Raw genomic sequence first — 60,948 nt, 5'->3', positions numbered from 1 at the left:
TTGATGTGCGGCTTCCCTCTGAGTGCAGCTCGGGGGCTTGTTAAGATGGCGGCACAGAGAAGACCACACGTCTAACCTCTTGCTTTCAGTCTCAGTGGGGCACTCTAAAACCTGATGATGTCACCATGGAACAAAGAAACAAGAGGCTGACAGAGGTAAGCAGTAAAAAAGTACAACCCGAGCATCTTTATTTCTTAGATTACACTTATTCATTAATTTTCCTACATGCTTTTGCTGCCCATGAAGGAAAAGCAGAGGTTTTGGCTTTTGAATAAACTCTGCGCTCCCTGTTTGTTTTTAATCATGGAAGTATGAGGTCAGCAAAGATAATGCTGGAGCTCTGCATCTTCTGGTAATGTGATTCGATGCATCACCTGCTTAAGATAGTCCACTTTGGGTCCATCTTGGTTCTGAGTGTGCTTTGACAGGCCTCCTGCCTTTACTGCTTCACCTCACTCAGTCTCTGGTCACCACAGCTCAGGGGGAAACAGAGCTGTCAGAGGCAGAGTGGCAGTCTAAGCCTGTCTTAACACAGCACCTCAAACCACCTCATAAATACAGGCTTCCTTTTCCAATTTCCAAGCGGCCCATCCAGCTCTGTCTACATGCTTGCTCACTGCTCCATGTCATGCACCGGGGTGTGAGTTTAAAAATGACCATGGGACATCTGGTCGACTCACAGAGGGTGGGGCTTTGATGTGCTGCTCTGCAGCTCAGTTCAACTTTAGCTGAGCCAAATCCTCCAGGCAGCGCAAAGCTATTGACTGAGAAGCCTTAAGTAGGTCTGGTAGGTCAGAGATAACTAAGGAGTTCAGGTGCCTTGAAACAGATTTGTCACGTGTGAAAAGCTTAGAGACAGCAGCTCCTAACTACTGCACCTTCATCTAAAAACCAGTGCGGTCCAAAGGCAGGTTGTTTCATCATTTCTCATATCACGAAGCCGAGCAAAAGGAGGAGTGAAAACATGTGAGGCTGTTTTTTGATGGACAGCACTCTCGAGGCTGGTCTTTGCACTGCCTTTGCCCATCAGGAGCTTTCAGCTACAAGACTTCTTTTACCATGAAAGCAGAACTAGTGATAGGCTTCATCAAAACGTGCACATCTGGCCTCCACGAGTAACATCTCACTCTGCCTGCTGTCCATCTCCAGAAACAAAACCTTGTAACACTGAGAAAAACAGAGAAAGTGCAGTTTCTGCAAATTAGGAGCTGCATGTTTCAAAGCTGGCAGTATTCAAAAGTTCTGTAATTCCCAGCACTTCTAATGAAAATCCTATGATGAAAAGGAGATTTGCTGGGGACTTTTTCCAGTCAAACTTGGCGCTTTGGTGAATATATATATGTATGTATTCAGCTCTGGGCCACAATGGAGTCCGAGGCGCTCTGCTGGACAAACTATGTGATGACAGCATTTCTAAATTAGCCATAGTATTTTTTTCCTCAGCATGATGTTTTCTAGATTAAAGCTTTTAGACTTGCACATATTTGAAACTGGTTCCAGTTTTAATGACCGGTTGTTATAAACCCGTTAAAATAGCTCTACAGATGTCCTGGTCGAATAGCAGAAGGGTATGAATGAGACTGACTCTTAAACTACAGTACCCACGGTCATTCTAATCAATAAGTTTGCTTACAAGTCTTCTATAATAATGCTCCATGGCACAGAAATAAGATATTTGCTATCTGTCATTTTTTAAATTACTAATTAAAAAATAATATTATCACCAAATTTAGTTAAAACAAAAAAATATAAAAAAAAAACATGGCAGGGGATTAATTATTATAAGCACTATTAATATCAAATTAATCAAATACTTCATTGTTTACATACATTAATGATCACCTTTGCTTGTACAGTGTAAGTGTGAATCTGAAAACATACGGTGAACTGTATATGTGCACTTTACACGCAGAGGGGGACGGGGCTGTCACCGTGCTTACATAAGTGTCACCTCTTCATGAAGAAAGCGGTCCTCTGTGCAGAGGAATCCTCTGAAAAGAGCAGTCAAAGCAAACGCTCACACGGAGACATCACCTGTTGTGTGCTATGCTGGACACCTGCAAATATCAGAAGTCTTCAGTAATTCTGAATGCAAAAGTTCACAATGCAGTATGATTAGCACTATAAGACTCTAATTACCAACAGCGACATTTATCTATTCACGACTTTCTGATACTAATTACCCCTGCACAAATGTGAGAATGGATTCTTTTGCAATTTAATTAGTTGCAAATTACACATGAAGAAAAAGGAGGCAAGTTATGTCTCAGTATCAAGTGTAAATTCTGCTTCTAAATTTGACCTCTATGTGGCAGCAGGGTGTTGTTTAGTTTATTTTAAAAAAAGATAAACAAATAATTTCATGTAGGTTTGTTTTTAATGTTTTGAATATTAAGAAAAAAATGTGCAAATAAATATTACAATATTTGAAAATCAGCTTTATAAAACCCTCGAATTGATTTTCCTAACCAGTTTCCTGTAGCAAACTGCAGCTGGGTGAATATATATGGCATCTGAAACTGTTCTCGGTGACTCAGTGGAGGAGTCACTGCTGACGTGGGTGGGCGCCTGGGGTAAGCGCTCCCGTGTCCCAAGGCTCTGCTCATTCTTGCAGCGTGCTGCTCATGATAAACCTCTTGACGGAAAGATGCTTCTGCTGGGAAATGAACGTTAGACCGGCCTTTTCGTGTGTGATGAAGCTGCCTCTCTGTTCCACTCCGACTGCTACTTACTGTCAGCATGTACCCGTTACCCTGATGAGCAATATGTGAGTCACAGCTAACATACTTTCATGAATGAATCTATTCAGGAATACTAACTAGAAAAGATGAACTTTGAACGTGATGGGTGAAATAAGACAAAATGCAAATTTAGAAAAGTAACCGTCATGAAAAATAAATTATTTTGTCAAATTTAATTGTGCACATTTGTAGCAACTATTTAAAATATTTAAAGTATTGAATTATTTAAATACAATCCATCATCCCAGTATCTTCATAAGGACTATTTTTTCCCCCTTTTTTAAATTACACAATTCAAAATTGTGGTGTAATTTGATAGTTCATGATTGTTCTGAATAATCCCCTTTGTCCGTCTGTACTCTCTCAGTCGCTGCGACTCTGTCAGCTGAGACGAGGCTCGGTGACAAGTTACAGAACAATGCTTCGCTCTGTGCTGAAGTTGTACTGAAACTGCAAAGAGAAGAAGAAGACAAAGAGGTACACACACTGTTAACAGAACAAAAACATCACCAACAATTACATCAAGCAGCAAATCCACCAAAAATCAAATGTTACAGTCAAACATTTTCATAACTATAAACTAAAAAACAAACTGATTAAACATTAAAGAATAATTTGCTACTTTCCCCAAAGACTGAGAAACTAAACAGAACCACTGCCCCCTTGTGGCTTGGCATGGACAAGGCTAGAAATAAAGTGAGAGCCTGAAACACTGTTGACTTCTGTGGCGTTAACGACAGGAAATGCTTCATTTTTTTGTTTTGTTTCAAAGATTTTATGCATGTTTATTATTTAAATTAGTTTTTCCAAAAAGATCAAAATCCAACTGAGTAGAATTAAAATTTTAGTGCCACAAACCTGTGATGTCATGTTTAAAAAAACAACACTGAACGTCAAAGACTGTTTTTGGCCTTGATATGGAAACACTACAGACTGACATTAATGAATACCTCTGCGAAAGCGTGGTTTATAAATTTAAACGTTTTCATTCAGTCAGTTTTCGGAGCCACTCAATCTCTGGCTTCGATTAACCATCATAAAAAAATGACTGCAGAGCTCCTGGGGGTGATGTGCATATGTTAAATTTGTGGTGGCTGTGGTGTGTGATCTGAAAAAAAAAAAAGCCAAAAACAATAACACTGTTGGCCCTAAATTATTAAACGACATCTCTGAAATACTGAAGTTTTCATGATTTTGTTTGTGAGCGCTTTCTGGAAACTTTTGCACCAAAAGCTGTGCCCACTCCACCAAGTTAGACAGCTGTTATTACTGCAACGCAGCACTAGGTGATGCTGTATGATCACTCAAATAAGTTTCTCCAACTGACTCCACAGAGCCACAATGGCTGAAATCGGCTTCTCCGGATTCAAAGCACCACCTTTCCTCATTTTCATCTACTTGAGGGGGGAATCTGCAACTTACCCAAAAGCTGTCACATATCACAAGCCCGTTATTTGCGAAAAGAAATTCTACCTCCCCCCACTTCACCGCCACCAACACCACACAAAAATTCAGTCTCTAACATCTGGCACAGTAAATAAATATTCCTGCGTGTACGTGTGTGAGTGTGGATGATGGATGGGGGAATGGGGTGTTATCAGGGAGAGCATGTATCAATGTCTGCCAGTTTTACACACAGGCTGACAGGACAGTGACACACTAGAACATGGGCGGCAGTCACCCAGACGAGCCGGGCTTCATTTCCTGTCCCTGCTCCACTGCCAAAAATATGTGACATGTTGTCTTCATTAATTCCACCTCTATTTGGAGCTCTCCCTCTCACATACCCCCTGTACACTACTGTCCTGCCATACATTCACATGGAAACGCACAGTCACGCAAACATAAGCAGGAAGAGAAGCACACACACGCACACACACACACACCCAACTCCCCACAAGCACTGAAAACTAATCATACATAGGTGCTAATGAAAATCTTGTCATGTGTGGATACACACTTCTTTTCCACCCTAACGTACTCCCTCTGAAAATCATTAGCCAGCCGCCAACAACATTTTTCAGCAGAGCAAACTACATAAAGACGTCACTTTAAATCGCTTACTAATTAACACTTAAAAAGACACAAATTAGATATGCGTGGCTAAAAGCAATTATAATATCCGCAAGTTTTGCGAGTCATTTGGGAAATGAAAAGAATGCCTAATTGCTGGAACCAACATCATCTGAGACATGGCTTAAGTGATGCCTGTTAGGAAATGGTCTTATCTACAACTGTGGCTGTGATTACAACAGTTTTCCTCAATTACATGTGCATATGTAGAATTCTGGAAAGCGCATCTCTTCCATGAATCTATAATTTTAAAGGGATTTTAAAAGGAGGCAATTAGGTTCTGTGCAGAAAGCGCCTCCAGTTTCTGAATAAGGGAGGAAAAAAAGAGAAGGAGCCCTACAGTGAGGCACGGACAGTGACCTCTTCTGGACAAGAGAAGAAGAAATCTACTTCCAGCTGAGGGACAATTAGATCCAAAACAGCTGCCTTTTTTTGTCTTGTTTTGTTTTATACAACCACGAATAAAGTTCTGCTTCTTTAGCAGCCTGGAGAAAAGAAAGACAAGAAAAGAAAAGAAAACACGGTGGATATTAAATTAATAATGTAGCACAGACCCGGAAAAAAAAAGGAGAAAATTTACAGACAGGATGTTTTCCAGCGTGTTTGCGAGAATATCACAGACTACGTTTCCACCCCCCACCCCCTCCTTTGTCCTGCAGATATCATTGTGGGGTAATAATAAGAGGAGAGAAGTAAAAATAACACAATGGTGAGGGATGTTTCCACTTGGAAACTAATTATCAAGCTAAGCTGTGACTTCATCCTCATCAGCCTGGCCCCACCATTAATCTTGTGCTGTCGTCCACTTCACTAAATCTTGTGTGTTACACTATCTCACATTTACTTCATCAGCTCCAGCGCGGCTGTAATTAATGATTTCTCATGCCCTTCCCTTCTCTTCCCCAGCTCAGCTCACCATGTGTCCTCCTGCTAATCACACTCTCGGAGAAGAAAGGAAGGAGGAGGAGGAGAGGAGGAAGGATGAGAAGAGGGGAGAGGAAGAAGGGGGGGGGGGAAAAAGAACATATAGGATGAGCAGTCAGGCTGTCTCCAACCGGGACACACACACACTCACTCACATACACATATATGTACATGCCATTAATACCTGTGCTGACAATGAGCTTCATTCAGATGACCATATGACAAGATGGCGACTCTGTGTGATTTGGATAGTATATGACAGAAGACAGAGGCAGAGTGCAGAACAGACACCCGGTTTGATGAGGGAGTGTTTGCTCTGTAACACATCTCAAACCCAACAGCACCTGTTCTTTTACAGTGGTCTGTCACTTCCTGGCAGTTCTGATACCGAGATACCGTGCTAATGAGAGAGAAGGGGGGTTGTCACTCTCTTTAAAGCACACGCACACACACCTACACACATTCGCACGCGCACGCTCGCTCACACAAAGACATAGCGGCTCTCTTTCTCTTTGCCATCACAAACACATGAGCTCCAAAGAAGGAGCTGCTGCACACAGCTGATCTGCTTCATACGAATGCCTGTAGGCTACAGTGTTTCATCAGAAATGTGGAGGGCTTTGTGGCGCTTTCTACTCACTCGGCGTGATCTCTTAACTTTTTATTTATTTATTTTTAACTGCAAAGCTGATTGGAAACTTAAAAAGTTTATGTGACCGGAAAAAGGCTCCTTAAGATGTACGGCGCTGCTTGCAAGATTCTCGATTGAGCTGTGTGAGAGGTGGGGGGGAGAGTAGAATTGGGGGAATATAAGTCAAGTGTTTTGGAACAGGATACGAAGCTTTTAAGAAAGAATGGCTGCCTAGCTTGGCCGTGCTTTTATTCAATTGGGGCTTAGTGGAGCCAACAGGGCCTCGCTGTCTCAGACACTTAATTACAACCCCAAGACCGTTTGCTTTGCATTCTGGGCCAGCGGCGTCAGCGGCAGCCGAGCATTGCAGCCTCTACTCACTTCCTCCTCGATGTCTGCCAGGGATTTGATCGTAATGCCCATTAAATTGACTTGCTGCATCTGAAATCAAAAGCAGGGGAGAGGAGGAGGGAGAAGGAGAAGGGGGAAGAAAAAAAAAACACACACAAGAAACATGGCGGTTAGGCTCATGGCTAAGTAAGCATGCTTAAAATCTTTAATCCTCTCCCTCTCTGTGTCAATACAAACGGGGCTATAGTGACAACCACCGCCAGCCAGCCAAATGGACTGCATTGAGCCAGCTCTGCCTGACTGCACGCATTCATCACTCAGTCTGGAGGAAAGGAAAAGGAAAGAATAGGGAGAAAAAAAGGCGAAGAAAGGAAGAAAAGGACAGAACTAGTGTTCACCTGAAGAGAGTTTGTAGGAAAAATCATCGGCACCTTCATAAGAAATCATTTTGCAGTTTGTCACTAGAGCCACGAAACCTTTTGATTTATTTATTTATTTATTTATTTTTTTTACCTCTTTGGGGATTTTTTGCGAAAACTTCTCCGAGATCACAAAGGGCACATCATCCAAAGCTGCAAAAAAACAAAAAACAAAGTTGAAGTCTGACTTTTATACATAAACATAATACTCCCCACTCTTGATCCCAAGAATCTCCACGAGACTAAACGTGGGATTATAAAAACAGCAAAGCTATCAACATCCCCAGCCACCCTGACACCTCCCTTCCTTCCGTCTACGGAGAGAAGATGAAAGGCTTTTTTTTTTAAATTCTCCGCTGTATTTGAGCACCTCCACTCTCTCTCCTCCAACCCAGCCCTTTCCTAGCCCTCTTCCAGTTTAATTACTCTTGATTATTCCCGATTCCGTCTTGTCTGAGAGATGTTCACCTCCGAAACAAAGACACACTCACACTAGGCACAGAAAAGCGGAAAGAAGAGAGACAAAACATTCACCAGATATCAAATTTGCATGAAAATAAGCCGCACTGTTCAGCTGGCAAAAAAAGTGGATTGAAATGAGGACTTGCCAAGAGCGTGGTGGTATAATTAGCATTTGACCAAACAAACGAGCTTCAACAGAGCTATAATTAAGCAGGCCTGTAATTAAGTGTATGCCCTTTATCATAATGATCGTGGTTAAAATGGTGTGATGGCTGCCAGTTGATTATTAATGGTGTAACCCCGTCCTGCATGCATCCTGCACTGGAATCAAGGTGTCACGACTGTCAGGCTAGAGAGCAGCCCTTTGTTTATAAAATACATTAGGGCCCAAATTAACACAGGGTGACAAGAGACACAAAGCCTCTCGTTTCCAGACTGAAGGGGAAACTGCAGCTGCTCGGCTTCATTAGAAAACTCCCAAATCTGGAGGCACAAAACTTGCTGCAGTCGACTTCAACGCGAGCCCCAAATATCAAGAGGCCGAGCTTCCAACTGGTGTTCTTTCACCCGCAGTCCATCAGGCGCTGGCACAGGAAACGGAACTCATAAACGTAAGCCAGAGCTGTTCATGAGTCATCGTTTTGGGGGTGGAAAGGATGGGGGGGCTGAAACTCCTTTTGGCCTTTTCCTGTTCACACAGCAATATCTGAAAATTATGAAATTCTAAAATATCCCTCACTTTGACACTTATGCGAGTTGCTTTCCCTTTCTTTTTTTTTCTAGGTTATTACACAGATCCACGGTTTGGCACTTTCCGCACAAGTGCAGCACAATGTGATCTTTGTAATCAAAGCGTGACCCGCGCCCTGCGTGACCGCAGGAAAGCTCGCTCACTTCCTCGGATTCCAATCATCTCCCGTAGTAAAAAGTGCAGCAGTAGCAAGACTCTGCGACCGTGATAGCCGTTTTGTACTTAAACACAGCGGCGTTTTCCCCTGTGCTGCTGTTCTCCATGAGCCCCTGTTTCCCCTGCCTATCCCAGCCCAGAGCGCTCCTGCTGATTCAAACTCTCTCTCTCGGGTAAATAAAGGTAAAAAAGTTCTGTGTACATAATTGCAAAAATAACAGACTAATTTGGAATTGTTACACTAATTAGCACTCAATTAACAAATTAACAAAGCTAGCACTTCTGTGGTACAGTTAACACAGGATTCCCGAAGGAGACACAAACACAGTCTTAAGGCGTCACAAGCCTTTGTTGAAAAAAGTCATGTGAGTCAATATATGATATAAATTTGAGCTGATTGACACTAGATGAAGAGTTCATGCATTATCAAAATGATTGCATTTCAGGAAAGTCGGTGGATCACCAAAGTTATTACTCCTCTGTGCACCACCATTCAATTTTCTGGTAACAAATCCAATATTTAGAATAGTTCAGACTGGTTCAAAATCAAGAGACATTACTATCAAGCAAGCGATGTCACAAGTAGGTTTTATAGGTGCTAGGAGTAAAAACACATTGAGCCCGATCTCATCTCCCTGCAGCGGTTTTGAATGCGTTGCTATTTGAAGCAGAGGGCAACTAGGTAGGCATGATGGCTTGTTCAAGCTCGGGACTACAAGTGAATAAACATGCACTCTGTTGCTGGGAGTACCAACGCCAGGCACAAGTAGGCAGGGAGAATACATCTGAATCAATAGCCAGCAATGGGAAGCAGAGATTGTAGCTGCTGATGGATCTGCGTGGCACAGACAGATGAATGGACAGTGCTGAAGGCCAGAGAGTTTCTTTATTGCTCAAGGATTACATTTAAAACCAGATCCCACTTTGTATTCCTCCCCCATCTATACCAGAGAGGCTATCTTACATCCAGACAAATGGAAAAGCACGGGTGGTGACTTGGTGGTAAGGAATGGATGCTGTACTGAGGAGAAATCTGAAGGTGCAAAGGGCAAAAATAATGTAAATCCAATCTTCTGAGCAGGAATCCCAGTATGAAGCATGTTCTAGCTGCTTAAATGGCCCCGCTACACTCCATTAACTCATGAGTGCATTGCAGTGCGGGGAACTGGGCAGTTATTTGGCATTTGGAGCCTGTCAGTATATTCAGCACAAAAACATCTGGAAGGAATTTTGGCATAGCGTCTAAGATGATGATGGTGATGATGATGATGATGATGATGATGGTGGCAGTGAACACAGAGGTGGTGTTAAGTAAGGAGGACCCTGCGGATTGAGTGATTGTAGTGTAAAGAACGAAGTCAGCACAGGCCCCGTGTGGATCATCGCCTTATTAATGGCTCCGTCAGGTGCGATGAGCAATGGCTGCATTGTCATCTCCAGCCCCTGGGCACAGATGAATGGCTGTTTCAGGGCGGGAAGGGCTCCCTCGTACGCTGGGCTGAGCACTAATCCCTCACTCTTCCATTGTTGGATGCACTGTCACCCAGGATTTCAGCAGTGCCATACATTGCATTTCCAGGGCTCTAACAAACATGGCCGCGTGTAACGCAAGTGGCGGCATACCCACAGACACACACACACGAACACATAAACCACACCGAGTTGTGCTCCGACACTGACTGATGGAAAAATATGCGTGGGTGATCGAGCATGCCCCATATTACCTGAACCACAACTGGAGAGTCGCACTTTAGGAATGTTGATGAACTTTTATTTTACACTTCACTAATTCAGCAGAATTGCATTGATCTCTGTCTAGTATGATTACTTGGGTGAATCTGTCTCGCAGCTGAATTGGAGAGGGGGGGGGGGGGGGGGCGGGGAGGCGGAATCAGGGCGATTATGCGAAAAGTGCAAATGAACGTCTTTTACAAGTTTTTACTCATGATCGAGCTGCCATCTATTGTTTTGTGTCACAAAATAATCTGAACATAGAAATAATAATTTTTAAAAAAAGTTAAAGCTTTATCTGGTGGCTGCTGCATTTCATATGCCAAACAATTGGATGCTGCTTTTTTCTCTGTGTGTAGCCAGAGCTAGACATGGCACTGCCTCCCCTGTCGGTGCGACTCTCAATTTGAGTTGGATTCTTTATGCAGACCATGGAAATGCTATTCTAGCTGCTGCAGACCCTGCTCTCTGTCACCTCTGCAGATAATGGTGAGTAGATGAACAGAGAGCTGGAGGAGGACCCCCTATGCCCACTCACAGCCCTTAGCCTGAGTCTGACATGAGAAATAGTGCCCAGACCTGACAGCATCTCGGAGACATATTGTAGTTTATTTTGTCGCCCGGGCATGCCATCTGTGCCATTCCAATAGAGGGTGTGTGTTCAGGCTGCTGCAAGAGAGAGGGCGCGAGGCTCTGGGTCCCTCAGTAGCTCTGCAGCCACGGCAGGTCATTAGTCAAATTGCCTAATGAGAGAGAATACAAATGGCCCCCTACCCTGACAGGAGGAATTTTGGAGGTGTCAGAGCTCCTGACCCGTGCTATGAGAACAGATGATAGCGAGTTGCTATTTTCAGATTCTTTTAATGACTATGGCTCTATGAAACCCATTCTTTTTCTTTTATCTTTTTTTCTCCTCCTACTTTTTCAACCCCTCTAGACAGATGAGTGAAAAAAAACTTTGCAATAGCGGAAATGTAACTTTTTAAATTATTAAAATGTTTACCGGGGAGTCGATTAACATTCTAAAAAAGAGAGTAAAACGCTGATATTAAAATAGATCCCGCGCTGAAGTGATGTTGAGGGTTTCTGATAATCTATTTTTATTTTCTTTCTGCCGGCTGTGTGCAGTTTGTTTCCGTAGCGGTCTCACGGCAGCAGTGTGTGCGAGCTTCTCTCGCAATTCTCCCGACAGTCAGTCAGTTAGTTTATACTGAAATATTAATTTCATTTCGTCCTAACGCTTAAAAAACGTAAACAAGCTTAAAAGGTTTCTGAAGCACTAAGAGTTCGCCGCATAAGATCCAGTGGATGAATGCATTTATAGTTGCATGCTACAGGCTGGGGCTGCTACAGAGTTCAGGAATCGTGGAAGGAAAGCGTCGAGTGAGTGGAGAGAAACTGCACCATTTTTTAAAACTCACTCTTTGCCCACTTGACTGCTTATTTTGATCTTTAATCCATTAAATTAAGTAAAACAGTTACTTTCCTAACATATAAGATAAGATAAGATAACTCTTTATTGTCATTGCACAGTCATACATAGTACAGTAGTACAATGAAATTGGAAAACTGTCCTACGTCGGCACTACATATAACACAACACGACACGATATGACACATCACAACGCAACAAACAACACAACACAGTATATTAACTTAGTATAAAAAAGAATAATAATAATAAGTGTATGAGAAGAATAAATGTATAAATGCAGTGTATAAATAGAATGAGATATGAAATTGGCTTTATAGTCAAACTGTAAGCAGAGCTGCAGCTGAGATTTTCGTGACAAGTACCAAAAAGTAATGAGACAGACTGGCAAAACTAGCAACAGACTCAAATGGAGTCTGAATAAACTGCTTTATTGTTGAATTCACCAGTGTTAAAATTTTGCTCTTTGTTACCAGAGGGGTGCAAAACAACATGCTTATGTAGAATGACCCACTTATTTTTCCATCTGTGACAAGCAGTCCTTGAAATCTGGTTGTGGGTAGGGAGCCAGCCGACAGCCTCAGTCGGGCGCTGGTCCATCAGTCTTCCAGAAAGTGGGCAGAGCCAGCAACACTTACGGTGCCTTGGCCACGAACACCGCTGCATAACGCAGAGCGCTCTGAGGGGGTGCGTACATGTGTGATAACTTCTCAAGACCGAGCCTGTATATGTAGCACAGGCTATTTAGCGTGAAGCACCGAGGCTGTTCGGTCACTTGGTTTAAAACCTGTTTTAGTCATTCTTCTAAAGCACTTAATGCTAGAGAAGTACAGAGAGAACCCTCCTTGCTGGCTGGGCTGAACTCTCATGAAATTAAATGGACAATCAGATTTTAATCAGCAGCACAGTGTGTTTTAAGACACTGCCATGGCATTGGCATTGATCCCTAGCTGTGGCTGCTGGTAAATGTGCAGCAGAATGTGTGTATAAATGGGGTACGCCTCTCTGGACAAGTGTAAAAGCTGGCAGAGGGCTGACAGTAAATTGCATGTGCCGGATGGGACACAGCAGAAGGCACAATTACACAAATCCCCTCTTAATTAGCGGTTCTGTGGGCAAACTAACCCGTAATGATGCGAGGGATGTGGTGAGCCCCAGAAATCCTAACAAGAAACACTCACCAGCACTGGAGACTTGGTCATATGGCCCCAGCTCCCCTGAAGTATCGACTGACGCGTGATCTGTTTTGATCAGTGCAGCTGCAGGAGATGATTCCCATGTAGCCCTGCTCCTCCACAACCCCTAGCCCTTGCTGAGCTACTTGCCCTCTGGACTGTGGGTAAAGCAGCAGGCCCTATGTGGTTGTGGGTGGTATTATTAAGTTCTCCATGCTCACAGTACCAAGCAATGTAAAGTGGCATCTCACACAGTGAGTAATGAACTGTGCCAGAGCGGAAGCAGGAGGGATGACAGCCAAAGAGGCCTCCTTGGCAGCCACTAACCTGGGCATCCACCAATTTATCATCCCCTAGAACCAATCCACCAATGCTGCACTGCCATTTGTCATTAATTATGCTAATAAGGACACCATTACTCTCCTGATGAAACAGGAGACTGTTATTAGTATAATGCATTTACAGTCTGATACATATTCACTTGCTTATTACTTTTACAGTGTGAGGATGAGTGGACTTTGAAAAGAGATATTTTGCAGCACCTAAATAAAAGTGCTGTTACGTTTGAGCCTGGAACTTCTCTGTACACGCTAATGGACTATTGCAAAACGATAAGCCAGCCATTTCATAATAATGCAATATTCCCTGCGCCTCAACAAAAAAATGGCCCCATCTATGCAAGCACACGGATGTGTTTGAACCTTTTCACAGCAGACTTTCATGGTTTTAAGCAAACCAGTGTGAGCAGAGTCATTTAATATAGCTTCTGGGAACCCCAGATGCCCTTTTCCAAAACGACTTCATTCCCAGAATCTCATTGTGCTTTCTAAATCACACCACAGTATGTATTAGAAGATCATTAATTACAAACTTAACAAGTCAGCAGAGCCATTAAAAGATCTTTAAGGCATATTTGACCATAAATCTCCTTAAACTATATTTAATGACTGGATTTTTGTGAAATATTTTTTATCAAGTTCTAATTAGATGTGTGATAACAAACCCTGCTGTACATGGGGCAAATGAGGGAGCCGTGACAGGCCCATCCATTGAGCCTGTCCACGTCTGGACACTGAAACTAATGGAGCACTGCTTCTATCTCAGGGATGGATAGAAAGCAATGAGGGATGAGACTCCAGAGTCCAGTCTGGCCTGCAAATGCAAAGCCATTTAAAGTCTCTTATTTGACTGTAATAAAGGTCCAAAAAATGCCCGAGGGCCTCAAGGCTGGAGTCAAAAATTCCATTAGGATTTATACAGGATTGATCCTCAAATACTTAATGGCACCGTCGCACCAGGATCAATCATGTTTTGCTACTAAACCTGGATCGTCTAATTGAATAAAAGTGACTGAATGGCGTGAAAGCCTTTAATCCAGATGTGCTTTTTGACACTGAGTCGTACTCCACAACGTCTGACTATATCTACAACTGGAAATACTTGTTGTGCCTGTCATTTGTTTAAAAATAGAAACTGACACTTTCTGGAATAATGCAAAAAATGTGAAAACAACAAGATCTACATAACAAACCATCCAAACTTTATTCTAAATAGGAAGCAACGCTTGAGATGTGAAGAGAAAGCAACCTTTTTCGCATTTCAAGAGACTTGGATTAAATTTTCTTTTTTAACACAAAACACATTATTTCTTGCTTTTATATTTTAGCACAGGATTTGCACCGTAGTATTTTGTGCCAGTGCTTCGCTTCACTCGTGCAGTATCCACCCAAGACATGCTGCCATGTCAATATGGAAAACGTACATATAGGTTAATATGAGCACAGAAGCACTAAACTATATGCCATTCATTTATTATGAGGTAATCAGGTGCTTCTTTGTATCAAGACTTGCTAGCAGTAGTTTGAGAATGTCTGTACAGGCATTAGATGTAAATACTACAGTTCTCCCTGTGAACTTTCCCTCTCTCTCTCTGTATGTTTCGCCTTTTGCTGACCAGGGGAATTAAGAAGCAAAACGTGGGTTTTAAGAGCGTTCCTTTCATGTCTTGATGCAAGCTTTGGCATTACTTCAGACATCAAGATCGGTTTCATAGAAATCCCATTCCATCTAAAGTAAAAGCTCGGCAGTAAATCTGCCCATACCTCCCCCATAACACTTCCATAAATGATTCATTCAGCTCAGTTTAGCTGATGCAAAACAGAATGTTAGTGAATTGTGGATGGAGCCCGAGCTGCAAGTGGAGGACAAACCCAGCTGCTTAGCAATTTCATCAATCTTTGGAGAGAGAAAGGAGAAAGAAGCGAACGCTGTACACTAATAATAACTTTTGTGTCACTATCCAGAGGTCGTGTTTTTTAATCCCTCAGCCTAAAGAATTGTGTTATTCTAAAATATAACCCCAGCGGTGCAGAAGCAGTTGAGATCCATCATGGTTTGAGATAAGAGCCGGCTGATCTCCTCCCTCTGCACAGCCTCGCCCAGAACTACACAGGGAGATAAGATGGAACTTTTGTTTGAAACCTGATGAGAACCCTCTTAATGAAAGTGCTGCGCCAAAAATAATCTTTTTTCTCCATGTTAGTCAATCAAGAAATAGTGTAGTTGGTAGGGGGGGAAAAAGGAGAAAGAAAGTAATTTTGCATAATCAGTGAGCACCATCTGGAACAATTAACCAAATTCCACAGAACTCAGAGGATCAGTCATATTGGCTTATTAAAGATCCAGAATTATACAAGTAATAAATCCATGGAAAAACGAAGCGTACCCCTGCCTGTCACGACTATTTTAACTTCAAATACAGTGGAATACTTGATAAGGCTGAAAAGAGGAGATTAATATATGCAAATTATGTCGAGCATTTAAAAGCCCCCCAACAACTGTCTCGTTTTTTTTTTCCTCTTCTTTTTTTTCTGTCTCTTATTACAGGGCTTTATGTTTTATTCATACACCAACTCACCTGTCATTTCATAAGCTATAATATTATGAGGGTATTATTAAACAGCATAAAGTGGAGCTTTAATTGGAAAGCTCCATTGCATTTTCCAATTATTTGCAGCAAATTAAAAGCAGATGCACATAGTTTAATAAGAATTCTAATATTGTTTCCTGAAAATCAAAAATCACTGTCATCCTGCCAAGATATTTTGCAAACCCAAGTTAATTTTCAGCTCCCTATTTTTTTCTCTCCCTCATCCTCCTCTGAAGGATGAACCTTCTCGTGTATGTTAATTGAAGTTCCCCTAATGGATAGGGAAATAATTGCTCTCCATATTATGTTAGATCAGGGCCAATGTCAGTATTTATTTTTGATTAATGCTATAGATATGTAAATGTATTACTTTTTATTACATTTACCGTTTTATCAGATGGATGCCTGCTGAATGCTATATATTGTCCAGCAGGTAATAAAGACAGACTGCGATGCAACGTGGTTTTATTTTAGAGTTTGGGGCTGCTTTTTTGTGTTTTTTTCAAAACATTTACATTTATTTATTTATTTTATCAGACATATGCTTTTTAGACAGATAGCTCAAATGCATGTATAATTACTTTTAAAAATATCCTGATTTTCTGCCAAGGTATGAATAAAAGACCTAATTGGCAAAGGGACTTGGCATGGATCAAAGCAACGGCGGTGGAAGAAAAGCAAACGGTTCGAGCTGCAATGAAAACTTGATAACTTTTCAAATGAGCTCCAACTGTCAAGCGAAAGAGGGCTGCAAAATAAATGTGAATTAGTTTTTAATATTCTGGTAATAAATGTCAAAGCTTCTGCACATCACATCTGTACATGATGTGACTGCAGATGACAGATTTCCCAGACATGTTACCTCTCCTCCCCTCAACTCGCCTTTTTTTGTGTGTGTGCGCGCGCGTGTGTGTGTTGGGGTTTTTGTTTTGTTGGGAAGTGACGGAGGGTTTAATCAAGAAAGCAGGCAATTCATCAATCCTAAAGAAGGCGCCTGTACAACCCTGACAGAGCGCACATGGTTTTAGACCAACTCGAACCTGGCCAGCTGTCAGCCCACACACACGCAGGCGCGCATGCACCAGCGCACAAACACACACCGGGGCTACCGACATGCTAACAATTAACACAAATAGGCTGTCGGCTACGACCTCACACTTGGTCCGCGGGCCATCATACTGTTAATGAAGGGAAGGCGCGTCCTCTCACACTCGCAGTGTGATGCTGCGAGGCTGACGGGTACGCAGTCTCAAGTAATAAAGCGAGAAGCGTGTCAGGCTAACTCCATTATCAATTTTTCTTAAAAATCTCGCCAGCTCATAAAGAGGAGAAGGAAGGGGAGCGTGCACCTGCAAAGGACAGTTTTCTGGAGATAAATGGTGACTGCTGCCAGCGCCGTGTACAGTATGTGCAGGTTCCTTCGCTGTCACTCAAAACCCCGTCCCAGCGGAGGAATCCCACACCAAATGCCACAAACTGTTCAGCTGTGTGGTAACGTCTGCTCCTTCAGGGCCTTACTTGTCCTGACCATCTAAGAAAATGACTGTCATACACGCACAATGATGTATTAATCAGTAATTTTGTCAATGATACGCTCTTTGTCTCTTCTGTATTTCTTTTCCTTTTTTTTTTTGTTTGTTTGAACATCACTGGATTTAAATTCAGGGTCCTTAAAAGATAAATACATTTTTTTTTAAAAACTGAAATAAAATCAGCATCCTGAACTGCACATATCCACATGTCACATCATGTTTTTATTTATTTAATAAGATGGGTGTAGCACGGCTATAGCCTGGGACTCTGCTGGAGCAGCAGGAGGATTCCTCACCACATGGTGTCTCTCTCCAGCTGGATAAAAACCTGCCTCATTCACCTCGTGTGGCTCACACACTCTTTTAGACTTGAACGTCTCAGCCGGCTCTGACTCGGTGGTGCTTAGGCTGTCATAGTCTAAGCTCTGTTTCCTAATGAATTAGCCTTTTTTGTGTGTGTGCGTGTGTATGTGTGTGTGTGCGCGTGTTTTAGTCACGGAGCATTGCAACTGTTGTTGAGTTTCTCCTTGACAAAGCCAAAGGAATACCTCCAGTGCATGCAAAGGTGCATATGTAAGTATGGCATGTGACGGACCGTCTTTGACAGCTGTTAAATGTTCTCTTGAGCATAATGCCGAGCTCCTCCGGGAAGCCACGTTCTCTGAGACGAGCAAAGCTCTGTCCAGCATCCAGCAGTGAGAACATCTGAGACAGAGCATTTGTAGATCAAGTGCCATCGGAGCTGCTTTTCCAAGTACAGACAGAAATTTGTGTTGTTTTTACAAACGGCAAAAACGACACAGAAAGCATTAAGCATTATATCAACTTTGACAGCAGTTTAACAGCATAGTGCATTCTGGGAAATATTCAAATATTCACTTCATGTAATTGTCTATAGTGACAGCATCATAAATAGCACTGACAAGCATATTTGTGTGTGTGTGTGTGTGTGTGTGTGTGTGTGAGTGAGACACCTTTTACCTGTCATGGTGTAGAGTCCAGTGCCGTGACGCTCAGAGTAAATCCTCGAGCTGGAGAGAGAAAAAAAGCAACAATATTCAGTCACGTTACACACAAGAAAAATGCTTGTTAACTTTGTGTTTTGGAACACCTGTGCTCCCAAAGACATCCCTCGGGAATTCAAATATAATAAAGCAGGAAATTTATTTACGGATTAAAAGCATTAGAACTCCTCCAAAATACAAAGGGCTTTCTAAAATGTCCAAAGGCAAAACAGAGCACTGAAATAACAGGGTGAACTTGAAGAGGAGAAATGGTCGAAGTTAAACTGTGCCTCAGCTGCCCAGGGGCTCGAGCAGACCTTTAGCAGGGGTTTGGAGCAGGATCTTGTTAATTCTGGAGGAACTGAGAGATTCCATTATTCAAGGCAAGTCTGTTTTTTTCCCTCTTCTCTCCCTCTTTCAAGGCCTTGTATTACAGAAAACAGCACAGAATGCACTTTGCGGGGAGTTGAAGTTAACAAACCATATAAGATTGAAATCCTCATCAATCAAGCTATCATGAATTACACCCTGTGACTCACCCCTACGGATCGATAAATCCACAGCAAGCAGTGGTGGTGCTGGTGGGGGGAATTCACAGCTTCAAGAGAGCTGCATAACATGACATGCTTTGTAGGTAAAGGGAGCAATGATGGCATTATAAAACAAATGCTCTTATAACGATAATGCAAAGCAGTTGGTGATATCAATAAAAAAAGGGGGAATTGCTTTCATTAGAGCACACGCGAGTTTGTTGTTAGAGACCACGAACAAGACAAGTCGGTTATAAAAGGAATCTGAATTATAACGCAGACAGGACAGATTCTGGGAGTGAGCAGGTGTGAAGCTGCAAATAACAAAGTGCGTTCTGCGTATTATGTACTGTTTTTGGTGTGTTTATGGGAAAAAACATAATCAATTTTTCACTGACGGAGAGTGTAAAACTTTAAAAAAATTAAGACTAAAGCCGGATCTGCACATTCTATTAGTACGTGTGCAAGTTGTGACTTGCAAAGACTCGTATCTACGGACGACATAAATAAATGCAATAATTTCCGTCAAGAGCAATAAAACAAGACTCGTGACAGGCTGTGGTATTTATGAGCTGAAGCCTGCAACTCAGATTTATTTGCAATGAAAGGGTCGACTTTTTCTCCTCCTCATTTACATCAGCATTTGGCCATGTTAAATCCAGGCCAATGGTGAATTTTTAAAAGGTTGGCATCAATCTTGTGGGAACGATTGCCATATTCAAGGCAGACTTCTTTTACCCTGCAAAGGTTGATTCCACAGCTGAGGAGCTGAGGAAGAAAGGTGCGCGTCTCTCAAAGCACAGAGACGTCCCTCGGAGTGATAAAGTGGAGGCAAACGGTTTAAATGTCTTTTAAGGGATCGCAGTTTGTGGTGTTATATTAGCGCTCGGAGGAGACGCAGAGAGCAGGGAGCTCCGCATTAAGTCTGGCTATTTATCTGTGAACCTAAAAAGTGAATGTGGTACTCGTGGAAATCCCTACTAGGCTCGTGGAATACTGTTCCACAGGCAACCTCCAGGGTTTCTTTTCCCATCTGTTTGAAAAGCTCAAAACTGTCTCAGTCCAAATTGGTGATTTCTAAATACAATTTTAGGTGGATTGGAGAGGGTAACATATGGCAAATCAATTAGACAACTAATTCTTAAAACAAAACAGGAAAAAAAAAACATGGCAAGTGCATTTGCTAATCAACAGCAGTGTTATGTTGGCCACAGGAGTTTTGACAACAATTAATCCTCATTTCAGGCAAGGAGAGCCATATTGACACATATTCCTAATTTGAATATTCAATTATGGTGTAGTTCCTCATGAAATTAGAGTAAAACTGGGAACGCGGCCTGATAGACTTACACAATTACAACGTGGATCAAGAGTTCCCCGTGAAATCTGCCCGAGTTAAAATCAGTTAAAATAAGAAAGCAAACCAAAGCACAAAGGATTATTCGACAACATGAATTACGATTCAGTGGTGTTCGTTTTTTGTTGTTACAAATAGCAAATGCGGAAAAGAGTTGTCTACTTAAAAAAAAAAAAGGAGGAGAAGAGAAAGTGGAAGAGACAGTGGCGACAGACAGGCAGGTAGGTAAGATGAGAATGAGAGTAATATCACTGACTGAAGAGCCAGAGCTGCGATACAGAGAGCTGGAAGCTCTTGTTTTGACACACATCCAGCCTTTGCCGTGACAACATCTCCACACCTTCCTCTATGTGCCAACAGTGCTGCTTTGTGGGAGCTGCTTTCTCACCCATCATTATCCTCCTTTAAGTTCAGTGTCAGGTGTTGAAAAGAGAATCTCTTAGACTTTGGTGGCAAATCACCGAGTAGTCTCTGCCCATCAGATCTTAGCTGATCATTCGATCATTTCTGGCACCACTCTGCATCCATTCGCTTGATCTCGGCTAGTTTTTGCAACTTTTTCCAAAACGTAGCAAAGTAATGAGTGAGATTGAGCCGGGAAGGATTGTTCTTCAACACTTCAGACAGGGGATCTGTCATGCGACACGCTGACAGTCACCGTGTCTCTTTCTCTCAAGAGTTGTGTGCAGTGGGAAGTCTTGGTTAACCAGCGTGCAATGAAAGCTGATACAATAATCGTGCGGAGCAGCAGCAACGCGTGGAGTGTCACAGGTAGAAGACTGTGCAATCCTAAATGTATTGATACGCGTGCCATTTCTGACACTGATGACTATCGAGCCTTCAGGTGTTAAAGGCAAAAAAACCTCTGAAATGGAAGAAAAAGAGACTTTGCCTTGACATTTTTATCACTGCACAGATTGATTTAAAAAGTGTCCGTGTGTACAGTGGCCCATTATTTTAAGAGAAATGTCAAAAACCTTGATTCTGAGTGAGGCAAAAGAAATTGCAACGTTAGAATAAGGCTAATTTATGCTAGCAGTCACTGCAGAGGTCAGATACCAGCTTCAACAATGACAGTTTTATCAGGAGAACAAATGGCAGCGTTGGTCAGGAGGAGGAAGCAGGGAGATACTTTACTGGCCACATTAAAAGGCTGGCCGGATGGTGCTGTTTTTTCCCCCCTAACATTATAAAGTCAGGGACTTGCTGATACGGTCAGTCTTGACAGAGAACAAGCTGAAGTGGTTGACATCAACCTGCTGCCATGAATGGAATCAGAACACCGTCTCGGGTTGAGACGCTTCAGACAAACCTGATAAAGAGACGTTAAGCACACAGTGTTTAAACGTATTTGCGCAGCAGACGGCTCAGCGGGCCTCCTCCCTATAACTTTTAGTTGCTCAATATGGCACAACAGCCTGAGCCAGTGAGAAACAACCATTTCAGCTTTACTGTTTATCCATAATTTTAACTACTAAACTGCATGAGGAAAATAAATTATTGCATTACAAATCCCCAACATTCCTTTTTGCAGTTTTACAAGCACCTGCTAGAGTCTTGCATTCCTCTAGAAGCAGAGCTTCTTTAAGGCACCAAGGACTTTTTCTGAACTTGTTAGAGCAGCGTCCTCTGATTTTGCACCTGGGTCACGAAATAAAGTTCAAACTCACTAAATCAGAATACTTTTTGTCTCCCTGGGAGAATTCAGAGCCCATATAAAAACTGTGCAACTGCTGTTCACTTTATGTTTTGTGTTACGTTACTTGTTGAGTTCCTTTGTTTGCTTATGTTGTCATTTATATGGTGTCCTCTCTATGACAGATCTCACTAGAAACAGAGATTTTAATCTCAAGGTTCCTAATGCTTAAATGAAAGTTGAATTTAAAAAATCGGACTTGTTTAGGACTTTCCTTCACGCTGAATAGAAAGTAGATCACATTTTAACACCTGTCTGATTAACATAAAACCTGAAATATGATGAAAAACCATTTCTTTGTTTATTATCTGTAGCACTTCACAGTAGTCAATAACAATTTTTATTACATGTATGAATTTAATGCCACCTGGACACAGCAAACAAGCCAGAAGTCCAATGAATAATTTCAGTCTCAGTCTTTTTTTTAGGTTTTGCAACCCCAGTCACACAGGGTGAGGCAAGTTTCCATGGCTGTTTCCTTTATACTGATAATTTTATAAACTAATTATAAAAGAGACTCGTTACAATAATCATGAAGGTAAATAATTACTTGAAGCCATAATTCTAGTATAAATTTCCCTATACTGTGCTTAGCAGTAGTAAGAGTGGTTAAAATAGGTCTGATGGCGCTGACTGAACCTCTGAGTCACGCCAAAGAAAAGCCCTCACCAGGCTCATTATTTCACACAGAAACCACTTATAACGAGTATTAGTGCCCACGAAAGAAAAGCTAAAGTGCTTTAAGATTTTTGCAAATTCAATTTCGGACTCTTAAAGCGAAACCGAAACTTCTCAGCCCCTGCGTTTTACAGCTGACAAAAACGATACAAAAGCAATTTAAATATAACACCTTGGCCTCGATGCAGTAACTGCGCGTGTCCCGTAATGATGCAACGCTCTGCAGTTACTGCAGCTCTGTTGCCGCCGAAAAAACCTGATTTGCGGTTTACGTTTGTATACAACCCTAACGAGCTCTCGCCGCCCGAGGCAACGTAACATTTGAGAGGGATCACTGCAGCTTTCAAAATTATAAGGGTCATTAAAAATTTATACATTATTGACTGTATTTAAAACATCTTTTCCACTGACTGTAAAGAGCACTTAAATTTAAGAGGTGCTATTCTCCAACGGCCATAAACTTGTAATAGATAGCCCGAAGGAGGCGTGAAGGAGAGAATTTTCTCTTGCTGAATATGAATAAAGTATAGTGGGGTAACACTGCACAGACAGTTACACTGTGTTACTGTACTTCTTCAGGGAATCGGTGCTTGTTGAGGAGCTGTTTATAAATCACTGTGTCAAACTATCTTATCTGTGACTTAAAAAAAATTACAGAACTATTTATGGCTCTATGTATGGCTGTCTGAAGTACATGTAAGAACTGCTACTCTGTAAATTGCCCACAGTTTGGTCCTTATGCGTCGGTGCATTACGGAGGGAAATACTCTCAAAAGAAGAGTCTGACTGTGGAATGAATTTTAATGTTAACACAAAAACAGCGGCCTGTGATCTCAGCAGGCATCAAGAGTAAGGGGGGGCAGTGGGTGTGTGAGTCGCTTCGAGGTACAATTTATTCCAACCTCTGTGCCTCACCAACTTGAAAGTGGGCTTCAAAAGAACTGAGGATTACCGGCAAGAGAGCTGTGAAGGCGCACGTGGGCCCGAGCACTCGATCTAACTTCATCACATCAAAGATTATTGACCATCGGCTTCCAAAATATGGACCATTCACAAAACTCCACGTGGTCTGAACCTGGGGTTTTGAATCCACAGCCTTCCTGTTTTAATGGTTCTCACCCCACTGCACAGCCACGGCGAACAGAAGCTCTGTTTTGAATACTCCTGCTGGTGGCTTCCACCGCTCTGGCCTGCTGGAGCTTTTACTCAGCCCGGCACAGGATGGCAGAACGTAGCACTTCAAGCTGGCAAAGACGTCAGATCGCTGTGCCAAGCTTCACCCTCCACAGCACCGCCACACCAAAGGAGTCTCGATTGTTTATTTACAATTTGCTGTGGAAATCCCCAGCTCTTCACTGCGATAAATAATTGAGCTGTTTGCTCTGGACACAGTACAAAGGTTTGCTCCGTTCACTCGGAGGCCCGAGGCAGAGGAAGCCGGAGCAGCATGAGCAGAGGCGGGGACACACGAATACCAGCGTGGAGGAGATCTTGGTGCTCTCCCTTCCTCTGCAGCTGTCGCTCCCTCTCCGGGCTACATCTCCTCTTTTTTTTGTCTGCAAACTACAACCCTCTTGTCACCGCAGTCGGAGGAGCGACCTCCCTCTGCCTCCTGGGACACTACACAAATAGCAGGAGTTTAGCCCTCATTGAACTTCTGTTCTTGTTCAGGGGTTCCTGTCTAGTTAGCCCCGTCTATCCAGTTCACCCTCGCTACCTTGTTGTCCAGCAGCAACCTTTACAGCAGATTGCCCAGGAGTGATCAATTGCTCGTGTCTTTGTTGGCGTACAAGAGGCACAGGAGCGTAACAAAAGCTCACAAGCGCAGGAAATGAAAAGTAAGGCAAGGAGGAAAAGTTAAAACCCGAGACGCACAGCTGAATATTGTGGCGGGGCGTTACCTCGCTGTGCTGGGTCGGGCGTCGCTTTCGACCCTGCCGGACGTGACTCTAGACGGCTGACGCTGGTGAACATCTCCCAACCGATACCATATTCCCATGTTGTTTAGTTCGCTGTGTACGAAAAAAAGCCACACAACAGCTTGGTTAGCAGTTTTACCTGCAAATGGCAAAATGATTGCGACGAAAAGAAAAGTTACAAAACTTCACGATTTCATTCATTCCCGCTGTCAAATAGCTCACCCTACACAGGTGTAGTTAACAAGATGGGTCTTGGACTTTGCCGTGATCTGGATGTCACATACAGCTGTCTTCGCATCCTCACGAGGGCTCATTTTCACACAGAGCCTCCTCTTCCTCATGGCAGCTTCCTCTGATGAGTCAAGTACATATGAGGATGTCAGAGAGAAATTGTTAGTTGATTATTCAGTTCTGTTTTCTCCACAGTTTGGTGCTAAAGAAAAGGGAAAAAAAACCTGTCGACAGTTTGAGCCTCTAGGAAAAAATATATATTCACAAATCCCATTTATGCTTTGCTATTTAGTCATTACCATCCTCCGAATAAAAGATGAGCTAATATCAGTTTGTGGGTGACTTGCTGTGCTCAAAGGGGAAATGAGTGGACACTGGAAAGCCACAAAATTCACATGTGTTATTATCATTTTTATCGCTTTAGTAGGTAAAATGACAGAACTAAGTGAATCCTCCATCAGCTTTAGAGCACAACGGGGATTTAAACTCAATATTCTAGATAGAAACTCATACATAATCTCACATGTATACATTAAACATGGATTCACATAAAGTAATAAAACATTAAATTACAACATAGCCAAACAAAACATAATCTCTTTTCTTCATTCTGGCAAAAAGAAAAAAGAAAAAAAAACACATTGCCATGCTTTCCCTATATTGCATCTGTGCCTTGCTCATTTATTTCCCCAGCAACACTAGAAAGTGCAGTGTAAATGCAATGATAATAAAAATAATAAACAAGCTGTCCTCACTCCCCACACCAAAATATTATTACATTTCCACGGCGTGGATAGTGAGGGGGAAATACGTAGCACTCAAAAAGCACTAAAGCATTGGGGAATGCATTTCATTAATATTAGATAACCCCCATCCACTCGTCCTCTCCCCAAATAAATACATAAATAAGGCCCTCATAAAGAAAAGCACAGCTCCAGCTGAGATAAACAATGACTCATGATTCTCTTCTCTTGTACCTCCAGGGCAAAATGTTTATTTTATTCCCACAGCCTGCCATAAATTAAGCTAACCTGCACCCATAAAACATTCACTATCTCAAGCAAAGCTGCCCCTGAGGACCTCGGCATAAGCTGGTCGGAGAGTGGTGGGGGAAAAAAACAAGCAAGAGGAAGGGAGCGAGCCTGTGGTCGGTATTGACTGTTTACCTACTTGTGTCCATTGTTTCTTGCAGTGGTGTGAACGACTCTGGCAGGGCGTCTTTAATATCAGTCAGCTTCATGTCCACGACAACATCGGGCCCCTGCACGAACGACAGCGTGGAGGCAGCAACTTTTAAAAATAATATATGCAAATGCAACTTTGGAAAGGACAGAGAGCAAGAATGAGAAAAAGGTTAGTCATTTTTTTGGGTACTCAGGGAGGAAAATGTAGAGATAATAGACTCAATGATTTACTAAAAGCTCAAGAAGTCTCTAAAGAGAATGGTTGACAAAATAGCTCACGTAATTACTCTCTAATAGCTTTTTCTGGAGTGAGAGAATGCATGTGTGAACTTGTAATCATTCTCAACCTTTTGGCGAGAAGCTATGGGGTGATGGGAGACAGAGCAGGCAGTCTGATCAACAGAATGGGACTAGTTAAAAATAATCACGGACTGTGTAGCTGACATTTTCAAGCATGACTCTTCCCTGTCTCCCATTACATTTTCATTTTTTGCCATAATAAATTGCAATAATACACAGCGGCAGTAGAGAGTGGGGCGAGCCAGGCGTGACTTGATGCGTCCGAAAAGCCTGGATTCCACTGCCACTGTTGCCCGACAGTCATTACCATTAGAGACATTTTTTATTCATAGTTTTTACACTGACGTAAGGAGGAATATGGATGAATGTTATTACTATGCATGAAACCTTTTTTTTTAGTGTTTCCCCCCTTTCTTTTTCCGGGGAGAATTTTTCCTTCGCAACCTGACAAAGGGGGCTATCTACCTTCAACCTAGAGTATGATAAATCACAAACTATTTACTTCTCCCCACATAATACAGGGGCTAATTCTACAGAATCTGTTTTTGTCATAGACAATTACAGTGGGAGCTCCAATGACTGGCAGACAAAATAGCCTTTGTTGATGGCTCTGTCATGTTTTATTTGCGTCAAAGTCTTCAAAACAATGTGGACACGCATTTTAAGATAATATACAGGAACTAGGGGAAGGCCATTTGTATGCTATATACTAAACCGAGGGCCAGATTGAGCTCCGGCACGAGGCAGCCGCTGCCAGGTTGCCTGACTTTAAGGGGGATGCTGAAAAAGAATCGGACTCGATTAAGTCCTAAAATTGAGCTGATGCAAAGTAATAACAAAAATGCAGGTTTTGTTTACTGCCTGCACCGTCCACCTGCAACCCACAGAAACTTAATTAATAGACGACCAATAGTAAGCTGTATGCGCTGAGGTTAGACAGGTTGATTATCCTGGCAATGTAAGCAGGTGTATTTATGGCCACAGAGCAGCTGACAGCCAAGCAGAAACACATCAGCTGTAGGCTGCAGGCAGGAGAGGAGTCAAAAAAATGCCCCAACAGCATTATGAGAAATACAATGCAAAGATCATTTCAGCCACAGAGGAGTCGTGGCTACTCAAATCAGGAGCTCTCTCTCTGTAAATATATATATATCCTACAGCATTTTCTCTTGCATAAATAGGAGGCATTTTCTGATTCAAATATTATATGTACATAAGCTTTGGTAACCATGGCTGCTGCTGATCAGATAAATTGGAATAGTTAAAATGCAGCTCATTGCTATTTCATGAATAAACATAAATAATATCTTCGAGGGCCACCAACATGAAAAATACCTCTTCCAGGTATTATCCATCCAGAATATGCATGCATATCCATTTTATCGAAAACTTTAAAACTGCACTACCAGTCCTGGCTTTTTTAAAGCGGGACAAACACAAGGCCTATTAAGATATTCTGGCAGCAAAAAGTGAGCTAATGACCATTGGCATACAACAATCAAAAAAGAAGGTGCAGCAGATGAGGAGCTAGTGCAGAGCACATAGGAAAAGGGAGAAGTTTACATTCACGCTTACAGTTTTCCTGGTGAAACAGAGGTAGCGTGTGACCTTGGATTTGAATAAGCTGTCCTTCCTCAGGTCGGCGTCAGAGCCATCTGTTGTTTGTGCAACCTACGTGGAAAAAATAGGGGAAAAAAAAAACAAGGAGAGAGAAAACATGCAGGAGGTGGGATAAAGTTAATGTATGTATGCCATGAGCGTGCTGCTTTTGCCTCTTCCTTTGCATACTAGCCTTAATTAACGCTTGCCTACACTACTGCTCCATCTCATTAGTGCTCTGCGTGGGTAAAGAAGTCTTAGCCTCCAAAAAGGTGGCTAAAAATATCATCTCTTGGGACTTGGCTGATTAAAGATGCCCTGACAAGGATCTGCTCTAATAAGGGAGGCAAACTTCAACGTGGGAAAGCAGGGAATATATTTATGGTAAATGTGGAATGTATCTTTTAAAAAAAAATAAACCTTCTGTAATGTATCCAGAGTGAAGACGTGGGTAAACTGAGACTGAGACACTGCGCACACAGCACGAGTAGTTTTACTTTATTTAAGGAGACAGCTTTTTCTAAGAATAAATTACAAAGAATTTAAAGTCTGATTTCAAAGACCCGAGCCGCTTGCCCTTGTACAACAGGCTCATTCATAGTTGTAAACAAGCAGTAGAGTCAGTAAAAAAAAAGAGAGATTGCATCAAATTGACAGCATGTGGGTACCACAAGTCAACCTCAAGGTCCTATACTGCATTGCTATGTAAATTTAGGTATGCAGGGCAGAGTGATAAAGCAAAATATAACCTGCAGACTGCATCGCAGAGACTCTTCCATCGTTCGAGCAAACATGCTTGGCTGAAGCGTCATGTTCCATTGGCTATCATGTGAGAATAACCTAAATAACTGCCAGAGTTACTTTCTAAAGGGATCCTTTACAAAGAAGAGTCAATCTAATGAGGTTCATTCAAATGAAGAAGTCATAGATCTCTGCACCCACCCACACACATTACCCCCTTGACAATAATGATGAATGACCCCGGTGACTGGTTGAGGGGGGGGGGGGACATGGTATGGGGAGATTCATGCAAAACCACCACTGACTAGATGGGATGAGAGCAGAGGCTAGAGTGGGGAACAGAGACAGATAGTAGGATGAGAAGAGAGAAAGAGGAGAAGATGAGCAGAGAGAGGGATTGCAGGGCCTCTCCACAGCAGTTCCATGAAAGGTCCCAGAAGGAGCCAATACATCACCAGCCTCTCTTACTTCCTTACAAGACAACCCGTCTTGGCCACCTTTTTCCAGGTCAGTAGCCAGCGCATCCTGTCAGCGTAAACAAAGGGCTCGCTTTGTGAAACCCAAAGTCAAGTTGAGGAGTAACGAGGGCACGGTCCTCTGAGGAGGCACCTCAGGCATCATCCTGCCACAGCCGCCGGCAGCAAGAACGCGACGCAGCTTGAATTTGAAACGCCAACCGCTGAGCCACGGCAGCAAAAGCATGTGTAAACTTGTAGTGGATCTTGTCTAATACATACACGAGTGCCACTGTATGGCGCCGTCATTACACAGACTTCAATGAGAAGAATGTCACCTGTCTGATAAGAGATATCACACCTCTGATATTGAAATATGGTCGTGTCATTTGATTTAAAATGCAATGTCAGATTCAACTACTGCTTCTTAAAAGCTTATGCTCGCAGTGATCTGAAAGCCCACCGATGAAACAAGTCTTTAGGGGGTATTGAATATTCCTATGAAGCATCTCTGGAGACAGACATAAGCAGCAAGATGCCATGAAGCACTGAGAGACACAGCTGTGAATACAGATATAAAGGCATAAAATCAAAACTCTCTGGAGAGTAAAACCAGGTGAAGAGAAAATATACGAGGCACAGGGAAACAAAGAAAAACACAGAAGCTGAGAAGTATTTCAGATCTTATTTTAAAATAAATCAGCTTCTGACAATATATTAAAAAAACACACACACTGTGGCTATTTACAGGTTTTTAACTCTATTTGGGGGGTCTGTAAAATAGCGTAAAAGCGCACACATTTTAATGATTAAAAATAACCATTAAGTTCCTGTTGCTTTGAGGCCCACCTTATTAACAGACCCGTGACAGCTGGACAGACTAAATGAGGAGTAGATCAAGTACTTAAAATATGTGTGTGAGTATGCACAGTACTCTCATACAACACTGAAATGACTTCCATCATTACAATTTATTCCTCTGATAAAGCCTTTATAAGCTATGTTTGCTGTTCTGTTTGTCTGCCTGTCATTAGGACCATGGAAAAAACTACCAAGAAAACCTGAGAAGTGGAGCACATGGGTACACATGGGTGCCCTTTACATTTGGGCCATTTTAAAGAAAAATCACTTTCTTCAAAACGGCTGAATACAGCATTTGCCTTGGTAGAGTTTTTGCCCCTTAAATCCCCTTGTGTGTGTGTGTGTATAATATAATAATATATATCAGGGTAGGCTAATGAAAATCCAGCTGAGTGACATGAAAACATAATGACCCACACCCAGTCCTTGTTTATTGGTTTGCATTTACAATTTAACACTTATCCTTATTGTCCTTCAGTATTCCAGTTCTGACATTGCCCCTGTGAGCATACGCCACAGACAGATAGATTTAGTTGTATCTACATGGTAGTTATAGTGGCTGTCCTGCTGGCAGCTTGAGCTTGGACACAACAACAAATTTCCTCTTTGGGGACACTAAAGCATAAAGCAAAGTAAAACTACAGTTACATGATCCATTTGTTTCTTAAGTCCCATTTTGAAGCTTTGAGATACAACTTTCAGGTGCAATGCAACAAACTGGAAGTTGTGAAGGGGGCGGGTCCGACTATGAAGCCACCCATTGGCTAATGGCTTGTCAGTAACAAGTTGTTAGCCAATGATGGTTCAATGCGTGAACCCCAGATAATCCTCTCTGAAACAGTATGACCAAGATTTAAAAAACAGACATATTTTGTATAGACATACTCCAATACACAGTCCAATATTTCAGTTGGAAGTAGGGCTGCCACAAACGATTATTTTGATAGTCGACAAGTCACCGATTATTTTCAGATCATGCATCCATTGGACATAAAACGTACAGCTTATTGCACCAGCAGCATCTGCTCTTATATAACTATCATTAGCTTACAGCTTTAAGTGTTTAAGGTATGTGCTAACTAAAAAGAAAGACAAGATGATAGTTTATAAAATTTTTAATGACATTTGCAGATTGTTTCGGTGGAGTTTAATAAACTCAGCCGTTGCTCCTTGCTATCTAAAATATAACAGGACACTGGAGTATATTCTCGAGTATCTCATACTTCTGATAATCAGTTGTCTGCTTGACGTTTATTCAGCTGTGTAAAAACTATAACTTTAATCTCAGCCAAACCGATTTACTCAGGAACAAATAAAATACTAAAAAAAAGCCAAACAATAACATTTTTAAGTTATCTAAGTGACTTATATATCATGTTTAACCTGAGTAGTGAAAGACGGCGTTGGGTTTGAAAACGATTTGCCGAGAGTCCGGTGTTCTCACCGGCTCTAATGAGCCTTGAACCCCGGCTAACGATCGAGCTGGTGGGTAACAGACGTCTCCGAAAACGTCGGAGCGCTTTTGAAAATATGTGGTTGTCTTGATAAACCAAGCAGATATTTGAAGTTTACACGGCTACATTCTTGCCTGAAAATATGTTAAATGTTTATTTTGTGACCCAGAAAGAATAATAAGCGTAATATTAAAACTAACTAGCTGCCGCCATTGCTGGAAACTGAGCAGGGCCGCGTGGTTCCTGAATTTGGACACGATACCGGACACTGCTTCTTCTTCCTCTTTGGGGTTTAACGGCAGCTGGCATCCTTGTACATGCAGTGCTGCCATCTTCTGTTTCAGTCCGTTATTACACTCTTAAATCCAACTTCTTATTCCTGCATCTTTTGGGATCTTACAAAGCTTCAAACAACGCGTCGACTATTAAATTAGTCGTCGACGATTTTAATAGTCGACGTAATCGTGATTAGTCGACTAATCGTGGCAGCCCTAGTTGGAAGCAATGTCCATCATTACTATCTATGTCATACACCCAATAATTTGCTAATGCAAAGGATTTTCCTATTATTCAAGGAATAATAGGAAAACAGTTAACACTGGCGCCTCACAGCAACAAGGTCCTGAGTGTGACTCCACTATCTGGCTGGGGCCTTTCAGTGTGGAGTGTGGAGTACTCTCTGGGTACTCCAGCTTCCTCCCACAATCCAAAGACATGCAGTTAGTGGGGTTAGGTTAATTGATTATTCTAAAATTGCCCATAGGTGTGAATGTGAGTGTGAATGGTTGTCTGTCTCTAAGTGTTAGCCCTGCAATAGAGTCGCCCTGTGACAGCTGGGATAGGCTCCAGCCCCCCATCACCTTGATAAGGATAAGAGGATGGATAAGACGTATTCACTCTTTCTTACAATGCCTAAATGTTTTGTTCATGGTTGAAATAATTTACAGAGAAAGGAGGAGCATTAACAAGTACATAATAATGATGTGGGGCAGCTGCATATTGTTTGCTTGAGGCTGTGTTCAACTAGCCACTAGGTGGCCATTATGCAAATGTGCAGGGATGTAGACAAGCCATGCAAGAAACCCTGTTTTCCTAACAAGACATTTTGGACAGAGAATAACTTTTCTGGATGACCTTTGAACTTTGCAGGTGTTTGACAAGCACAAAAATAGTTTATGACAGAAAAAGAGGTAAACCCAAAAAGCATAATATGTGTACTTTAAAGAACTAAAGTCACTTTGAAATCTACTTGACTTTCTTGTTGAGATTCAGCGTGTGTGTTAAAGTGGGTGCTAAAGCGTGCGAGCAATTAGTTTAGCTGAAAGCAGAGCGGAAGAAGCTAGCTGCCATAGCTCCTTTGCAACCCATGAACAGAGCATGAGTGAGCAAGAGTCTACTCAGTGCGTTTGATGTTAGGTGGCTGCTGGTGCTTTAGCAAAGCTCCTGATCCCAGTGGAACAGTGTTTGATCTGGGCCTGCGCTCTCTCGTGTTGGAACAACCTGCTCAAGTTCAGAGATGTGAGCGTACGGTATCAGAGAGCAAAAGAGTTAATCAGCTCTTTGATCTGCTTTATAAAGTATATGGAAAGCATGGTGAACAGTCCGTATTAAGGAGGTATTTGAAAAGATTTCTTATATGAAAGGAGAAAAAAAATCAATACAGCTAATATCCTGAGACTTTCCCTCCTCAGTGGTGCATTAGTACACTGATACCAACTGCAGATATTTTTGTTTGTATTTCAAGTCTGCAGATGAAAGACCACATAGTGATGTTCGAAAAGATATTCTTGAAGATGGGACAAACGCATTTGAAATAGATCCTATGAGCCTGAAAGACCTTGAATCTTATCTTGGAGGATGACTTGCACTTAACTTTTTATTCTTTATGCTCTAATCTTGAATCATAACTTTTTAAAATTGACTTAAAAATTTGACAATAAAACCCTCTTAAAGGTTGTACTGCAGTCCTTCTTTTCTACAAACGAGTATCTTACTCTATCAGAAGCTACCATCTCAAATAGAGAAAGTCATCAGATTTATTAGGCAGCCAAAGTTTGTGGGTGATCCACTAACAACACACTAACGCTTAAAACCAACCACAGCCAGTTTAATATTCTTAGTTAGCGTATTGTCTGTCTTGTCTTAATGTTGGTTTAAAATGGAGCACTGTAACAAAAAATAATTTCCCCCAGGGATCAATAAAGTATTCTGATTCTGATTCTGATTCTGATTTAGTGACCAACGCAGGTCACAAAGCGCAGCTATGAGGTAGTTTAAAATAATCTACTAGCAACATCCCTGCAGCTAAGCACTGATAACTTGACACAACTAGGAGTCGACAGCCAACCTCTGGCACATTGGGAAGGCTGTACATAGGCACAATACTTTACATAAACTACATCCTAATAACAGCATGCTAACAAGCTTACAACAGTGCATTTAAGATTAACAATATCAAATTTCTCATATTTAGCAACTGCCATGTTGCTAAACACCATCTTAGTTCATTCTGGCAGCTGACCATTTCAACGCAAAGTGCAGCTGAGGCTGATTGGAGCATACACATTGTGATTAAGATTTATTTATTATGATACCCTTGCAACAGATCAATAGCATTAAGCTATGGCTCCAAGTGTAGCGACTCACACATTTGCTTGGTAAGCGAAAGGCATCTGGTATAAAAGCCTGCCAAATCCAACATGCAGAATTACACACTATGGTGACCCTTTGTGACAAGGGAGCAGCCCAAAGTAGCTCAGATGCTAACATTACCATTTGAAACTAAAGTAGTAACCTACTAAGTTTGGTCAATTAGTTCTACTAGCATGTTTTCATGCAGTAACAGTATTTCCTGCAAAAACAGAGTGAAATCAGATTTATATTTATTTTAAAAATTCGTTTTTAATTTTGCACTTCTCGTCTACCACCCTCTGGAACATACACAGTGTTTGCACACACAGCGTAAGGTGCAGTGGACTGGTAGAGAATGAAATCTGATTTCCCTGTGTTTGTTACTGTGTTGCGTGTACGCAGTTTCCGTGCCGATGGCTCCTTTCTGATGCCAACCCACCGTCATCTGCTCAATAGGAACAAGCTGAGTGTGTTGGGTGGAGCAGGAAGAGATAAAAACAGGGGGAAGAGGGAGGCTTTGGGGGCCTAATGAAAACAAAAGAAGCTTGAATAGGAAGAAGGGAAGAGGAAGAGAGATCTGCCCTTGAGCTTGTTTCGTGCTTTGATAAACTTGCGCACTGTCTTCTCTTTTTTTACCCTTTAAACTAAGTTACAAAAAAAAATCTAATTAAGCAGCCTACCCTGCACTACTTCACATTTCTGTTAATGGTGAAGATGCTGTGAGACTTGAACATAAAGAAAACATGAGGACAAAGTTAAATTATATGGGGATAAACCTAACATCATTAAACCTTTGCCTCTGGTGTGTCTACAACACTGGTGGCAACCAACGATGGCAATCCGTCTAATCATCAAAGTAAACTTTATGAATAAGTCATCTAGCAGATCTTACAAAAACACCTTGAAAGGGTGCCAACAGCCTGGGTGTGCATTATGCTACACAATCATTTTCAACTGTTACATGTGCAACTCAGTACAGAAAGCAAAATAAATCTTATTAGATCTCCAATTATGACAACAATCACTGATTAACAATTTGGATTCTGGTCCTATCACAAAAACACTTTAAAATGTTAAATGCATCATCAGGACAAAAAAGTGCTTTTTTACTGAACCTGTGATTTTTAAAAGAAATGAAATAAAGTGCAGACTTGCTCTCAGCCTGTTTTAGCAAACACACATGCAGGTGCCTATAGTTCAAAAAAATTACAAATGGGATATTTTGACCTTGGAGTCGATGTAATGAAATATGAAATATGAGTCACCTTGCTCTCGAGTTATTATGTTCACAAATTTAGGTGTCCACTTCACCTGGCCACCCACCCACCTACCCAGCATGATAATGACGATACCCCATCAGCCTTTCATGGGGTAAAAATCATCAGAACCTTAACAGGTGTGGTACAAAAAACAGTTACAGTTACTGTAAGTAATTATACCCATCATAATAACTATATGGGGTTACCACTGACAAAAGTGGCTAGGTGTCACCTCTGCTAATTTGACTCAGAACTGGATCTATCTACTGTATTTTCATCGTTGGCGCCTTTTGGATAATTTTAATTAACTGGTTTTGTGTATGTTAATTATAGAATAGAATAGAATAGAATAGAATAGAATTCAACTTTATTGTCATTGCACATGCACAGGTACAGGGCAACGAAATGCAGTTTGCATCCATCCAGAAGTGCTTTAGTGATATAGATATATTACAATATATATTAGCAATAATATAGATATGTGAGTATATTACAGAAATGGGTCTATTATGGTATGTTATAATGTACACGGTATGAAGTATGTTGTGAATATTCTATAACTATAAGTATGTACAGGCTGTAGTGAGTACAAGCTATGTACAGGATATGAACAGGATATAAATATGAAAAACTATACAGAATATGAAATAAATAACTTTACAGAATCTGGGATATACAGCTATACAGAAATGGGAACTATGCAAGTTGTAAACAGTTGTAGGATTAAAGATTATCGAATGTACAGAATGATTATTTACACAGAGCTATACAGTAGTGCAGTTAAGATAAGTGAGGGTGTAGATAGTTTCTACAGAGGCTATATAAAGTGCTAGTGGTTATATTATATGAACAGCCATAAAAATAGTCCATTTTTGGTGAATGACTTCTTTACTTGGAACTAATTAGTGAATATCTGGACATCTGAAAACTATGGATACAGCTTAATAACCAGGCTTGCCAGCATAAGGTGATAACAATCCACCCTTTCATCCATGTATGGTTTACATCATGGTGGCAGGCAAAATGCTAACACTGTGCGCCCCAGGGCAGCTGTGGCTACAATGTAGCTTGCCATCGCCAGTGTGTGAATGTGTGTGTGAATGGGTGAATGACTGAATGTAGTGTAAAGCGCTTTGGGGTCCTATGGACTAGAAAAGCGCTATACAAATGCAGGCCATTTTTACTGAACCTTCAGAATGCAATTGGTGATTTCATGGTGTACGTCAGTCTTTTATATATAAAACCTATACTCGGGATGTTTGTACTCACAACATAGTAGCCATCAGGGGCCTTGCTGGGTGAAGACACTACTCCAACTGCAGTGATGGGGTCTATGGGAAACTTGCTGCTGACTTCAGACATGTCGAAGCTCTGTTAGAAAAGCAGAAGAGTACCATTACAATTGGTACAATTGGTATCAACGGTTCTTTCTGCAGAGGTGAAACACACACATACACACACACACACACACACACACATATATATATGCGTGTGTGTGTGTGTGTGTGTGTGTGTGTGTGTGTGTGTGTGTGTGTGCACGCGCGCGTGTGTGTTTCACCTCTGGCAGTCATTACACAGAGGATGCACACAGACTTTCTTGGCTAAAATGGCCACAATATTGACTTCTTGATGAGGCTTATTAGGATCTAGAAGAAAAAGTGTCCGCCTAATCCAGGATCAAATGACAAGTGAGACCAGTGACAAAACAGCATTTGGAGACTACCCAATGACTTCACCAAATCACAAATTAGGGGGAGTGATCACATATTTTCAAGGAAGTCCCAATCAATTGCTATCTCTTCCTGTCTAAGGGAATTTTTTTCTAATGGGTATGCAAGCCTCTTACAGGGTAAGTGGCTTTACAAAAGGTTCCCTTGCGCAATTTTATTAGATTAGGTTTAAAACATTCTTGTACTAACTGACAAAGTTGCTGCATTCAATCTTGATATTTAGAAAATCTATTGCAATTAAGCTGATCAAATTAGGGGTTTTACTCCAGAAAACAGCTGTCTCTTTAACAAATGCTAGATAGCTGTACTTATTCAAATGAAACAGGATAGCAAATTAGCTAATAGATTGAAGAATCTCTTTGCAACATTCATTTGTTTAAAATGAGCTTTGTTTTTCCAGCACAAAAACAAGGCCTGGAGAACTTATCCAGGCAGATTAACTAAAAAAAGAGAAACCATTGCAAGCATATTGCATTTCCAAAGACAAAAATCACCATGAAATCCAAGATAGTATACAGTCTTAAATAGTACTGAAGAGCCAGTTTGTGGTTGTAAGTTATATGGAGAATTATAATATTATAATATTATAATAATAATCTTACAAATTATTTAAACATGTACCTGCGAACATTTTGCATATTGCTAACCTGTCAGGTCACAGGTGACAAACTTCAATAATTCTTATGTTAAGAACCATTATTAGAAACTATGCTCATAAAATTAAGACGCTAATGCGGTTTATGCTGTATCTGACAGTCATATTTACAAGCTAAGAGCAGTTCTTTGGCTAAAAAAAACCAACTTTCTGTTTAGCTAGCATACTTACTGGTTTTAGGGTTTAAATAGTTTTAGCTTTATCCTGTATCCATCTGGAAAGTGCTTATTTACAAGTGCCCAGTTACAACTGCTTTACCGAGAGGGGTGTGACGCAAACACAGCTCTAGTTAACGTCCAACATGCATCTTGTGTTATAAAACGCTAACGCCCGTCATATAGCAGTCTTACAAATTACCTGGAGACTTGAAACCCACCACAAACTCAACGGTGAGCTGACACAGAAGCTAAACCCAGAGTCCTTTGTGTTTTTACCTGCTAAAACGTCTCCCCCCGTTATCACTACCACTTTGTGAACTTTGGCCTTTACATGCCAACATGTAGCAAGGAAATACTTCCTGGTGTTCAAGGGAAGAAATTATTAACTACAGTCCAATATTTGGTCTTCCAAGAATATTTTTTTTCCTGTGATTTATTGTTTTATTAATAAATAAATAAATAAAACGATAAAAAAAACAAAATGGGACATTTTATTCAGCAAACGGCTTAGATATCAGTTGCTTAAAACAAACAAAACAAAAAAAAAAACTTAAATTAAGAACAAAGCATGCAAAGAATTTCAAGGCCTGCAATGCCAGGGTGTATTTTTTAGCAATAACCTACGTGATCCAATTTAGCTGTTGTAACTAAATTAGGTTGTGCTTCACTAAATGGCTATCATTACATGGCTATATCTACAGGTCACGCCTCCTGGCAGTTGGTTGTCTCTCTAATAGTCACATGTCGTTTCTGTAATCAGATGAAAGTAAGACCAAGCCCAGTGTATTGACTTAGCTGTAACATTAGGATGTTCATGTCTCTCTGAGTGCAAAACTTGAAAGCCTCTTTGTAGACTGTCCAAAACACCAGCAGGCGGCAGATGCTTTCCCATCATCGAGTTTATTATTTCTGCCCCCACCATACCAATCAAATAAATTATTTCATTCTGCGACTATTATCCTAATGTACTGTATTCAAATCAAAGACTTGTTGCTCTGCTCTATGACATGGTGCCATATGCTGGCCGAATGTCACACGCAGTGAGATGTATTTATTGGCGATCGGTTTTCCTTCTGAAATTTATGAAGAGGGGGTGACTTTCAGAGGAAAGTGACACCCCATGTAACAAAAAAACATTTTAACACTTCCATTCATGTGGTTGATTTTACCAAGGATGCAGACAAAAATATTACCGCTTGCCTTTATAACCCTTCCTTTAAAAAATCTTTTCTGATGTTGATTGTCTCACTATCCAGTATATTAACATTTAATGAACATAAAAGACCTAGAGAAAATAAAATGTTTGCCTTTTACATTTTGTTTCAAATCTTACTGTCGATGCAGTGTGATGACAATTCGAATAATTCGCATAACATCTTTCATGATCCTCCAAATATATCTGATTATCAGATTTTACTCCTTTAAGTCATCATTTGAGTTTGTAATGGGGAGAATAGTTTGTCTTGCATAGCCTGTGGCTGACAGAATAAAACAAGTGTAAAGATCCTGGCATGTTGCAAACAGTGTTCTTCACGTCATACAACACAGCACTGATAACTGTGGCTAACTGTATGTCAGTTGGAGCTGCAATTAATTCCGGTGAGGAAGTTTACACAGTGGAAGAAGATTTTCCTACTTAGTAAGCCCCTGTAACACCCCGTATCATCACCACCACCAACCTCACATGCACCAGCACATGCTATCACATCAAGGTGTTGACAACCTACTGAAACGCGCTCGTTTTGGGCAGAGATTTGCAGTGGTGCTGAAGTTGATAAAATAAAATCTCAGGTGTTGGTAGGGAGAAAAGAGTAGACGGAGGGGGAAAAAACCCCAAAACAACAACACATGCTCCAGCTGCGAAGAGGTGCACCTGCTAAAGTAATGCTCTAATTATGGAATAGGTGATGAAACACTCATTGAGAGTCTGGAGATAGCAGCAACACATGCTAACTGTGAAAACCATCAGCTTTTACAGTGTTTTAATGTGTGGCACATTGCATGCTGAGGGTTGTGGGGTAAGATGAATGATGGCTGTGGCAGATTTCTGTGGGGGAGCAGCCAGTGTAGGACGCATAGCATTACAGCTGGCATTTTGAAAAGGTTCATTAAAACTGTGATTTCTCTGTTCACGCTTTGTTTCATGTATACTTTATGACACATCTCGCTTTAAAGTTGACCCCATAAATACTGGATCATCTTATCATGAGCAAAATATCATGCACACACACACACATTCTAGTAACAATCTTGTAGTCGTGAGTGGTAATCAGTGGATGAAAGAAGAGCCCCTGGACTAAAATTATACCTTGGTGAATAACTTTGCACCTGAATGATTAAAGGAAAAAAAAAAACCAGCAAAGGTTTTCTTTTCCACGTGTAAAGGTCATTCACTGTGTTCAGTAATTTGCTGACACTAGACTAGGGAACAGAGATGGAGATTTCTGTGTTGCCACCCCGAGAGTAATAATATCCTATCTCAACTTGGGAAATCTACTGCACCCCAACGTCCCCGTCACCCGCATGAGCCCATTATGGGCTATGTAGAAATCTGCAGGTCTCATTTTATATATAACCCTCAACCCCCTCCTCCTTGCTTTTCTACACATTAAAAAAAAAAAAAAACGTGTCTCCTGAATAGCTTATAATAACAAGCTTTAGGAAGCCTACCCTGAGCGTCCCCATAGAATACAGCCTCGCATGGCTCCATGATATCATGCTTCTCTCTAATTAAAGGTCAGTTTGGTCGAGTCTCATTGCTGCCCTGGCTGGAAAAAAACTCCCGAAACATGATGGCTTCTCCAAATGTGATTTAATTTTCCATTTATGCCATCTGTTTTCTTGGCCAAAGCACTGAATTGCACAAGTTGAAGATGTATGAACTGTCAGATTCACTCACTAATTCTTCATGTTTGCAGTTTAAAACAAATCATCCATAAAAAGAGGAGACTTCTTAAAATGCTTCTAGATAACGCGGCGCTATTTCCGACAAAGCTTGCTGTATCTCAGTAAAAACAGAACGCATTCATTTGGAAATCCTTTCAAATCTTAACTCGAAAAATACAAAGAAAGCATATTTAATAAGTTTAATATCAAAACTGTTTGAGTTTGAAATCAATATCTGCCACATGTTTTGTTTTTTAACAGCACATAAAAGTGATCTAATCCTAAAACAAACATCTGGTGAACATTTCACTGCAAATTAGGTTAACTGCAGGTCTGTAACGTGACTGGGTATAAACAGAGAGGCTGAGTCTTCCACAAGTAAAGACAGGGAGGGGTTCGCCACTCTTTTAACAACTGTTTCAAGTATTCCAACAATTTAGGAATAGCATTAGTCCAAGGAAAATTGAAAAAGATTACAGCTAACATTATTGTAATGTTAATGATATTAAGAATCTAATATCATTATAAGAATCCGAGAATCCAGAGATATCCTTGTACTTCAGGGGCAAAGCTAAAAACAAATGTTAAATTGCAATGATCCTCAGGCTCTTATTCAGTCTCCTTCATCTTCCTCTTTAGGGATCTGCTGTCTTCATCTCACCCTATCTCCTTGTATCCTCCTCATGTCAGACACACCTTCTGCATGTCTTCTCTCACTAAAGCCATAGACCTTCTCTTTTCCTCCTGCCTGAAAGCTCCATCTCTAATGTCCTTTGTCTAAGAGTTGGACTGCTTGTCTTAAATGTCCAAACCATCCCAGCTTTGCCCCTCTAACTTTGTCTCCAAACCGCCCAAGCTGAACTCTCTCACTGTAATAATTTCTAACCCTGTCCTTCCTGGTTACATCCAATGAAAATTTCAACATCTTCAACTCTGCCACCTCCAGCTCCACCTGATACAGTTCTGTTGTGGAAATCAATGCACCAGCTCGACAGACCAGAGTGAGCAGAGTTTGTCGCTTAAGCTATAAATGCAAGTTAAATCTGCATCAGGAGCTCATTTAAGTTGGAATTAAGCAAAATACAGTAGCACGCTGTCTTGTCTGGCTGAATAAAACTAGAAATTATTTCAGGAAATGATTGTTATACCGTTAAAATCCAGCATTTATGACAGCATAGCTGTGCATTAGTGCACACAAATGTGTAGGCATCATTAATGCTGAACAATATATACATATTTTATGATTTAGATAAGGTCTTCTTGTAACACCTACATTCTGCAGGTGTTACAACCAAATACATCTATAAAAGAGTCAAACAGGCCAATCTGCAGCATTTGGCAAACTCTGATCATAGAAAGGTAGAATAGCTTAACATACCACGTTTCCTTTTTCAAATCGTGCTACTGGGATCAGGTTTTAAATGAGCATGCAGTATATATATTTCAAGACGGAAACACTTTTTTTTTTCAATAACACGTGCTTCAGAGTTTAAATAATTCACACATCGTTAGATTCTGTAATTTACATCTTAAACAGTTTCCAACTTTTTTGGAGATGGCGTTGTACACAACTTCCAAAATCAACCGGTGGTTTTTATATATGGCCTCTAAGTTTCATTTGTGTATTTATACTTGTGCATGGATCTTATGTGACCGTCCTACTGTAAGTAATTGCTTCTGTAGTATATTACATTTGCTTATCTCTATCAGCTTACACTTTATTGCTCAACTTATCATTAAATGCACCCATACACGCACATGCATCTGTGCATGCAGACCACTAATGCATGCACACATACGTACACACAAACGCACACACACACACGCGCGCACACACATACACTTTCCTCCGTCTGGTGGGGAGTCTGGACTGCTCCGACTGACTGCGCCTCACTGCCCTTGTGCAGTGGTGTGCCAGTTGTGCCTTCCCCCATCGCTGTGAATGCCACCATCTGGTGTGCCACGTGGACATCATAATCTCCCCTTAATTACATTAGCAGTGCAATCAGTTACTGCATTACAAGGCCGGGCGAAGAGCTTTTAAATCTTGGAGGAAATCATAAATAATTGCACTAAGTACCCAGCGCCAGATGTGCGTGCCAACTTGGCTGGCATGAGATAAATAGTAACCTCAACAACGGTGTTCAGTATCCAGTCTGCAAATATTTTTTGGGCAGTACGATCCCGTCGTCCTTTGCTCTCAGCCCCGCCGTTGTCCTTTTCCTTCTGATTCTCTCACTTTGTGAAAGCACGCAGCGAGGCTAGGCACCTTAGACAGTCTGGTACCTGGTGCTTTTGTGCATCCCTGCAGCAGTTTGACGGATATAATGCGGGAAACCATCAAGTTTGCAACAAGGTGTTTCAGTGCATCGCAGTCCACCCCATTACGACACCCTTCATTAATTTCTCAGTTACATAATTAGATGTTCCTCAGGTATCTTGTGTAGAAATTGAAATTATTTATGAATTTTTGACTAGTTGCGTTAGGTGTATGTGTGTGTAGCTTGTGTGTAGCTTAACAAGACATCATACATTATGAGCTACTGTCACGTCTTTCACCTCAGAGGGAATGTCACGTTGTGTTGTACTTTTCACTCATCTTCCTGTCATGCTCTTAGCTGTTCACACTGATGCATATCTCACTCAGTTTATTGCCAGCATTAAGCTCTCTTGGCCATAGGCTACACAGGACAACCAGCAGAGTGGTCACTAAGCTGTGAAATTACAGGTACTCAAAACCATTTTTACTGGCAAGCTAATAAGTGCAATGTAACATTTCATTAAAACATTACTAGTGTTGTTATTGATAGATCTGTGTTTTTTTCTAGTATGACACGTTAAAGCTTTCGCTGTATCTGTATCTCCAGTACAAACTTTAAAACCACATACTGTATTTAGTCTTCTGATCCAAATACTGTTTAAAAAATGCAAATATAACGGTTTGTGGAGGTAAGCATCAACGACACAGCTCTCAGTTCTCACTCCTTCTTTATTCGTCTCCAACATCAACTGCGCATATCGCGCCACAAAACACAGGAACACACTTCCTCTACACTGGGTGTGAGTGGAGCCCTCTAGTGGTCCACCACAGGTTGACGTTTTTTCTGAGGTAAATGGCCATGGCTTTACTGCTGCAATACTTGGTTTTGCGCCTCCTGCCAAGAGTTTAGAAATTCCGTTATATTCAGAGCAGTGCCACACTGTCATTTGGATAATGACAGTGTGGCACCATCACGATAATACTCCCATCCTTCATAAACTTCTCTGGCTACCAGTCCCCTCCATGAGAGAGCTGAAAACTCTTCTAGGGACTTATCAGCACATCTAACCTTTTTGTTTATAACCATAAAAAAATGTTGATCTTAGCAACATGACTGTTTAAGAATATGTAAGCCTCTGTAAATAACTGCACAATGACTGATTTTTCCTATATGCACTGGGGGCTACAACCGTTTTTGGATTCAACACTTGAGGCTTTGATTGTCAATACATCAGAATTGGCATATTGCAATATATATGAAGCAATAGTTCTGCCATCTCTCCTTTATGTCTGTGAGACTTGGACCCTTTATCAAAGACACATAAAACAGCCAGAAGCCTTTCATCTGTGCTCCCTGAGATGATTGTGTAAGATCAAATGGCAGGATAAGATTCCAAACATTGACGTGCTTGCAAGATGTGGGATCACTGGCGCTGAGGGGATGACTATGAAAGCCCACTTTTGCTGAGATGGACATCTTAGGCCAACTCAGCTGTGTTACAAAGTGTTCTGGATGCCCACCCCTGATAAAATAATGCAAGATAGAAACCACCGCCTGACACACACCGACTCAAAACTGACCTAGTTGGTGACAAAAACCTTTGTTGTCGCAAAATAAACTAGATATTTGAAAAGAGGAGGGTTGAGGATGTGCAGCAGAAATGTGCAAGCCAAAAGGCCAGTGCCTTACAACCTGTGTCAAGTTATGACCATATATGTAAGTTATGTGCAATCTGCATCATGCAAGCCAAAGTGGAGCCTAGCATCACACATGACAAGGCACTGACCCAGTGCAAACACAGCACAGCCACCACACGCCACAGAAACTGCTGATGCTCATCTCTCAACGCAAGAGGAGAATCCATACATACTGCATAACTAGTAGCAGCTACACTGAGACCAGGTTGGATGCTCAGAGGTTCACAGGCCATTATATCAGTCCTTGTGTTATATGTGATATAAAGTAGTTCTACTTTTAGAAATCATACAAATATAAACAGGTTGATGCAGGTCAGCTGTGTCGTTACCATTTCCTTATCACATAACCACATAAAATCATGCAATATGCATCAAACCTTTTGTCATATGTCTAAATGTCTATGTCCATTTAGGTTTGCATGAATATGCTGCACTCATGTACAGTGCACCACATATTATATGGTAGATTTAGTTAATGACTGGTTAAAGAGTAGGTATGATTTTATTTGACCAAGATTTTCCATGGTTGATTAGAGCTCCAGTGATTGTGTTAGAAATGGCTAATGGGTGCGGCGTAGTTTCCTGTACTTGAATTGAACAGCAGAGATTTTCTGCTTTGCTCTTGACGACAGACCCCTACATTACAGTTTGCATCTCCCCCACAGTGTAAATAAGATATAAATTTACAAAACAGAGCCCTCAACAATCTATCTCCTAGATGGCGATATTGATATTAACACGTGTGTCCATTTCAATTTGATCACAATCTGGCCTTCAAAGTGCAATTTGAATGAAGAGGTGTCTTTCTAACGACACTATGTGAGGATAAAAACAAAGCAGAGTGAAGAAAGAGAATTACAGATATTGACTAAATGTGTCTTATCATTTATCATAATTTCTCTATCCACTTTGTCACGGCTTCAGCATTTAAGGAAGATAGATGATACAAGATGTTGTCCTCTCTTTCATACTTTCCATGCTCTGGGAAGTGTGTCCAATATGGACTTACTTTACCTGTTTGCAATTCATTTGGCACATGTTTGTCACTATGAGACTGTTGTGTATTTCTTGCATGTTTTCCTATGCGCCGTGCTGTAGGACATCTGGCATTTTGACCTTTAACCTTTACGAATAAAGGATATTCATGAGTGTCTGAATACGGCCACTAACAGCAACTACTTAGAGGACATTGTGTCAAATTGCTACACAGGTGATTTAGTCGAGTAAGAGGTTGATATATGTTATCCAGTTAGTTTCTGAAGGCTCCACAATGTCAGACTGGTGTCATTAAGGAGCGTGGCTTTGCAAGGTGTGCCATTTGCGATGCTGCATCCCGGTGGGCTTTGTGCTGAGGTGGTCGTCTCTGCAAGGGCGACCATTAATATCTTAGAGGGACTATTCCCATGGCGAGGTGACTGGTTGAAGAAGGTCCTGCTCCAATGCAGACACCTACAACATGAAAGTTCAAAAAAGTGCTGACTTCCTCGTGAGCTCAGCTAGCAGCAGCCATCTGTTCCACTGCTAACTAATGCAAAACATCCAGTGTCACCAAATCTCCAGAAGGAATGTGATCTACTGTCCTTTGTGTGGTTTTTTTTTCCAACAAGAGAGAGGTTATGCGACCTAAAATTAAACAAATCACACATATAACAGACAAGAGCTGGAGAACAAAACCCACAAAGAGTTATTAGTTTAATAAGATGTAGTAGGCTTTAGCTCTCACAATATTTCCTGTTCTCTATACAGTGATCTTCATATCTATTACACACGCAGGACTTTGTCGCTCAACTCTCTTATGTATTTGAATGTGTTGTTTGCCCTGGTGTGGTGATTTAGAGGGAACATTTTATCAAAGCTAGCCAAGCAAGTCTGGTCCACTAGGGAGCCAGGCATTTTATAAGGGTATAAATAATCAATGACACTGCATCTGTAATGGCCAGTAATGCTGTTTGTTACCCCCCCCCCCCCCCCCCCCCAAACCCCTCCCCCATTCAGGATGGCACGTTTGTTGCTTAAACAATAGAAATAGATTGCTATGCCTAATTGACAAGGCAGGGGAATCTCTCTTTATACGCCTCAGTTTATTTCTGTGTTTATTGCCCATGACCCCTTTTACATCATGCAGTGAGGTACTTCTTTGTTTTGTCGTTTCAATAATCAAAGTTTTTAATCACATCTGCATGGTCATTATCTGTGTCATATCCATTTTTCCTTCAGTAGAACTGTTCATGGAGTAGGCAAGATTTATATGAAATAAGACCTTGTGCATGAAGGGGATTCAGACTCTGTCATTCAGTGTATTCTCTTGAGTTATGTTAGCTGTTGCTTGCTGTGAGCATCAATCTCAACTTAGTTCTATGGATCAATTATAGTACTGTGCAATTTTCAGAGAAATGTTTTTGTTTTGTTTGTTCAGCCATAAAACACTTTAAAAAATTCAACTCAAGACGAGCCGGTGTTGTGTCTACAGATAATATACAACTTAACAAAGAAGAAATGTTTAAATTGTCTCTTTAGGCACTTTGTTAGTAGCAGCCTGTCACAAAACATATAATTTGCTCTCATTTCGTTCATTGGATCTATGAAAAATGCCAAACATAACACAGTTTGACAGGCGTAAAATAGTGTTTTTGCACCAACAAGGTGATTCCCAAAGATACATTAGTTGAAAACTTGGCATGTCTCAGAATGGTGTGCAGTGCGTCCTTAAAAAGTTTGAGGAATCTGGACAAGTGGATGACAAAAGAAGAAGTGGCGGGATAAAATATATCTACTGCAGATGAACAATATGAGAAGATCATGTCCCTGAGAAAAATCCAGCAAAGGCCTTTTAGCTGAGTCATCTACTGTTTATTAAAAATGCTGTTGATTGATGTGTAGCTGTCAAGAAGCCATTCTGAAGAAAGAGTGACAGGGGGAGGCTGTGGTATCCCAAATTACACATGAACTGGACTCAAAATCAGTGGCAACAGGTCAAATTGTAAGCTTTTGCTAAATCATCATAAGTATGGAGTTCAGGAAAGATGTGAAAGAGTGTTAAACATTGCCACCTGTTAAACAGTAGGGCGGCTCACTTTAAGCAATGGTGTTGGGGATCTTATCAAAATTCATGGAATTATGAATGTAGCTAGTACTCTCAGCCTCTAATACTAGCTTATACCAGGTCATCTGACTGGCAATGGCTTCTGTTTTTAGCATGACAATGATCTTAAACACATTAGAATTGCTGAAAAAAAAAACAACAAAAGAATTTTTTGCCTTGTATTCTGTATTTAAATGTATGTTTGTCCATGTTGCACCGGTTTCCAATTTTCTGAGTAAAATAAAAAGTGGCTCAAGACTTTTGCACAGCACTGTATATGCCAAACGTACATAAGCTTTAAACAATTACGTCAGGTTCACTTGAAACACCATAAAATAAGCACAGATATTAACTGTTAAGATAACTGTGGTAATTGAAATGTTTCTAATAGGTTAAAAGAAGCGTTAAGATTAAAAGTGTCAGTAGCACTGCTTATGTAAGATGACTTTTGAGATGCATGCACCATGCCATCACTGTTGCCTTCTCTCTTACATTTCACATATTTTCAGAAAAAAAAAAGCAACTCGGAGCTCTAAGCCCAAGCACCCTCTACCAAACACGATCCATACAGTATTTTGAGTTTCACCCCTCCCCCCATTCTCACCCATGAGCTTCTGATTTCCATTATTATTAATATCTGCCTGTTTAATTTTCAGCTCTGTCATAATGTGTCGGCCTAAACTACAAGAGACAATCCCTTATTGATTACTTTCCCAGCAGCCCCGGCGCATGCCCCAGCTGATCACGCCTCTCATGCACAGACATCTCATGCATTTCAGATAATAAGCTGCTGCTCTGGAGTTGAAACAAATTGGATGTGCAGTCAGTCACTGTCCAAGTGAATCATGTTGCAGTCTGTCAGTGGACTAGGCTTGGATTATCATCTTACCCAAGCGAGGCAAAAAAGGTAGAAAAAAATGCCACAAGCACCTGCGATGATGGCGAGGGGGTATATGTGACTTGTTGTTGCAGACTTACGTATGTTGGGACTACTGATCACCACATATGGTAGAAGAAGATCAAGAACATCATTAATATCAAGTAAAATTTCAGTTTTTAATTTGTTTTGAGGAAACTGAATAAACTCACTTTCCAAATTTTTTTCTTGAACTGTAGGAATTTCATTCATGCACTAAATCAACGATAAGTAAAAACAGGATGCAAATTGCTGTTTACATGGCAGTCTAATATAGTGCTGGAAAATCCCGATATGAGTGGGATAAGCTCTGAAATTCTTTCTCCGCCATCACACACTGCTCTTTTGCATGACAATAGTGGTGAACTTTGAAAAGCAGCTGCTCAAAGCATCGTGCTCCATGCGCATGGACATGGACAAGCCATCCTGTGCCAAAACACTATTTCCAGAACAATGCTGCCATTGTATTTACTTACTTATACATTCTGTAACAGAAAGAAAATAAAGCATTCTGTCACCCTGGACTTGGCTCAGTTTCAAATTCAGTGCACTTTCACGTGGAAAAATCAAAAAGGGAAGTTTTTGGAGTTGCACAGGAAGAAATGATTAATAATACATCAGGATTATAGAACACAGACTGTGCTGCACTGACTTTAATAAGTCCACAGAGAGAAAACAAACCCAGACTACAAAAAACAACCGCGCTTGCTGTCTGAAAAGCATCTGCATTTAAACTCCAGAAAATTCTCTCCTTAGTGTAAAGTATTAGTTAGCACCATATGATTAAAATGTAAATGATACCGAGCGCTCACGTTCAGTTACATATCGGCAATTTTTCAAAAAGTATAAAAGAATGATGGTTTTATTTGAGAAGTACACCTGGGCTACTGTGCTTTGCTGCAAAACCCTGAGAACTAGAATAATTGGCACCCTAGTGTAAGACTCCCTCTGTTTGGTGCCAGCTGTTTAAAATATGGATGATATTGTTTTCATTGCTGGGCTTTTGTTGAGTTCTGCTTTGGCCGTGCAGTATAATACTCTGACTCTGACCTTTTCTGGCATGTGGAAAAGTAAATAAACAAGGCACTGATGTATTCCCTGCGTTACCAGAGGAGCTGAGCAGCAGATTTTCCGTTGATCATATTCAGGTGTCTAGATACAAAAAGCTGTCTGCCGCTGCCTAAGCAAGAGTGGCGAGATGCCTTTTTTTGAGTGCAACAGGAACAGAATAATGGATGATGGGGAAGAAGAAAAAATTTATTGACAGCTGTGATCGGTATATAGCATCCTCCCTCTATTGGCAGATTCCCACTGCCAGCACAGCTAAAGACTATTGACCATGAGATGTTTTACTCTGAGCAGTTTGTTTTATTTTGGGTTTGTTTTTTCAGAAATACAGCTGCCTGTGGAAGTACCAATAAAATGCAAAGCAAGCAAGTTTAGGTGCAATTTGAAAATAAAGTTTTGATGTATTAAAGTGAATTACATCACATTCATATGTATGTATGTATGTGTATATATATATATATATATATATATATATATGGTGTCTATATTTTGTGTGGGTCTCCCACTAATTTTCGCACTCATGGCTGCCCATTGTCAACTTTTGCATAAATGCATAAATACGAAAATGATTAAATTTAAGTCAAGCCTTTCTTGTTATACACTGTCGTCTTAAATCATGCGTAAATGTGATAATTACCCACGCTAGGCCAAAAGGGCCCATCACTGCCACTTTAAATCCAATAAACGCCGTGACCTGATCACTATAATTGACCATCTATCAAGGTCATTGAGGAGTACAATGATGTTAACTGCTGTTTATAATTCCTCTTGATCATTGCTAATTACGGAAAGTGTGAGAAACCAATATTGCAGATACTCAGAGAGCGGCTGTCAGCCAAGAGGTAGGACTGAACGTTTTAATAACAGTTAGTTTGAAAATGACCGCAATTGTTATTTAACGTGACACACGTACAACTTCAAAGTGCCTGCAGACCTATTTCCTTACCCAGCATCCTTAATATTTCTGGGGTCCCATGAACTGATAAGGATGATGTCAGGCACATCTGATTAAGCCACACCCACAAAGTCCAGACTGTTAATTTACTGTTTTTCTATTTTATCTTTGGTTGTTGCTTTAGTCCCAAAACATGTACTGTTATATACAAGAACAGTGTGTTACACGTGTTAGCACCAGAATGATTAAAGCCAACTGCTTTGGTTTAGTTTCCTGAGGTAAATGAGAACATGTAAGCTACAAGTGTATTATATTGTAACATAGTTAACTTGGCGTTGCATTTAAAGGCATATCCAATGAGAAGGGGTTTAGATTTACTCAAGGGAGAATGGCAGCCTTGATCATGAATTTCATTTAGCCCTATAATGTTCTGTGAATATGAGGTGCACTTAGCAGTCAATTTTTACACAGATGTCACACATGACCTCCAATGACAATTTAAATAAGCCTAAATACGTTCGTTACAGGGGGGGGGGAAGCATATTGCTACCCTTTTAACAGTTCACATTTCAATATAACACTGCCTATGCTGGCATTTGCAGTCCACTTCTTCAAGTCTAGTGTTCTCAATGTGCCGCTCGCTGGGGCAACAAGTCATTGAGAAAATGTACAATTTATTGAAATTTTATGGAAAGACCCTTACCCCGTTTCACCACAGCACAATTACGTAAAAGCCATCTAGCCCTTGAGTAACCCTTTTTATAGTAATTCATTTATGACTCTGGTCACAGAGGGGATGCCTCTCCTCCCACAAACACCCTAAAACATGTGTGGATGGCATGAGGATGAAATCCGCAGCGCACCGAAGGGCACAGCTTTCATCAAGACATTCCTTTCTTCTTCATAAGCACATCATAAAATATTTCATTCCGCTTTTATAATCGACTTGTTTCATTACGCAGTTGTACATTTTATTTCCGTGAGCGACAGCGACATAACCGAGGCTCGTTTGGGTATTTCAAAATACTTCGCCTTGACAGAAAACATGGACGGTTTTAGTGAGCATTAAGAGACGGTCAAAGTAAAAGGACGGAGACTTGGAAATAAAAGGAAAATGAGACAAAGAGACTGAGTGAGTGGTTGGGAGCCTGCTATAGTCTGGTCTCTCCTGAGATGAGTATGATGATTGCACCCACATTCCACTGCAGAGCTAAAACCCTTGGAGGCTTTTGGAATGTGAAAACCTACTTCTTCTCTCTTTATAGTACAACACTTAGGCAGCGTACCACTTTTTTTTTATTCCCCCGCCCTGAACATTGCTCACATTGCTGTTCCCTGAAGCTTGAAAGCACAACATTTCTCAGCCAGCAACTCCCACTGGGACTAAAGCCCAGAGATGGAAATGCAAAGGATATGTTTTATTGGACAGTTGCAGACAAATAAATCTAAATATGTATTTTGGTCATGTTTGTGTGCCGACTGCATCCTGAGGGAGTTGAAATGATTATATGACATAAATAACAGCGCGGTAGCATGATATTAGGTCACATGTTTACACACACAGACCTAAGGTCAGGGGGAGAGAAAAAAAATCAAACACTATTTCTCTTCTTTGAAAGTGAACATTGTTTGGTTGCATGCATACTGTACACGTTGCTGGGAGCCATGCTTCCTGGTGTGCACTGACTATTAATGAGAGATGGAACCATACAGTCAGGTAAAATATACATACTTAAGTGGATAAAAGTCATAGCTCTGCTGAAGCCTGCCAGCAAGGCACAAATCAACCTGTCCAGTGTGGAGGGAGACGGTGGGTCACCCTGAATGAAATGGTTTAGGCTCACTGATCTGCATGAAGGAAAGTCGATGGGAGGTGTCGATGAGAGGGCAGGCGGGGACTCCTGCAATCACATGTCCTGTGATTGACACGGCCTAACCTCAGGGCTGTGTGAGATGTCAGCATAGTGCAGCCCCCTCTAATATGGCCTCATGTTTCACAGTGAATTATAGGCAAAGCATCTCTTTTGCTTTGTAGTTTTGTAGCAACATTATAAGCTTTCATTTAAATTGAGTAGATTAAAAAATAAAATGTGAATTGTTCTTTACATAATAATGTGAAAGTGTGAAAATATAACAAAAAAAATCCAATTGTATGTCTTATTTGTCTTGTTCCCTGGCCTGTGTTGAAATCACCGCTCTCTCAGTACGCTATGCTTATTAGTATTGGCACATCCACTCTGACTGATGATCGACTTCCTCTGACTTTTCTGTGAAGTTGATGAAAAATGTCATCTCTGTTTCCTTTACAGTGTTTCAATCAGAATCTTGTTTTGTAATTTAAACCATCCGCCATAATTATACAGAGAGAGAATAATATAAATTTAAAACATGCTGGCGTGGCATTGCTTAGTAATTATTCAAACTATTAAACACTATACATCTGTTATAGCACAAAGTTCTGTAATATATTTGTTGAACAATATGTTTTAATTAAATGTTGCTTTGTAATGTGCTTCATTTTTTAGATGAAATACTAATATTTGTAAAAATCCTTCCTCTTTCCTATTTCTCAATACTCTCTTACGATAACAAAGAATAAAAAAGCCCAGGCGCTCTAACTTCCTCATCCCACGCAGTGTCTTTGAAGGTAGAGCAAACTTGAGAAAATAAAAGTGGCGGCCTATGGCAAACTGCACTTCAGAGAATTCAGCCCCTTTTTCTCTCTGCCACATGTGACAAGTGAGCCATGCAGCTTTGCAGAATTATATATCTCTGTGTCTAATTATTTCTTTTCAAGTCCATACAATAAAAGACTGCGTGCTTTTCTCTTCTCGGGGCTCGGATAGCGGGAGGAGTGCCCTCCAAAATATTCCCTCTCATGGCTCTGACATGCACATCTGTCTGCACGTCATCATAGCAACTTTCTAGACGTCTTTGGTTTTAATGAAAGAGATCTAGGAGCTACAAATGCAACGGGTGACGCGATGACACATTTCAATTCCTATTGTGCAAATAACACCTCTCACACTTTCTTTTAATCTTTATTATTCACTGCTTCACAGTTCAAACAGCGATGAAGATGTCAGACAATTGCCCTTCAAAACAAGGCATACACACAGGCTCTATTTTAACATAGGTGTGTTAGATAGAATTATCTGTGCACGACAATGGGCAAAAATGTTGCAGTGTTGCAGAAACTATTTGCATTTTAGAGCCAAAGTCCTTCAAGATATTTGATACAGAGTAAAACTATTGCTTTTTCATTGCATTCCTGTTTTGTTGAATTCAACCATATTTCTTGCACTGAAAGGCTGCTGCGAAGAAATTCTTCTGCTGCAGTGCGGTCACAAGGGGGTAGCATTGACACAGTTGTTTAAGCCCTTTAACAGGCAGCCCAGCAGCAGGACAAACTGCCTTTGATGTAATTGAGGTCTTAGACCTCTCAGAAAAGCATATATTGGTTTGTATGTGGAAATGTTCAAGGAACAATGGATTTCCATAAGTGGATGTAAAATCGCATTTGGAGCATCCTCGGCATGCTAACCACTCTCTAAACAATAACAAAAAGGAATCCTTCAGGATGTGATGGGTAATTCCAAGGCACTTACAGCCTGGAAATGTAATGGAATGTAGCATTGGGATTAAATGTGTGACTAAAAGATACAGACCAGACTAGTTTTAGGTACTTCCCCGGGTAATTCATTCAAGTAAATTAGTAGATATTCTCGGCTCAGTACAGCAGTGTTATACATCCTAATAGAAGTAAGTAAGCAGCATAAAAACACATCTTTTTTGTCTCTTTTTAAAGGAATTATTAAAAGTTGTATTTTTGCCAGTGATTTGAATTTTTTTTAAAACCCCACATCATCTATTTTATTCTACATTAAAAAATATATATATATGAAAGCAGGTTGAAATATAACCTCCAGCCTATATAGATTAACCTGTTAATTATCAATCATTCCACGGCCACACAAGAATTCCCCTAACTAACATTTTTGCCTATCCATCTTATCATCCAAAGTAATACTTAAGAGTAAGACTCTGGCAGGGACTCATAAATAAAGGTTACCTATTTACATATTCAGTTTATCATGGATATTGCATACTCTGTACATAAAAATTCAAATGCAGTGTTTATGAAATATGATCATGCAGCAAATGTGAGAAGACACAGAGCACAGCCCATTCATACACAGCGAGGATTTAGTGCAAGTGATTAATAAAGAATGAAAGAGACATTAGAACCGAGGAAATTAAGTCTTGCTCAAAAGACCTAGTCACAGAATATATTCAAAGTAAACTTCTGTTGAAAGTATATATATATATATATATATATATATATATATATATATATATATATCTTTAAAAGCTCAGACTAAAATTGTTATTTCACAGCCTTTACATCAGAGCCTCAGAAGGATTTATATGAAGCCGGTGACATATTCTAACTTGTCTGTGTCAGAAGAAAATAAAGACATTTGTAAAAAAGAACACAAAAAAACTTTGTAAATTTGTGCCTGTGTGGTCTCCTTCTCTGCAGTAAAATTGAAATCTTGTCTAATAAAATTGATTGCATTTCTATGTAGTTAAACACACGAGTATAATATGTGTGTATCCAAAATAAAGAGAAAAAATCCTTTAACTGCTGAAGGACTGAATCCATGCACTCAACTACTCAAACTATAAAGCAAAAAGCTGTTTGGTTTGTACTTAAAGCGACTGTGAGAGAGGAGTAATGGCATAAAGGAGCAAATACTGTGCAGCAAGTGTCTCATCTCTTCTCATGAACTAGTTAACCTGAAAGAATACGATCTACAAATGTGTTTCAGCAAAAGCAAATTACCTGGGTTTTGTGGAGGGGAACTAATCTCTCCAAGCATGACACTGGACAGGAAAGGCCTCTTACTGTTATTATGATGTGTCGGCTTGTGTTAGATGGAGGGCCTTGATGGCCGCATCAGGAAGGAGCATCGAAGCCCCTCTACCATGACAGCGCTCTGATGGATGTACGGGTGGTGGAGGGGCAGGGAAGATGGAGGTTAGAAACCTAGAGATGAGCAGGAGAAGGAGGGTGATAGAGGTGCAGTGGGGGTTAGATACAATAGTAAATACCTACAAATGCAGCACATTAGCAGTAGTTGCAGATCCAGAGAGGACATTAGCATGCGCGATGAAGCTTTCTGTGGGACAGGCCATCTCCAAAACAAAATAAAGGTCCCGTGTGGTGAATTTTCAAAGCCTATTTCTTGTGACCTGCGATGATTTGTTCCCTATATGGCGCAGACCGATGATAACAGCCGATTTAAAAGCAATTTAGCAAATCAGAATATCTGTATGTCAAAGTTTGACACATTTTTCAGTACTCTATGAAGCGGATTCTTGGCATTAAAAGATGCAAAAACAAAAATTTTATATTGAATTGAAATGATTTTGAGAAAAAAAATGCTCTTACCATGTTAGTTAGGAGCTTAAATTGCTATCCTGTGAGATCCATGTATCTCTAAAACTTTTCGCAAGCTAAGAAAAGCAGCTAATCTTTACTCTATCTTCCTTATTTGGCTTGAGGAATGAGTGTTTTTTAACCCATAAAGGAACAAACCTTCATATTATCATATTTTATTACAACTGAGGCTTCTCCCATAGCAGCATCACAAGACACTACCTGCACAAACTACAAGTGTGCATCATTAATCTGCTTATTTTTTTGCCACAACATTCAGTAGTAGCTTTGTTGTCATATGCTGGTGCAGTAGAAGCACACTAGACAGGTACTTGTTGGTGTATCACAATGTTGTATTTTCCCCCCCTTCATCTGAGAGTGCTCACAGCTGGGGGTATCTTGCACACAGTATCCATACTAAAATATTAATAGCCAGTTTTCTTCCATGTCAGCAGCTTGTAATTTGATTTCTGGTTAAGAAATGCAGTTTTGGGTGGCAGATCTCCCAGTAAACACTGGTCCCTAAGTTCCACCTCGACTTGCTCCTTTTGGGTCCCGGGAGACGGTGGCTTGGGGGAAGACATGGTGCTTCTCCTTGGCCTGGTAAAGACTGGAGGTGCCAAGACACAGCGGGACAGGTGTTCTGAGCTGCACACAGGGGAGTCTCACCAGGCTGCAGTGCCTGGCCTACATCCATCTTTGTACCTGGGGAGATAAATGGAAAAACGTGACCCAAACAGTCCAACATCACAGCCATGGCAGGAACGTGTTCTAACAATTGGGAGTTGGGAGGGTTTCCCATATCATTACTAAAAATGAGGCACACGCTGCAATTAATTCCGCGCCTAAATAAATGTCTGCTGCTCGCAGCATACCTCGCCGTGGCAACAGAAATAGATTAATAGTCCAGAATATAAAGAATAATCTTATTTGGCGCTACGAAATATAAAATGGTCTTCAATGCTTGGCTCATTTCTTGATCAACATTTTTTGTCATCTTGCAAACCCTACTTTTTTTCCCAGCCTTTATTGTATAAAATGGTGTGATCTTTCCACTGCCCTTTGTCTTGGAAGAAAAATTAAATCTCATTTGCATTACCACGTCTAAATGTCAGCCACCGATATTTTGTTAGACATTAGTAAAGCTGGCAGCGAGAGGCGCTGGATAATTGCACTCAGCCTAGCAGAGGGATTTACATAATTTCAGATAGCAATTAAAGAATCCTTGGGAATTTTCTTCCTGGCCTCTCTCTCTCTCCAGCTCACTTCTACAACAGTACAAAAGAAGCATTCGTTTACATTAAGCTCCATGCTCCTTGCTGTTCATTTGCATGAAATTAAAGGTTTTCATGATCTTGAACAGCGGGGTAACATTTAAAATGCTGTTTTAAAGCCTTCACCTTGGAATAATGAAACGCTTCTATTTTTTCTTTTTTTCTTTTTTTTAGAAGGCAGTGGGAGTTCATTGACTGCCTGTCCACAGCAAAACTTTCTCATTTCCCATTCAGTCATACAATATAGCTCGGTAATGCTTTAATTAATTAAAAATACAACTTTTTGCTCTTTTTCCAAGGTCCCTCTTTCTCTTTAATCTAAACTTGTCATCATCCTGCTCATCTCCCGCAAAGGCCTGTTAATGAGACAAAATTCAGATTCCAAATTTCTTGCTATACATTCAGTAACAACTAAACATATACTGCAATCTGGCTTGCTTAAATTGATGCGTGCACTTTTGCCAGTGCTGCAAAGATAAACGTCTCATGTACAGTATCTTTAATTAGGTCCCTATGGGTCCCTGTGTTATCTGCCATGCTGATTAGAATGAACATTAACTTGCTTTAGCCCCGAGTCTGATAATATGCAACTGCGTGTGGTGACAGGAGCGCAAAATCCAGTCGGACGTCATGTCGTAGACAGCACATTTGACCACTGTTCTTGAACATAGATATTTTTCTCTATATGCGACTTCCGTGTTAAAAGTCAAAGCCAGATTGCTTTAAATCCTCCACAAATTAATGGCGTAGCCCGGATGACATATTTGATATGATTATAGATCATCAGGATTTGTTAAACCGCACTCTCCCCTCTTGGGAGGTCTGCAGCTCAGCAGTCCAGTGTGCATACTTTTCTTAACAACACTGTGAGTTTGCCGGCTCTTACTTTTGCGTTGAATCTAAATATTATCCAATGAAACGGAAATGCAACCATGATAATCTAAAAGAAAGGAAGGGGGAGAAATAAAATCTTGAAGAATAGTAGTGCTTTGTTAAGACAAAAAAGCTTTGTCACAGAGCTTAGAAATAAATACAAAGCCTCATCAGAACAATACCCTTCACACTTCTTCCTTGATTCCCCTTCCATCCTTAAAGGCATCACAGAACATTTTCACACTAGTCGTCCCACCGCTGTGAAATAAATTGTGACAGTAACTCAATATGAAGTGAAATAGCTGAGAAAGCCTTGAGTTCACTTGCGCTGACAGTGCTGTTTAATTCCATCTTGTGCCAGCCTGACATTTCTGCTGCCACTAAATATTAAACATGTGTACCCGTTTCATTTGCATCTGGTAATGAGGTGGGAGACAGCGCCCAACTGGTCAAGCCTCTCTCTCGTGGTAGTGCGTTTCTGCTACCTCCAACACAGCCACACGGGCAAGGGTAAACCAACAGAAATATTTAGAGGAGAAGGGGGCTGAGGCAGAGTGAAACAGGAAAAAAACCCCGAAAGGGTGGGTGAGGATGGCGAGATAGTGAAGGATAGAGCACCCTTGTGTGTGTATCTGTGTGTGCGCGTGTGTGTGTGTGCTCTCCAGAATTCAGAAAACCAGTCTGAAATGACCCTAGCTCTCAAGCAGTGTCTGCTTTGGCTGACATTTCTCCCTGAATCTTTTAAGATGCATTCCTTGCTGCAAAATGCATTAGTGGAGAGAGGAGAAACAGAGGCACAAGAGAAGAGGGTTAAATGTGATTGCTCTAAATGTCATCACATCTTCATAATGCAATATATATTCATGATCTGGCAGTCCAGGAGGGAAAACATCACAGTTGTGCTCTGTAATTCAAGTGTTTTACCCCAATTTTGATTCACGATGCAATTCTGGCCAGACGTTTCAAACCAGGACATGCATCAGTTTTTAGGCATTATACATTTGGTTGGACTAGTGTCATCTCAGGTGGATGCTGTGTGATGTCGGTGTTATTGAAAAGGCACTAGAATGCTGACAAAATAAGCAGGCTAGGTCTAACCTTACCCATACAGCAGTTCCTTTATCTTAGACAGCGGGATGACTGAAGATGGAGCAAAAGGAGAAAAGTATCCCAGGTACCCCTGACTTTAATCATTATAAGGAATGTTTCCTTTTTACTATTGTTAAAGGAGCAGCCTTCTCTTAGCACAGAGGCTTAGCATGTTTAGCTAAGTGTTTTGATTCCATCTATCTCGCTGGCTAGCTAGCTCGCTTGCTATCAAGCTGTGCTAAAAATAAACCATAATAATTGACTGCAACTTAAATAACAGCACTAATTAAAGTAGTCACATCAGTGTTGGTTTTTGTGGGTATTTTTTAATTCATTTGGATACCAGGCCTCTGCTCCAACTGTTCATAAAGTGTCATCGAGAAAAGACTTTTTGCTTTTCATTTCATCTACTTTGAAACTGTTGCATATGTTTCCTGTACTTTAGTGATGAACTTTGTGAACATACTTTCAGCTTCACAGATTTCTATTGATTTGGTGTAAAAATAATACACAGTTATTGCCATAAACAAGTATTAAATATGAAGCAATTCAATGCTACACAAATATATATCCTAAAATAATTTAGAATATCCATCCTTGAAGTTCAACAATTGCAGAAGATATCACCTGCCATACAATAAGTACATGCATGGAGTATTTTTTCAATACTTTGTGATAGGTTAAACTCACAGAAAGGAATCTGCTCTTTTACTTTGATAATAAGTAAGCCCAGATAAGTGCTCTGGGTTGTGGATAAAATGATGTAAGCATTATGGCTGCTTCACTTTGAATTCTCAGACTATTTTCAGAGCTTTTATAACAACACCAGTCCTTTAAGATGACACAGAGTACTGCTGAACCATTTTTGCTTTCAGGGGTGTAAAACCTCAATGCAGAGGTTTCTTCAATTTAGGATTAAAGTAATTTGAAAAACAAAACAAAACACACAAAAAGACATGCAATTAATTGCATGTAATGTAAATGTAAATTTGTCTGTGTTATTGTGTAAATACTTATGCTATTGTGTACTTCACACACATGGAGAGATGCCAAACTGCCCTTCATTGTTTTTGTAACAATGACAGTAAAGAGCTATTCTATTCTATTCTATTCTATTCTATTCTAATTTAGCGATGTTCACAGGAAACACACTTACATTTTTAAATGTGCAGAGCATTCGAATTTTGTATTTCAGCTCCATGTAGCAAAAATTTGTATAATAAGTAGAAGTACAAAATAAAATCCAATGAGAAGACAAAATATGTATAAATACTAATAACACCTGTACACAATTTAAGTAAATTGGTTGCTTTTCACCACAACAAATAACAACAAACTGCAAAATTAGAATTTTTTTTGTCTCTTTTATATTTATTTGGTCTGCTAAATAGATTTATTTTAATTTCCTTTACATGATACAGATTCTGTACTGAGCTGCTCAGTGTTTAGGACAGAAAAGCAAGGTTTTCTGATGCAGTCGAAATGAAAGCGCAGTATTCCCTTTCCTCTGTCAGTCTCACACACTGACACCGACCCGCCACAACCAGTTTGAAAAGAAATCAACACCAGTATGAAGAAACTTTACACACTGTATGATTTCTAATGCATGGTTTTACCTTTTTATTTGTTGCTAGTGTGGGAAAGCGATGTATTCCTGTCATTGCCCTGTTCAGCATACCGCTGTGCAACAGTTAAGTTTAGATACATTGTACCTC

General features: G+C 40.7%; 1 protein-coding gene across 4 annotated transcripts; it reads right to left on the bottom strand.

Moving 5' to 3' along the window:
* Positions 1-2,387: 2,387 nt before the first annotated feature.
* On the bottom strand, positions 2,388-38,083 carry LOC113033774 (multivesicular body subunit 12B-like). Of its 4 annotated transcripts, none has more exons than XM_026187868.1 (10): positions 38,026-38,083; positions 36,476-36,577; positions 27,782-27,877; positions 25,893-25,983; positions 24,714-24,843; positions 24,474-24,584; positions 18,289-18,338; positions 7,234-7,292; positions 6,751-6,810; positions 2,388-3,191 (listed from the first exon to the last, which is right to left on the bottom strand). In XM_026187868.1, the coding sequence occupies exons 2-10, from the start codon at positions 36,566-36,568 to the stop codon at positions 3,150-3,152; spliced, it is 732 nt and encodes a 243-aa protein (XP_026043653.1). In that variant the 5' UTR covers positions 36,569-36,577; positions 38,026-38,083; the 3' UTR covers positions 2,388-3,149. The 4 variants fall into 4 exon arrangements, with proteins under 4 accessions (XP_026043653.1, XP_026043652.1, XP_026043651.1 ...); XM_026187867.1 differs by having other exon boundaries at positions 37,763-38,068; XM_026187866.1 differs by having other exon boundaries at positions 37,949-38,068.
* Positions 38,084-60,948: the final 22,865 nt, after the last annotated feature.

Source organism: Astatotilapia calliptera, chromosome 12, assembly GCF_900246225.1.
Source record: "Astatotilapia calliptera chromosome 12, fAstCal1.2, whole genome shotgun sequence".
Classification (NCBI taxonomy): Eukaryota; Metazoa; Chordata; class Actinopteri; order Cichliformes; family Cichlidae; genus Astatotilapia; species Astatotilapia calliptera.
Note: the sequence above shows the minus strand (reverse complement) of the source record. Positions and strands in the feature narration are given on the sequence as shown.

Bases quoted from the DNA above. Each gene is read 5' to 3' on its own strand.
- LOC113033774 (XM_026187868.1), bottom strand. From the start codon at position 36,568: ATGTCTGAAGTCAGCAGCAAGTTTCCCATAGACCCCATCACTGCAGTT. The intron at 25,984-27,781 runs GTAAGCGTGAAT...TCGTTCGTGCAG, and splicing joins TCTGTTTCACCAGGAAAACT to GGGCCCGATGTTGTCGTGGA. The intron at 24,585-24,713 runs GTGAGCTATTTG...TTTCGTACACAG, and splicing joins GTTAACTACACCTGTGTAGG to CGAACTAAACAACATGGGAA.